Source organism: Medicago sativa, chromosome 6, assembly GCF_051527215.1.
Source record: "Medicago sativa cultivar Bolivia chromosome 6, Bolivia_mono, whole genome shotgun sequence".
Taxonomy (NCBI): Eukaryota; Viridiplantae; Streptophyta; class Magnoliopsida; order Fabales; family Fabaceae; genus Medicago; species Medicago sativa.
This window is the reverse complement of record NC_140754.1, coordinates 68,963,988-69,027,094: the sequence shown is the minus strand read 5'-3', so window position 1 is coordinate 69,027,094 and position 63,107 is coordinate 68,963,988. Positions and strand designations below refer to the sequence as shown.

Sequence of the window (63,107 nt, the reverse complement as noted above, 5' to 3'; positions counted from 1 at the left end):
TCAGAAAACCCACTGGATGATGACATATTATTATGTATAATTTATATTTAGTTTGTTTATTTTAATTAATAAAGCATATCATTTCAGTTCAAATCCATTTATTTGTTACTAGTGTATCCGGTGTATGTATTTGTGTTTGAGCTTCATAAGTTCAGAATATGGAGTAATTTCTAATGAGTAGTTATTGTTAAAATTAGTGTTGCGTAGAGTGTTTGAAGATGTAGGCATTTATCATGACATCCTATATACTTTTTCCAAGTATTGTAATTTGTTATTATTATGATGAATTTTCTCTTACAACTATTTAATCTTACAACAACTTATTGACCAACTAAATATATTGATATTAAACTGTGACGACTACTTACAATTTTAATATCATCCAATCTAAAAATCAATGCTTAGATTTACTTAGCAGTTTATCTTTTATACGATGTTTATTTGGTTGTTATTTACTTGCATTCCATTAAATTGAATTAAGTTCTTTAGAAATATATAATATTTTTTAATTATAGTTGAAATAATCTTGTTTTACATTCAGTGGGGTCCATCCGTTCATGCTTCCTTTATCATGTTTTCACACATTTGTTTCCATGTATAATCAGGCTCTCGATATCAAGAAAGGAGAAGACAAAGAAACTTTACAATCATTGACATGTAAACAAAATTTGCACCGTGGAGAAAACAATTTAGTTGTTGAGTTCTAAATCAAGTTGTTCTTTACTATGATAGCATGCAATTCTAGGATTGGGTGAGTTTATCCCACTTTCCTTTTTCATTTATTAATTTAGTTTCAATTTTGAATGGAGAAGGATATATTTTGTACATCATGCTTGGAATAATCTTATTTATGTTTTCATCACTTTGGTATAGGTTCCACCCTTAACTACAAGCAATGCAAATGCAACATGGTTTATTTAATCACTTTTGGTATAGGTTTTAAGTATTGTGTATTCCTATAGTCACAAGAATTTCAGAGAGTCCAGAGTCAAGCTCCATTGCTCGGCCTTTGAGTTTCTCCTCTTTTAAATCTAGCTATTCGCTCGCCCATCTGATTGCCTATCTTTTAATTCCAGCTCCTTCATTCAGCTATCAACAAGTCCTCCATCAAAGAGAGCTATGCTTCCTTTGTTTCTAGAACCTATCACATTCCTCAATTTCCCTCTGCAATTCCTTATGATCTTCCTTAATTCTTTCCACATAACTAATTTTCTTTTTCACAATACCAAATTCTTTGGAGCGCTCCTTAATTTCTGTCTTTATGGATTGCAGTCTCTCCTTTTCTTCTTGTTTTTTCTTTTTGCATTCCTCAAGTGATTTTTCTACCAAGTAAAGTTCATTCTTTAGCAAAGAAAATGATTTTTCTTCTGAAGAATCATTTCCTTTGTTGAAGAATGAACTTCCCTTGGTAGAAAAATCATTTGAGGAATGTAGAAAGAAAAGACAAGAAGAAAAGGAGAGACTGCATTCCATAAAGAGAGAAACTGAGGAATGCTCCAAAGAACTTGGAAATTTGAAAAAGGATATTAGTTATGTTGAATGAGTAAACGAAGCTCAATGGAAATTACAGGAAGAAATTGTAGAATGTGAAAAGGTTCTAGAGATGAAGGAAGAAAAGCTCTCTTGGGAAGAGGACTTGATAGGAGAGCTCGAGCAAGAACTCAAGACAAAAGAAACAAAATTTCATAACATTGATTAAGTCCACATAGCAAAAGAGTGGGAACTCAAGGCTCTTTCCCGAAAAATTGATTCTAAGAAAAAAATTATAAACATAGTGAGAAAGAGCGTAAATTCCTTAGCCAAATAAAGAAGCTAGAATCTAAAGAGAAGTGTGTTAATAACCGAATGAAAGAGTTGAAATTAAAAGATAGGATATTTGAAGGACGAGTGAATGTGCTAGATTTAAGAGTGGATTCATATGGATTATGGAAATATCTACTCTCTTTATCTTAGTGATGAGTAAAACAAGCATTTTGGATAGTTCCCATGTGAGCTTTGGTCTGATATCTTTTATTAAGTGTTTGGTAATGGCAAATCACTTGGACCACTTCTAGAGCATTTTGGATAGTTTCCCATGTGAGCTTTGGTGAAACTGGTTGTTCAAGTATATTGAATGACAAAGGACAGTTTTTAGAGCATAACTTAGTTTGGGAAGGTTACAGTCCAATTGGAGATCAAGTGACCATGTATACAGAGTCTCTACTGTCACTCCCTGGTGACAATGTGCAAGTCTAAGAAGGCGATACCAACAAGAAGAATGAGGTATTGAAATGTTCTCCTTCACCATTTTCTTAATATTTATGTTGTATTATGAACTGCTGGGCTACAACAAAGAATAATGTCTTCCTTTATGCAGTTCATTGTTATTTATGGATGTGTAACTAAATTGAGTTCTGATGTATATTGTGGTCACTGCCTGAAATTGTTATTCAATTGGTAATTTACATGTTGATCATACCTGCATGTTCTTTATTCTACTTAGGTTTGCTGAGTTGTATATCAATAAGAAATTGACTTTTAGTTACCGAACTGTTCCGAACTGAACTGAACTGTTTCGAATCGAACTGAGTTGTTTTGAACTGTTAGTAATTGTTCATTTTTTTTTTGGTTCAGTTCAGTTCAGTTTTTCGTTTTTTTGCCCACCCCTAGTGGAGATATTGATGTGCTGAATTATTTCTCATTATATCATTTTGTATTCTTGCTCTTGATGTAGATGTTTCCAGTCTTCGCTTCTCATCAGGTTTTGTTGATCCTGTTCATGCTGGTGCAGCTTTGCATTGTTTGTTACCAGCTGTGTTCATATAGAATATTTAGTTCAAAGGACCTTATGAGAGGAATGCTAGAAACACACAACTCTTCTGAAGATAGGTTTTAATTATAACTGATTGTAGTACACAACATACAAATCATTAGAATGGACTTGGTACTGCATTATAATTATGTTGGATGACAATGTCTAGATATTAACAACAATTATATGTATAGTTCAAAGAATTAGGAAAACATATGCAAATGATATTAAGTGATAAAAAACAGTAATAAACATAAGTTATAGGAAACGGAGACATCGAAGTATTCCTGTGGGTTGAAGGCAACAGAGACAGCAACATATCCACTTTGATGGTGAGAAATTGGAAAGGAATCGTATGGAGTTAGAGGGGGACTGGCTTGTTTTGGCAAAGGAGAAAGTGGAATCAATGGTCCGAATCTAATGGTAGATTATTTTTCAGCTGCTAAAAACGGTTAATACAGTTTCATTATTATTTGGGTAATATTTTTTGAATAATATTTGTTTGGTGAATTTGATCCAGTTTCATCATTATCTAGTGTCGTTGGTTCAACTAAACTTTTTCTTACGAGTGCATATTATGGATTACGCGAAATAAAATTAAGACAAAAATATATGATTCGTCTTTTAATTTAAATCTGGTTTTAATTTTGTATGATGAAAGTTTGGGTTTGTTTATGAGTTTTTGATTTTTATTTTGATAAAAATGATAATAATGTTATCAATTTTTAATATAAAAGATTAAATCGGAAAAAATTACATATGTGTTACCTTAAATTACTTTAAAGGACAAATTGTATAGTTTTTACACCATCAGTACATGTAAAACAATCTCATTTATTATAGGGTCGTACATGATTCGTCTTTTTTTAAAACGATAGACTAAAATCGTTCGGATAAATATTGAGTGACCAAAAAGGATGGAGGGTGGCTGGTTAACAACATAGTTAGGGTTGTAGGTGATGGGTCTTCCACTCTTATTTGGAAGCACAGTTGGTTAGGTGGAAATCTGTTGTCAACTAGGTTTCACATATTGTTTGACCTAGCAGAGAATAAATTAGCTTCGATTACTGACATGTTCTATCTAGGTTAGGGGGAGTTTGGGGAAGCTTGGAGATGGAGACGTAGGTTGTTTGCTTAGGAGGAGGAGTTTGTGATTGCGTGTGTCGATCTTTTATCATTGGTTGTTTTACAGGGTCATAAGGAGGATATGTGGATTTGGAGATTTTATTCTTCTGATCAATACACTGTGAGTAGCGCTTAACAGTTGATGATTGAGGTTGTTGATCATGATGCGGTGGACAAGGACTACCATGACTTCCATTTTATTATGTGGTTTGCTTGGCATTTGCTTGGCACTTTTCTTGTAGTGAAGGATTTATCCACCTTATAAATACAAATTCTCAAGAGTAAAATATGTGTTTCTTGTATGAATCATATCAGAGGTGACAAAACAACTCAAATCTTAATGACAATTTTAGATATAACCTAATTATTACGATCTCTTTTCAAAACAACTTATTTATCCAAAACAGCTTATTACAACCTCTTTTCAAAAAACAGCTTATTTATGCAAACCAGCTTTTAACGACCTCTTTTTCAAAATCAGCTTATTCAAAACAGTTTATTCATCATAAACAGCTTATTACGACCTTTTTTCAAAAACAACTTATTGAAAACAGCTTATTCATCCAAAAAAAACTAATTACAATCTATTTTTCAAAAACAACTTATTCAAAACAGCTTATTTATCCAAAACAGCTTATTACAATCTCTTTTTAAAAAACAGCTTATTCAAAACAGTTTATTTATGCAAAATAGCTTATTACGATCTCATTTTCAAAAACAACTTATTCAAAACAACTTATTTATAAAAAAACAACTTATTACCACGTCTATTTCAAAATCAGCTTATTCAAAACAACTTATTTATCCAAAACAGCTTATTGCGACCTCTTTTCAAAAAGCAGCTTATTCAAAACAACTTATTATCACGTCTTTTTCAAAAACAACTTATTCAAAACAACTATTTATCCAAAACAGCTTATTACAACCTCTTTTCAAAAAGCAGCTTAATCAAACAGCTTATTTATGCAAATCAGCTTTTAACGACCTTTTTTTCAAAATCAGCTTATTCAAAACACCTTATTCATTGAAAACAGCTTATTACGACCTCTTTTTCAAAAATAGCTTATTGAAAACAGCTTATTCATCCAAAACAGTTTATTACAATATCTTTTTCAAAAACAACTTATTCAAAATAGCTTATTTATACTAAACAGGTTAATACGATCTCTTTTTCAAAAACAACTTATTCAAAACAGCTTATTTATACAAAACAACTTATTACAATCTCTTTTCAAAAAAACAACTTATTCAAAATAGCTTATTTATACAAAATAGCTTAATACGATCTCTTTTTCAAAAACAACTTATCGAAAACAGCTTATTTATGCAAAACAACTTATTACGACCTCTTTTTCAAAAACAACTTATTCAAAACAACTTATTTATCCAAAACAGCTTATTACGATCTCTTTTTTAAAAATATTATTCAAAACAGCTTATTTATCCAAAACAGCTTATTAAGATCTCTTTTCAAAAAACAACTTATTCAAAACAACTTGTTTATACAAAACAGCTTAATACGATCTCTTTTTCAAAAACAACTTATTCAAAATAGTTTATTTATACAAAACAACTTATTATAATCTCTTTTCAAAAAAACAACTTATTCAAAACAACTTATTTATACAAAACAACTTAATACAATCTCTTTTTCAAAAACAACTGATCGAAAACAACTTATTTATGCAAAACAACTTATTACGACCTCTTTTTCAAAAACAACTTATTTATCCAAAACAGCTTATTACGATCTCTTTTTTAAAAATATTATTCAAAACAGCTTATTTATCCAAAACAACGTATTACGATCTCTTTTCAAAAAACAGCTTATTCAAAACTGCTTATTTATGCAGTGCAGCTTATTGGATGAATACGCTGTTTTCAATAAGCTGTTTTTTGATAAAGAGATTGTAATAAGCTGTTTTGGATGGATAAGCTGTTTTCAATAAACTGTTTTTAAAAAAGAGGTCGTAATAAGCTGTTTTGGATCAATAAGCTATTTTGAATAAGCTGATTTTGAAAAAGACTTGGTAATAAGTTATTTTGTATAAATAAGCTGTTTTGAATAAGTTGTTTTTGAAAAAGAGATCGTAATAAGCTGTTTTGCATAAATAAGCTGTTTTGAATAAGCTGTTTTTTGAAAAGAGGTCATAATAAGTTGTTTGTATAAATAAGTTGTTTTGAATTAGTTGTTTTTAAAAAAAGAGGTCGTAATAAGTTGTTTTGTATAAATAAGCTGTTTTCGATAAGTTGTTTTTGAAAAAGAGATCGTATTAAGCTGTTTTGTATAAATAAGTTGTTTTGAATAAGTTGTTTTTAAAAAAGAGATTGTAATAAGCTGTTTTGGATAAATAAGTTGTTTTGATTAAGTTGTTTTTGAAAAAGAGGTTGTAATAAGCTGTTTTGAATAAGTTGTTTTTTGAAAAGAGGTTGTAATAAGCTGTTTTGCATAAATAAGTTGTTTTGAATAAGCTGTTTTTGAAAAAGACGTGGTAATAAGTTGTTTTGTATAAATAAGCTGTTTTGAATAAGTTGTTTTTGAAAAAGAGATCGTATTAAGCTGTTTTGTATAAATTAGCTGTTTTGAATAATTTGTTTTTAAAAAAGAGATTGTAATAAGCTGTTTTGCATAAATAAGTTGTTTTGAATAAGTTGTTTTTGAAAAAGAGGTCGTTAATAAGTTGTTTTGCATAAATAAGCTGTTTTGAATAAGTTGTTTTTTGAAAAGAGATCGTAATAAGTTGTTTTGTATAAATAAGTTGTTTTGAATAAGTTGTTTTTTGAAAAAGTTATCGTAATAAGTTGTTTTGTAAAAATAAGGTGTTTTGAATAAGGTGTTTTCTAAAAAAGAGATCGTAATAAGTTTTTTTTTTTTATAAATAAGCTGTTTTTTAAAAATAGTCGTAATAATTTATTTTTTATGAGATAAGTTGTTTTGGATAAATTTCAAGATAAATTACAAAGTATAACACAATGTATTGTTTTTAAGAGAAAAAAGGGTAAAGTAGTAAAATTATAACATAAGCCCTCCATTTCCTTTCATTGTTGGTTTTTTAACTCCCAAACAAGGGGAAGGTTTTCCCTCCTTTCTACCTTCCCTCCTTTCCTTCTCTTCCCTTCCTTAGCCTTTCCTTTCCTTCCCCTCAAAACTCGCAAACAAAGTCTTAATTGATTCATGTGTTGCTGTTCATATATCCATATAAAATTATGACATTAAAAGATTTAAAAATCGTATTTCTAAAGCAACTCTCTCAATTAGTGAAGAGATTTGAATCCTAATCATGATTTACAATTACATGGTCATTTTTCTTTTTCCTCTAGACTTATTTGAATACAAAATATAAAATTTCCCCCGGCTTTATTTAGTTCTTTTTTGTTCTGTTTGTTATGAGGTTGTTTTATTGAAATATTATTTGAACTTGATACGTTTAAACAAAAGTAAAACTCCTAATTTTTCTGCTTTAGTTTACTGGTTTTCCTATCCTAGTAGCCACTATGGTCACTATCTTACCGGTCTTTTGTTGGAACAAGTAATTAAAGTTAAACTCAGGATTACATATTTAAATTACATATCAAAATCTTTATCTTTCGACAACAGATTGCTATGGAATTTGTATGACATAACATGGATGATTTATTGGGGGGGGGGGGAGAAAGAAAATTTGTTGGGTTAATTGGACGAAGGTTTGTTAACCTAGGGGAAAAAGGGGGATTGGTGTGAGAGATATTAAGTTGGTTAATATTAATCTCTTAGCTAAGTGGAGATGGCGTCTTCTTGAAGATCAACCATTATTATGGAAGGAGGTGCTTCAAGATAAGTATGGGCCGAATATAGCATGGTGGTAGGGGAGGCTTGGCCGGGGTATGCTTCGAGGTGGTGGAAAGATTTAATGGCGCTGGAGGAGGTTGGTGGGGTGAGGTGGTTTGGTAGGAAGGTCACTAGTAAGGTGGGGGGGTGGTAGGAATACGCTTTTTTGGAAGGATACTTGGCTGTCTTGTGAACCATTTTGGGAAGCCTTCCCTCGCCTTTTCTCTCTTGCGGTTACTCAAGAGGTTAAGATCGTGGAGGTGTTCAATAGGGAAGTAGAGGGGGAGAGATGGAGTTTAATTTGGCGGAGAAAGTTGTTTGAATGGGAGAAGGAGAGCCTCCTTTTGCTTATAGGACGCTCGGATGGGGTGGTCCATAGGGAGGGAGTGGATAGGTGGTATTGGAGACCGGATAAGGAGGGAATTTTCTCCGTTAAAACGTGTTATTTATTGCTCCAAAATTTGAGGCCTTTGGATGGAGTGTGAAGTCAAGTGGAGGAGGTTATTTTTTGCGCCGGCTAAGGTGGTGGCTTTTTCGTGGACCTTATTACTAGATAGGATTCCGACTAAGGTTAATCTTGACAAAAGAAGGCTTATGGGGATTGATGATTTCCTTCATTGTGAATCGGCGGTACATCTATTCCTTCATGTAGGCGTTTTCTTTGTTAGGTGTTGTTGCTTCCTGTTTTGCGGTTTGGGTTCTCCTGCTTCTTGGGAGTTTTCTTTTCTTGTTTTCTTTCCCTGCTGTATCCAGGATACAGGGCCTGGTGTTTTGTTCTAATTGCACCACTCTTTCTCTCCTTGAGAAGGTTGTGTTGGCTTGTTTAATAAAGTTTGGCTGTTCAAAAAAAAAACATGGATGATTAATATTTACCATTAATGTTTTATTTTGAAATATACATGAATGAACATTAATCAATGCTTAAATTTTTTTCTTTCTCCCATAATTGAAATATAAAGGCTTGGTTTTATGCTTATTATTAAGGAAAATATCTACCAATATTTCCATTTGATGTTAATGTTTGGATTTTATATTATATTTTGTGTTCATGGTGTAGATCTGAGCTCAAGGATAACGCGCACCTCACTGATCTCCCAGAGAAAGTGCTTGTTAAAAAGCATGATATTGAGATATGCGAAGCTGAATATTCAAAATTCAAAGAAGAGATGCTGGAAGAATTAAAAAAGTTATGACATTTATTCCATAAGCCGAATAAATGTCATACCTTTTTTAATTTCTTCCAGCATCGCAACTCTGGATTTTGAATATTTGGCTTTACCAATCTCTCTAGCAAGCTTTTCAGCAAGCTCTTTCTTTGGGTGATCAGTGGGGTGCGTGTTATCATTGAGCTTAGATTTACATCACGAACAACAAATACAAAAATCAAGCCTTGATATTTCCAATCATGGGAGAAAGAAAAAAATTAAGCATTGATTAAAGTTCATTCATGCATATAAGCAGAATGGTAGATATTAATCATCCATGTTATGTCATACAAATTCCATACCAATATGTTTGTCGGAAAATAAAGATTTTGTTAAGTGATTTAAATATTTAATCCTGAGTGACCATAGTGGCCACTAGGAAAGGAGAATCAGTAAACTGAAGCAGAAAAATTAGGAGTTTTACTATCAAGTTCAAATAATATTTCAATACAGCAACCTCATAACAAGCAGAACAAAAAAGAACTAAATAAAGCCAGGGAAAGTTTTATAAAAGAAAAAATCCTTTCATGTATATTTAAATTTGAACTGTAAGCTACAGAAAAGTTAAAAAGTTGAACTGTAATTATTCAAACTTTTTAACTTTTATTTATTCATGTATATTTCAAAATAAAAGCATAATGGTAAATATTAATCATCCATGTTTTCTTTTTAAAAGCATAATGGTAAATATTAATATTTATTCATGTATATTTATTCAAAATAAACTTTTTAACTTTTTCTTTTATTTATTCATGTATATTTCAAAATAAAAGCATAATGGTAAATATTAATATTTATTCATGTATATTTATTCATGTTCTTTGTATTCAGTATTTAAATCCTTGTCAAAATTTGAACTGTGCTACAGAAAAGTTAAAAAGTTTGAATAAATAAAAGTTGCAAAAACTGTAAGCCCCTGTTGATGTTAGTAAAACGGTAAAAAAAAATTAAAATTGGGTGGACACAAGGATTTAAACATTCTATTTCATTACACACATAAAAAGAAAAAAGTTTAAACAATAATAATTAATTAAATAATTATTAATTTTCAAATGATTATAGCATGATTCAAAAATGAAATTTATATCACAGTATTTTTTACATTTATATATAAGTAACTTGTTAAATCTCCATAAAGAATTGGTTGTGAAATTAGAAAATGTCAGAAAAATTGCTTAAAACATACTTGTAATTTCCACTGTCATATCTTGTATGTAATCACTATCCTCTATGATCTCATCAAGCTCCTGATCAGATTTGATTCATCAACGCTGAAGGATGTGCTAACAACATAAGCTACTTAAAGTGACTGTGGTAGATCTCATTATTGGTGCAATGTAACATGTGCTTGGATTTCTACAAGATGAGGAAACATGAATAAAAATAAATATATAAGAAAATCAGTTAAGTGCTAATCAAACTCTTATGTAGTTTTTTAACATAATGAGAACCAAATCAAATAGAGATTAAAATCTCACAACTACTTTTTGAAAAAAAAAAATTATGTTTTTGATAAAACAATCTTAAATGAACATGATCTAACTCTTTTCAAAGAAGAATGTTCAAACATGTCATTGTTATAATATATATGGTTTGATTTTAATGAGAAACAGAATATCAAAAGACCAAATCAATGTGTTAGATCATTTGGGAATATTCATACATGAAAATAAAGAAAATGCTAGATCAGAACAATAGGTAATAAAAAAAATAGAGAGAAAAAGAAACTTGATTAGCTGAAGGAAACTCATCTCTTCTCAAATTATAAGCACTAGGGAAAGTGGAAAAAGAGAACATTTCCGTTAATAATGAAACAAGTTTTGATGGGATGAACTGATGAACTTTTATATGCCTAAACTACATTTTTCGTGAGTGATGTGGTTGCATATAGTTACGGGAAGCTTGGAAGAATGGCACGTTAAATAAGGAGATAGTTTATGAGGAAGTTGAGACTTTTAAGGAAGTGGGAGAAAAAGTCTTGGATGATGTTCCACACCATACAACTGTAAGGGGCAAAAAGACCGTACTTTCCGCTACTATTTTTATCGTGCTAATATTTGTAAATAAAAATTTAGGGAAACATTTGTAAATTATAAACGGTGTTCTTTGTAAAATTTTGATTTTATAAAGAACACATTTGTAAACTTGTAGGACATTGATTTTTATTTATTTTTTAGTCAGTAGCCTACTGGCTAGAATTCACCTTATAAGGTGAATAAGTGGGGTGTCCGGGGTTCGAACCCCGACCCCTGCATATAATAATGCATTTTAGGACATTGATTTTAATATAGTAGTAGAATAAACAAACATCTATATAATGTAATTTTAATCAAAATCAAAATGTCATAGAAAAAAACATTGCTTATAATTTAGGAGTACGGGGGTTTGGGGGTCAAGAGGATCAGGGAGATTAATCTTGCTTTGTTAGGTAGGTGGTGTTGGGGAAAGGTGAATGAGAGGGATGGTTTGTGGTTTAAGGTGTTGGAGGCGAGATATGGTGTGGAGGGGGGTAGGAATGGCTCTGTTTGGAGGAAGGAGGTGGATCACATTCGTCATAGTGCTGGTTTGAAGATGGGTGGGTGATTTGAGGATACCTTAAGGGGAAAGGTCAGGAATGGAGTTGATTCTTTTTCTGGACTGATAGGTGGTTAGGGGATTTAGCGCTCTTTGTTAGGTTTCAGCGTTTTTATGACTTGGCTAAGACTAAGGGGTTGTCAGTGGTAGAGATTTTTCAGTTAGGATGGGGGAGAATGGTGAGGTGTGAAAGTGGCGGCGGAGGTTGCTGGTGTGGGAGAGGAGCTGTTCGTGGAGTGTATGGATTCTTTTCGTAATTTGTTTTTGTAGGTGGATACTCGAGATCGCTGGCTTTGGATTATAGATCTTGAGGAAGGGTATACAGAGCCTGGAGCGTATAATTTAATCAAGTGGCATTTACTGTATTGGTCTCTCCTAGGGTTCCGCCACCCTTGTGAGAGTTTGTTGTCGATCGGTTTGAAACTTTTCAATCTTGATCGTTTTGTGTTTCTGTTCCTCATCGTATGGAGTTTGTTTGCTTCCCCATGTATTATGGTTGATCTCACAGCAGCACCGTTCATGTCCACTGAATTGAAGCTTTTTCAATCTTGTTCCTTTCACGTTTGTTTTGTTTCCTCACCTGTTTGCTTTTGATTGGGCTGTAATCGCGCGCCGCTTTCGATTCCCTTTTCACACGTTGCGACATCGTTACTCTTTGCCGTTTTTGCTAGCTGGTGTGGTCCTCTCAACCTTCTCGCCGTTGTGCTTCCATCGTTATCTCGCCACCGTGTTGTCACCGTACTTGTTAATCTGCTCATTCTTGAACCATGCTGTAATCTTCTTCTCCACCCACTGTTTTTGTTTTTGATTGTTTGTCCACTTGTTGCTTTTGTTCTTGTTCACGTGTCACACTTCCCCATTATTTGAGCTCTTTTTGCTTAATTAACAATTAGCACTTATAGTACGAGAGTTTTCTATGGTGTCTTTCAATTAGGTGTTGTTTTGATTCTTTCATTCACCTTTATCTAAGGGATTGGCTTTGGATTATTGTATGTTTGAAAAGTAAGTTTTTTCTGCCATCACTTTGTTCGGTTCCAGACTTGTTTCTACAGGTTGGTGTCAAGAGATATGAGTGTCATTAGTTGGAACTGTCGGGGTTTAGGTAGCCCGAGCACAATTCCTAATTTAAAGTTCCTAATTCGAACCTATAAGCCGGATGCAATAATCCTATCTGAAACAATGACAACGTCTAACAAAATTGAAGATTTGAAATATATGTTGGCTTTTGATTACTGTTTCTCTGTCGACCGTATTGGTAGGGGAGGAGGTTTGGCTTGTTTATGGAATAAGAATTTTCATTGTACTATCACGAATTTCTCCCAAAATCATATTGATATGGAGGTTAATGATTCTTTGAGAGGTAGATGGAGAGAGTATGCCGGAAGGTGGTAGACGAAGAGAGTCCTGGAATTTACTTAGACAATTATCCAATCTTTCTCAACTTCCTTGGTGTATTATTGGAGATTTTAATGATATCTTAGGTGCAAACGAAAAAAAGGGAAGGTCAGACCGTCAACCATGGCTTATTCAAGGCTTCCGACAAGCTGTTTTGGATGCAGGACTTGCAGATATTCATATGGATGGTTATGCTTTCACTTGGTTCAAAAGTCTTGGAACTGTTCGCGCTGTGGAGGAGAAATTGGATAGAGCTATGGCTAATGATAGTTGGCTTGATAAATTTCAGAACGCAAAACTTGAGTGTCTTACTACCACATCCTCTGATCATTACCCTCTTTTGTTGGATTGTGCTCCGCAGCCTACGCCTAGTTCCGGTCAACGTCGCTTTCGTTTTGAGAATGCGTGGCTTGTTGAACCCGAGTTTGGGCCTTTTGTTTCTCAAAGATGGCAAGGTTACGGTGATCGTCCTCTTGTGAATAAACTCAATCAATGTGATGTGGATCTATCTAAATGGAGCATGAATACTAACCAAAACACCAAGCAAGAGATTCGCAAGACTCAACGTAAGCTTGAAGCTATCCGTTCACATGTGGATGCTTCTAATGTGAATTATTTCAACATGTTAAGACAGAGGTTGGATAAATTGTTGATCAAAGATGATATGTTTTGGAAACAACGTGCTAAGACATTTTGGTATCGTGATGGGGACCTTAATACGAAGTTTTTCCATGTGCCAGCAAGCACCAGAAGAAAGTTTAATAGAATTGAGCATCTCGAAGATGAGAATGGTTTTAAATGTCAGTCTGAAGATGGTCTGAAGCACATTGCACGTGATTATTTCATGCATCTCTTTCAAAAATCACCAAGCTCGCGTGCAAGCGTCATTAATTTGGTTCCAACTTCAATCACCGGAGATGATAATGATATGTTGACTGCGCATTTCACTTTAGAGGAGTTCAAACATGCAGCTTTCTCCATGCAAGCAGATAAATGTCCAGGTCCAGATGGTTTTAACCCAGGTTTCTATCAACATTTTTGGGACACTTGTGGTCATGATGTTTATCAGGCATGTTGTCATTGGCTAGCAAGTGGCGCTTTCCCACCACATGTCAATTCTACTAATATTACTCTTATTCCAAAAGGTGATTCTCAGACTTCAATGAAGGATTGGCGGCCTATTGCTCTCTGTAATGTTGTGTATAAAATAGTAGCCAAAGTGCTTGCTAACAGGCTCAAACAGGTGCTTGATAAATGTATCTCTATTAATCAGTCAACTTTTGTCCCAGGTCAATCTATCTTAGACAATGCTATGGTGGCTATTGAAATTGTTCACTATATGAAGGCTAAGGCAAAGGGAAAGAGTGGAGATGTTGCACTTAAGTTGGACATTAGTAAAGCATATGATAGATTAGATTGGGATTACCTACGAGAAATCATGATTCAAATGGGTTTTTCATCTCGATGGGTTAGTTGGATTATGCTTTGTGTTGAGACGGTTGATTACTCGGTCTTGGTTAATGGAGCATCAGTGGGTCCTATTGTGCCAGGACGCGGCCTCCGTCAAGGGGATCCCCTCTCACCTTATTTATTCATCATTTGTGCGGAAGGACTCTCCTCCCTTATTCGTGAAGCTGAACGTTGCAATAATATTAGAGGTACTTCGATATGCACAAATGCACCTGTTATTTCTCACCTTCTCTTTGCAGACGATTGTTTTCTTTTCTTTAGAGCTTGTGAAAGTGAGGCTATTTGTATGAAAAATATTTTGACTACTTATGAAGAAGCTTCGGGGCAAGCCATTAATCTCCAGAAGTCTGAATTATTTTGTAGTCGCAATACTCCAGATGATTTAAAGAATCTTGATAGATCTCTGGCAAGTGCACCAAATACTATCGAAGTAGTAAAAATATCGATCCCACGAGGACTGTTTTTAACTTCAATAATTCAATTGCGTTATAAAAAAAATAGGATGTATAAAAGTTTATTTTGTTTTGCCACTAGGCAGTAGATTTGGTTTGATTTTTAAGAAATCAATTAAAAGAATAAGATTTGATTAAGAAAATATGGAGAGAGATGAGATCAGGTCTTCGAATCCTCTATGTTTCCCCTAATTGGTTACTGCACCTATTATTACTAATGATTTTCTAGTTTCACGATAGTTAACAAATTAGCCCTAATCAATCCCTTGAGTTAGGACCCTCTTCTTAAACTACAGCCCCTAATTCCTTAGGTGGTCTAATAATCCTTGAAGGTTTTATGAACGTTAACCTAATATCACTAACAAACGATTATCTATTCCTAGACTAACCATGTCTATTAGAACAATTCAATTAGGTCAAAGTCGAAAGCTATGGTCAGTAGTCATTCGATCTCACAAAATCATGTTTATATTTGATCAGGATATAAAAAGCATTAAGAACAATTGAATTGAATAAAGACTAGAAATTCATTAATAAACAATAGAGTTTCACAGCAACATATGATCAATTAGGGTTACATAGGTTCATCTCCGACCTAATCTCTAAGAGATTTAGCTACTCATAATTGAGTTTACAAATAGCATAATCAATGAAAGAATTAAAACATACATAAACTGGGTTAGAGATGATGAAATCCTCTCCGCTGCAGCCTTCTGGGTGTTAAAATCGCACTTTAGCTCTCCAAAATCGTAATCCTATGTTTGAGAGTAAGTTGGGCTTAAATAGGCAACTTCTGGATCGCCCATAATCGCATTGCGATTTGCAAATCGTACCATGATGGCTTCTTTGAACCCTAATTTCCTTAAAAGCCCTTCTTGAAATCGTATTACGATCCAACTTCTTGAAAAACATGCTCTCTGACTTCAAGAAATCGCATTGCGATTAGAGAATCGCAGTACGATTGGCTTCAATCCAGTTCTTCCAAATTTGTTGCTTTTAACTGCTCATGGACACTTAATGTTGCTTAGAACTCTATCAAAATGTCAAAATAAGTCCTAAAAATTACGTAATGACAGCATGTCATCACAACCCCAAACTTAAACCATTCCTTGTCCTCAAGGAATTTGCTTGCAACAGTGACAAACGACAGTAAAATAACAGTTACCTGACAAAACGATAGTACCCAAAAGTTCATTCTCCTTCTAGCTAAAGATGAGCTAGTCTGACTTGTTCGCATCCACCAATTCACAACTCCTCGCATCAATTTGAAATAGGGTTCTACCAGTCGACATGCAGGTCTACATATTACCATACGCTTGAAAAGTTTCTAAATATCAATCAAAGTCAATATCATTACACACTTTTGAGGTCTTCAGGGTTATAACGGGGCTTAGGTGAAAGGTGGGATATATTTGGATAAGTAGGCTACACAAAATTTGAGTTAGGCATTCCTACGAAAGTTAAGCACAAAATTCAATCCATCATTCATTCACCTTATGAAACAACAATCAATGTAAAGGTACTAGAGAATATTTTCAACAGTAGGGACAATCGAGTTTGAAGTTACTCGGATTTTCAATGTGTTTTGTCCCTTTCTTTTCATCATTTCATTTTCATCATATATATATATATATATATATTTTTTTTTTCATACACCATTTTTGTGTGTATTTTGCATGACAATTTCTTTTTCTTTCATTTTTGTTCTCTTATTCTCTAGTACCCCTACCCCAAACTTAATTGGTTGCAAATTCCAATAGCAACCCCAAACTTAATCTTTAGCAACATCCTGCAATGCATTAACTCAGAAAATACATTAAGGGACAAGTCCTAAAGGTCTTTAGGCTTGTAATGTAGTTTGTCACCGAACAAAAAGTTCTAATCCTACTGGCTCAAATTGACTAAGAAATGGATAATATATAACAATTAAAATCAGGGTAGGCTTCAAAAAGGCTCATAGGACCAAGCACTTTTGCCTCAGTGTGTATATGACAAAGACCAATCAATAATAGAGAAACAATGCAAGTTCTAGAAATGTAGTTGCATGAAAAACTAATCTAAATATAAGTAAATTGAAAAACAAATTTGGCAATGAACCTTATGGCTGAGATTTCTGGGAGTATGTGACTACCTAGCAACGCCGTACACTTCGCCTTTGAATCAAGTCACCCCTCCTTTAGAACTTTTGGAATACCGTTTCATCAAACTGTTACTAAACTGGAATAGGTCACATAACAAACAAATTCGTCAATAATAAACAAGTGCAGGAGCAATTACAATAGGGAAATAAGTTATATGGACTTTGACATTAAAAAGAAAATAAATTGAAAACAAAGTAAATCTAGTGGGTTGCCTCCCACTCAGCGCTTCTTTATCGTCACTAGCTTGACTGCTAAGGATCCTCCGAGGTCCTTCAGAATGAGTGCCACCCTTCCTTTTGGTAGGTCGCCACCTAGGTATGGTTTAACTCTTTGTCCATTTACTTTGAAACTTCGATCTCCTTCAGGTGTCACTAGTTCAACAGCTCCATATGGTGACACACTTTTGACCAAGAATGGTCCAGACCATTTTGACTTGAGCTTCCCAGGAAACAGCTTCAACCTGGAATTATACAACAAAACTAGTTGTCCACAGTTAATATCCCTAGACACTAAGTTTTTGTCATGATACCTTTTTGTCCTGGCTTTATAGATGAGCGCATTTTCATACGCTCTAAGCCTCATCTCCTCAAGTTCATTAAGTTTCAAAATTCTTTTCTTACCAGCGGCTACTTGATCAAAATTTAAGGCCTTAATGGCCCAATAAGCTTTATGTTCTAGCTCGACTGGAAGATGACATGCCTTCCCATAGACTAACTGATAGGGTGAGAACCCAAGATGGGTCTTAAAGGCTGTCCTATATGCCCACAGTGCGTCATCTAATTTCCTAGACCAATCTTTCCTATTTGACGCAACCGTCTTATCCAGAATCTGTTTCAGCTGTCGGTTTGAAACCTCTGCTTGACCACTAGTTTGTGGGTGATAGGGAGTTGCAACTTTGTGCTTAATGTTATACTTTTTGAGCACATTTTCAAGAAAATTATTGCAAAAATGCTTCCCCCATCACTTATCAATACTCTAGGGGTTCCAAACCTAGTGAAAATATTCTTTTGAAGGAAGTTGACAACCGTTTTGGCATCATTAGCAACACATGGTATCGCTTCAACCCACTTTGTGACATAATCAACACAGACTAGAATATGGAGATAAGAGTAAGAGGAAGGGAATGGTCCCATAAAATCAATACCCCAACAATCAAATGGTTCAACTTCAATGATTCCTTTTAGGGGCATTTCATTCCTCTTTGATATGTTACATGTCCTTTGGCATCTGTCACATCTTGTTGCAAAGTCGTGGCAATCTTTGAAAAGGGTGGGCCACCAGAATCCACTTTGCAAAATTTTTGCAGCTGTTCTTTCTCCACTGTGGTGGCCTCCATAAGCTGAGCTATGGCAGTGCCATATGATACTATGTGCTTCCTTACCTACAACACAACATCTAATCAAACCGTCAATACCTACCTTAAACAGATACGGGTCATCCCACAAGTAGTGGTTTGCATCTTTGAAGAACTTTTTCCTCTGAGGGTAGGTCAGATCATCAGGAACTATGTTGCCGGCCTTAAAGTTTGCCATGTCAGCAAACCAAGGTCTTTCTCCAATAGCAAACAGCTGTTCATCGGGGAACTCGGCCTTGATGGCCTTCTCCTTCTTTGTCACCTCATCATTCTCCAGCCTTGAGAGGTGGTCAGCTACCACGTTCTCGACTCCCTTCTTGTCACGAATTTCAAGATCAAATTCTTGCAATAATAGGATCCACCTCAACAGTCGAGGCTTTGAATCCCCTTTAGTTAAGAGATATTTGAGAGCTGCATGATCTGTAAAAACAATGACTTTGGAGCCTATTAGATAAGAACGAAATTTTTCCAATGCAAAGATTACCGCAAGCAATTCCTTTTCAGTTGTGAAATAGTTAACTTGATTTTCATTTAAAACCTTGCTTGCATAGTAAATTGCATGAAAAAATTTGTTCTTGTGTTGGCCTAGGACTGCACCAACAGCATAATCACTTGCATCACACATAAGTTCAAAAGGTAAATCACAATCGGGTGCAATGATTATTGGTGCAGTCACCAACTTGTTTTTAATCAAAGAAAAAGCATTTAGACATTCAGAATCAAAATTAAACTCATTTTCTTTGACCAAGAGGTTATAGAGGGGTTTGGAAATTTTAGAAAAGTCTTTTATGAACCGCCGATAGAAACCGGCATGCCCCAAGAAACTCCTCACTCCTTTAACATTGATGGGTGGAGGAAGTTTCTCTATAACCTCTATCTTGGCTTGGTCTACCTCAATGCCTTTAGCACTTATTTTATGCCCCAAAACTATACCTTCAGTTACCATAAAATGACATTTTTCCCAATTCAAAACAAGGTTAGTTTCGGTGCATCTTTTAAGTACATCATTTAAATGGAACAAGCATTGATCAAAAGACTTACCAAAAACAGAAAAGTCGTCCATAAATACCTCAATGTTCTTCTCTATCATATCAGAGAAGATGGAAAGCATGCACCTTTGAAAGGTTGCCGGCGCATTACACAGCCCAAAGGGCATCCTTCGATAAGCAAACACTCCAAATGGACAAGTGAAGGCAGTCTTTTCTTGATCCTCCGGAGCCACTGCAATTTGATTATACCCTGAATACCCATCCCAAGAAGCAATAAAAGGCTTGGCCAGCCAATCTCTCAATCATTTGATCCATGAATGGTAATGGAAAGTGGTCCTTTCTTGTTGCCGTATTCAACCTCCGGTAGTCTATACACATTCTCCAACCAGTGACAGTGCGGGTAGGTATCAATTCATTTTTTTCATTTGCTACCACCGTCATTCCTCCTTTCTTGGGTACCACATGAACTGGACTTACCCATGAGCTATCTGAGATAGGGTAGATCATACCTGCATCTAGTAACTTCAGCACCTCTTTCTTCACCACTTCCTTCATTGTTGGGTTAAGTCTCCTTTGAGGTTGAACCACCAGTTTGTATTCAGCCTCCATGTGTATTTTATGCATGCAATAAGCTGGACTAATACCCTTCAAATCAGAAATGTTCCACACCAAAGCTCCTTGATTGTCTCTTAACACCCTCATTAATTTTTCTTCTTCCAAAGGTGTCAAGGTATTGCTAATGATTACTGGTTTAGAGGCATCCTTAGTGAGAAAAACATACTTCAAGTGAGAAGGGAGTTCTTTTAATTCTGGATTTTTCTCTCCTTCTCCACTCAAAATAGGAGCATCCATAGAGTGCTTACCCATTAATTCTTCTATTTTTACCGGACCCAACTCTTGCTTGCTTGCTTCTAGTTGCTTCACATAATTACTTACTTCAAGATCTTCATCATCTCCACCTTTTGCTATAGAATTCACAATTGCACGTTCAAGAGGGTGTGTTGGTTGATGTTCACAAGAGTCATCTTTAACTATTTCTTCAACAATGTCAATCCGGTAACACTTGGGATTTTCATCTTTGTGCTTCATGGCCTCAAATATATTAAACACTACTTGCTCCTTATGGAATCTCAACATTAGCTCTCCTTTCTCAATGTCAATCAAAGCACGGCCAGTTGCAAGGAAAGGTCTTCCTAGAATGAGTGGCATATCCTCATCTTCAGCCATATCTAAGATCACAAAATCTGCCGGAAATACCAAGTCATTAACCTTGACTAGCACATCTTCAAGTATACCGAAAGGATAAGAGATTGACCGATCAGCTAAAGTAATGGTCATTCTTGTTGGTTTTGGTTCCCCACACTTAAGCTTCTTCATCATTGAAAGAGGCATCAGATTGATACTTGCTCCCAAGTCACATAAAGCTCTTCCAATGTCTACCGGTCCAATTGAACAAGGGATAGTGAAAGCTCCAGGATCCTTCAACTTAGGTGGCAGCTTCTTTTGAAGAATAGCACTACAATTATCAGAAAGTGCTATGTTCTCATCATCCTTAGGCTTCCTTCGTTTGGTTAACAAGTCTTTCATGAACTTAGCATACAACGGCATTTGATCAAGAGCTTCACCAAAAGGAACATTCACCTGAAGTTGTGAGAAAAGTTGCATGAACTTCTTGAATTGACCTTCATCCTTTTCTTTCTTCTTTGAAAGGTGAGGGTATGGAAGCTTCACATATGATGGAATAACTTGTGGTTTATCTCCATCTTTCAGAATTTGACTCTTCGACTTCCTCAAGATTGAATCTTCATCAATTAACTTCTCACTTTTTTCTCCCTCTATTTTTTTCTTCCTTTCGTTTTCAAATTCTCCATGATCATTTTCTTTTTCAACTACACCCTCATCATTTTTTTCAACTACATCATTCTCCTCCACCTCAACTACATCATCAACCTTCTTTGGAGCTTTTGGAACTAAAGGTGTCAAAACCTTTTTGCTCCTCAATTCAATAGCATTACACGACTCATTCTTAGGGTTGTCTTTAGTGTTACCTGAGAATCCGCCTTTACTTTGTTCAGCCAATTGCTTAGCTAATTGCCCCAGTTGAGTTTCAAGCATCTTCCTAGAAGCTTCATTGTTCTTTCTTTCAGCTTCTTGACTCTTTTTCATCTCTTCAAAGTTGCCTTGAGTCATCTTCATGAAGTTCATCATAGTTTCCTCAAGAGCTGATGGCTTCCTTTGTTGTTGTTGAGGAGGAGTGAGCATCTGAGAGTTCAAAGCATTGTTGTTTGAGTAGCTTAGATTTGGATGCTTATTGATGCCTGAATTGTAGTATTGATTCTGCCTTTGATAACCTCCCATGAAGTTAGCTTCTTCACTTGATCCTTCTGGAACACATTCACCGTTGGGATGTTCTTCACCACATAAGTCACACTTGATTGCAGCCACTTGTTGTTGCTTATGAGCCAAGGTGAAGCCTTGAAACTCCTTAGTTAGAGCTTCAATTTGTTTGTTCATAGCTGCTTGGTTAGCAAGGATAGCAGTTTGTTCACTCACCCCAAACACTCCTCTTTCTTTCTTCTTAGCTTCAGCCCGATACTCATTTCCAGCCATGTTCTCAATTAAAGCTTGGACTTCATGATCAGTTTTTCTCTTGAGACTACCTCCCGCGGAAGCATCTAAGAACATTCTAGTGTTTGGTGTTACCCCCTCAGTGAAGATTTGGAGGTATTGCTTCTCGGTGAACTCATGATTCGGGCATCTCTTAAGAAGTAAGTTAAATCGCTCCCAAGCATCATACAATGATTCACCTTCTCCTTGCTTTAAGTTAGAGATCTCCATCTTCTTGTCCCAATACTTAGACATAGGGAAATATTTCTCCAAGAACTTCAGCTCTAACTCTTCCCATGTTTGGACAGTCCCGTTTGGTATTGTTAGCAACCAATCTTTCGCTCTTCCCGTCAAAGTGAAAGGAAACAGCCTTAGCTTCTTTTGTGCTTCAGTCACGGTGGCTGGTTGAACACAAAACTCACAAGTTTCAGCAAAGCGGCTCAAGTGTTCATGAGGACTCATAGCTTCAGTCCCATCGAATTGCTTATCCCTCAAACCATTGAGGACAGTTGTCTTGATGTCGAAAGCTACGGGGTTAGCTGGTTGAAAAGTGTGGGTCAGTTGACCGCGATGAGTGGCTAACCCGTAGTCTCCTAGCTTAGGTCTTGGTGCAGGTTCTCCCATGATAACAGATTTAGGAGAAGCAGATGTTTCAGATTCAGTTGAGAGTGACTCCGGTATTTGTTCTCGAACACCCGATGGAACGGAATGGGCTAACCTTTGCAACCGGACAGCTTTCCGGAGTGCTCTAGCAGTCCTTTCAATTTCTGGATTGAATTCGAGATCGTCGGCGCTCACTTTACCTTGCATAAACAGCAAAATACCTTAGTAGCACTGCACAATGCAAAGTAATCAAATAAATACTAAAACAGAAAAATAAAATTAAAAACAGAAAGTTAAATTGCAGAAATCCTAAATTATAACGTAATTGCCTTGTTGAAATAAATCAACAGTCCCCGGCAACGGCGCCAAAAACTTGATAGATCTCTGGCAAGTGCACCAAATACTATCGAAGTAGTAAAAATATCGATCCCACGAGGACTGTTTTTAACTTCAATAATTCAATTGCGTTATAAAAAAAATAGGATGTATAAAAGTTTATTTTGTTTTGCCACTAGGCAGTAGATTTGGTTTGATTTTTAAGAAATCAATTAAAAGAATAAGATTTGATTAAGAAAATATGGAGAGAGATGAGATCAGGTCTTCGAATCCTCTATGTTTCCCCTAATTGGTTACTGCACCTATTATTACTAATGATTTTCTAGTTTCACGATAGTTAACAAATTAGCCCTAATCAATCCCTTGAGTTAGGACCCTCTTCTTAAACTACAACCCCTAATTCCTTAGGTGGTCTAATAATCCTTGAAGGTTTTATAAACGTTAACCTAATATCACTAACAAACGATTATCTATTCCTAGACTAACCATGTCTATTAGAACAATTCAATTAGGTCAAAGTCGAAAGCTTTGGTCAGTAGTCATTCGATCTCACAAAATCATGTTTATATTTGATCAGGATATAAAAAGCATTAAGAACAATTGAATTGAATAAAGACTAGAAATTCATTAATAAACAATAGAGTTTCACAGCAACATATGATCAATTAGGGTTACATAGGTTCATCTCCGACCTAATCTCTAAGAGATTTAGCTACTCATAATTGAGTTTACAAATAGCATAATCAATGAAAGAATTAAAACATACATAAACTGGGTTAGAGATGATGAAATCCTCTCCGCTGCAGCCTTCTGGGTGTTAAACTCGCACTTTAGCTCTCCAAAATCGTAATCCTATGTTTGAGAGTAAGTTGGGCTTAAATAGGCAACTTCTGGATCGCCCATAATCGCATTGCGATTTGCAAATCGTACCACGATGGCTTCTTTGAACCCTAATTTCCTTAAAAGCCCTTCTTGAAATCGTATCACGATTGGCTGGATCGTATTACGATCCAGCTTCTTGAAAAACATGCTCTCTGACTTCAAGAAATCGCATTGCGATTAGAGAATCGCAGTACGATTGGCTTCAATCCAGTTCTTCCAAATTTGTTGCTTTTAACTGCTCCTGGACACTTAATGTTGCTTAGAACTCTATCAAAATGTCAAAATAAGTCCTAAAAATTACGTAATGATAGCATGTCATCAAATCTCATTGCTACTACTCTCGGTGTTCGTCAAGTGTTGGGTACAGGTAAATATCTTGGACTACCTTCTATGATTAGCCGTAGCTAACATGCAACTTTTAAATTTATTAAGGATCGCATCTGGAATAAAATAAACTCCTGGAGTAGTAGATGTCTCTCGCAGGCTGGAAGGGAGGTTCTCATTAAGTCTGTTTTGCAATCTATTCCTTCCTATGTGATGAGTATTTTCCTTCTTTCGGGATCCCTCATAAATGAGATAGAGAAAATGTTAAATTCCTTCTGGTGGGGTCATAATTCAGCAAACTCTCGAGGATTGCACTGGCTATCTTGGGAGCGACTTTCAGTTCCAAAGGTGTTTGGAGGTATGGGAGTTAAGGGCCTTAAGGCTTTTAATATGGCTATGGTTGGTAAGCAGGCTTGGAAGTTGGTTTCTTCTCCAGAGTCTCTAATCACTCGTTTACTCAAAGCTAAATATTTTCCTCGAAGTGACTATTTTGGAGCTAGCATAGGCCATAATCCTAGTTATGTTTGGCGTAGTATTTGGAGTGCTAAAGATGTGATTCGGCGTGGTTTTCAGTGGAGTATAGGTACAGGTGAACACATACCAGTTTGGGATCACCCTTGGATCAGTAATGTTGCACGAATTTTACCATCAACTCATCATCACTTGGAGTGGTCATCCATCACTGTTTCTGACTTGTTGATTACTCCCATGAAACAGTGGAATATGGAGCTCATTAATACTTTTTTTTGACACTGTTACTGCTAGAAATATTTTTAACACTCAGTTGCTTCCTTCGGTAACTCATGATGTGCCTGTTTGGAAGTTTGAAAGGGATGGTACTTATTCAGTTAAAAGTGCTTATAAGGATATTTTGAATCATGATGTGGCAGTTGTTCAACATCGTGTGCCGGGTAACTGGAATTGTATCTCGAGTTTAAAATTTCCCCCAAAAGTTAAGAATTTCCTTTGGCGAGCTTGCTGTAATTGCTTGCCCACGAGAATCCGTTTGCAATCTAAAGGAGTTCAGTGTACTGATAGGTGTGCAGTGTGTGATGATTTTGGAGAGGATAGCACTCATTTGTTCTTTATGTGCAGTAAAAGTATGCTTTGTTGGCAACGTATTGGCTTATGGAGCCCTTTGATGGCTGTTTTTGATATTAATGTCAGCTTTCCAACCAATGTGTTTGCTATCCTACAACACTTGGATCAGCAGCAAAAGCAAATTTTTAGTGTGACCCTTTGGAGTATTTGGAAGCATCGAAACAATAAGGTATGGAACAACATTACTGAAACAGCTCAAACTATTTGTGCTCGTGCAGGTTCTCTTCTTACTAGCTGGAGGAATGCTCAGGATATTCGACATCCTATCCCTCAGAATCCTGACACCCCGAATGATTCGAAGTGGATCAAACCAAGTCCCGACAGGTTTACATGTAATGTTGATGCGTCCTTCTCTCAAGCTCAGAATCGGGTCGGTATTGGTGTTTGCATTCGAGATGAAGAAGGTCGCTTTGTTTTAACCAAGACGGAATGGATGACTCCGCTCCTTGATGTGGACTTGGGTGAGGCTTTGGGTTTATGATCAGCAATGTATTGGGTTCGCGATCTGCAACTAGGAATTGTGGACTTTGAGCTTGACTCCAAAACTGTGGTAGACAGTCTTTATGGTAGTAAAAGTGGCGTCTCTAATTTTAGCGCAGTTATTAATGATTGTAGACGTCTGTTAGCTTCTGATTTAGTAACCTCTGATGTTAGGTTCATTCGGAGACAGGCCAACGAAGTTACTCATAGCTTTGCTAGAGTGGCATTGCGTCATGCCAGTTTCCATATTCATATTAGGATTCCATCTTGTATCTCTACTATTATTATGAATGAAATGCAATAAGTTTCTTCTTGTCAAAAAAAAAGAGCCTAGAGCGTATCGCGACATTACTGATAAAGGGCCTCGTCTTTGGGTAACTCTTTCGGGTGAAATTTGGAGTCGAGACATCCCTTTGATGGTGTCTCTGTTTGTTTGCGGTTATTACGCAATAGATTTCCTACAAAAAATAATTTATTTAGAAGATGTATTCTTTCACAAGAGGCTCAAAATTGTGTTGATGGGTGTGGTGAACTGGAATCTGCAGATCATCTTTTTTTGCGTTGTTTGTTGTTTCGTTCTCGATGGAGTGGCGTGTGTCATTAACTTGGTTTTTCCACAGCTTCTCCTGGCAACTTATTTGATCACTTGCTTTAGTTTGGGAATTTAACTGGTATTACAAGATTAAAACGACCACTCTTGTTGATTTGGTGTGCTTGTTCGGCGCCTAAACTCTTAGATAATGTTAAGCTTCTCTCTTTCTGGTGGCTAAAGGAAAAATCTAAAAATTTTACTTTTGATTACCATAGGGTGGCTTAACCCTCTGTTGTGTGTTGCATTGGTTAATTGCTTGTTTCTTTTCTTGTTTCCTTGTTTTCAATTTTGTATTGGACATTGTATCTTTTTTTAGCCTCTTCTTCGGTACACCTTGTGCTGGGAAGAGTGTGGTTCAGTCGTAATATAATTCATTTTGTTAATCTGGGACGGAGGGAGTAGCAAAGAAGACTGAATAAACTTCTGAAACATTGGCATATGCTGGAGGGTTATGCCATAAATATCCAAAAACAGTTGCTTTTCTTTAGCATGCTTTTGGTATGTGTTCATAAATTGGTTTATTCCTGATAGCCAATGGTCAGAACACAGAAACACTTTTTGGTCCACCCTACTATTTCAGATTCTTGTACACCGTAAAGAAGTGGAAAACAGAAGCAGTGAACAAAATCAAGGAATATTTCTTATATCTACAAGTTGATTCTTTAGTTTAGTGGCATGTCAATCTTGGCACAAGAGAATAATTCCTTATCCTTCAACTTTAGTGTGAGAACTTTTTAAAAACAAAATTTGAATTCCTTGTTTCTCCGGTACTTCCATATTATATTGCGCATAAATATGAAGGAAAAAAAAATCTAAACAACATTGAATTAACATAAATTGATTTAGAAGATGGTTATTCTTCATAGAAGATATGATATAATGGGTTTTTAGTAAAAAAAAACAAATGGGTATAGCTTACTAACTTACACCTTAGGGTTTTGGGATGGGTGTAATTTAGTAGTCCCATATATATATATATATATATAGAGAGAGAGAGAGAGAGAGAGAGAGAGTGTTTTCTAACCTGTGCAATGTTGCACAGCTTAAGCCTTAATTAATGCACCGAAACAATTTCATTTAAGGGCAGTAAAGCAAATGTGTGTGACAGACAGGGAGAATGTGATAGAAATTCAGAGATATTGACCCACCCACCACACCACAGGTACCACTTCCCCACATATTTTGGTTGATGTTGTTCGTAACTTGCCTTGTTTACAACTGAATAGTCTAATCGTGTTAACAAAATAACTTTTACCATCTTCAACGTTGCGCCTCCTCCTCCGACATGTCGAAGTATTATCGGCGTCGATTGTGAATTGGATAGTGATGTTGGGCTTTATGGGAGAACCTTCATGTTTTTTTAAGAGATCCTTCATGTTTAACACCACATAAAATTGAATAACCACCACCAACATGATTTATTAACCTTCATGTTTAACGCTGAATTGGATTAAATCACCACCACCAACAAGATTTATCAGAGTTTTATTTTTTGATAGAAGAAAGAATCAGAAAGGATTGATTCTCCATCGTCACATTTTCAATCAACGTTTATTTCGTCTTTTTTTTTTTTTTGCTGGAGAAGAATATGAAAACTGTCTCTGTTATCTATTTTCCAGAAGAAATGCTAATTAATATGATAGAGAATAGGTTAGAAAGGTTAATAAGAGAGAGAGAAAAAAAGGTGAAGAAATGCTAACTAATAGGTTTTTTCTAGATTACCCTCTCTTATTTAGAGGGTATTTACCCCCTCATGATATCAACCAATCAAAATGTAGTATACATTGGCAACATTAAATGTCAAATAAATGAGTAACTTTTTTCTATAAAAAAAAAAATCAATTTTAGGTAACTTTTCATACTTTTAATTTTTATTTAATTATAGACAAGATTACATTATAGGTCCTTTATCTTATTTATTTGTAACACTTTGGTCCTTTATCTTTATTTTTTTCCGTTAAGGTCTTTTATCTCTCATAAAAGCACATATACATCATTTTTCTCATTTTTATATTAAAAAAATACATAATTTTATTTTTTAAAATATATTTTTATTAAAAATGAAAAAAAATCCAGAAATATGATGAAGATGTTCATCGTCTTCATCTTCTTTCTTTGAATCTTCATCATCTTCATCGAATCAGAAAAAATTCTACACAAATATATCTCAAAATATCATGAATTAATGTTATGTTCACCTCAAATCTTCTTTTAAACACAAAAATCAAAACTCTATAGAAAAGAGATTTAGTTTCATCACAAAAAAAAAAAAATTAGTTATATAAATTGTCACACCGTATATTATTATTATTTTCTAACTCAATATTCAAACCCTGCATAAAAATAAACCCAAAGTTTAGAGCAGCTTTGCACATCAATTTTGTTGTTTCCGGAACAATCTTAACTTTTGTAAAACCTAACCCTTCCGCCAGTGACTAAGCCTCCACCATCCGCCTTGCAACATTTGTGAAATTAAGGTTTTGATTTTTGTGTTTAAAAGAATATTTGAGGTGAATATAACATTAATTCATGATATTTGGAGATATATTTTAGTAGAATTTTTTTTATTTAAAGAAGATGATGAAGAGTCAAAGGAAGAAGATGAAGATGATGAACATCTTCATCATATTTCTGAATTTTTTTTTTCATTTTTAATAAAAATATATTTTTAGAAATAAAATTATGTATTTTTAAAAATGAGAAAAAAGATGTATATGTGCTTTTAAGAGAGATAAAGGACCTAAACGGGAAAAAATAAAGATAAATGACCAAATTGTTACAAAAAAATAAGATAAAGGACCCCAAATGTAATCTTGCCTTAATTATATTTAGTTGTTCAATCTTAATTAGTTTACACGACAAGACTGGCTTAGAACAATTAAAATTTCACATCAAATTTCTTTCATCTGAATGTCCTTAAATTTATCCGTTACATTCATAAAATTTCTTCTTCCCATTTTGATTGTTCAATTTTGTCGTTCTAAACTGCCGCATTTTTCAATTTTCGTGAAAATCGTCGTCGTTCGTTTGATTTCAAATATCGTGAGAATTATCGTTATTTCCAGAACCACGTCAGATATGGTGAGTTGATTTTTCTTTTTGATTTGATTTTTCTTGGTTGTGAGGTAGTTAATTATAACAATTGAGCAAGTCATATGTTATACTTTAAGGATTGCTAGCAGGTGTTGCTGCTGTGATGTTTTGGGAGTTTGCTAGCATTTTTTTCGGTTGCTGCTGATATGGTTATGTCACGAGGCTTTTGTTCTTTTGTTTGGACTTAAAGGCTTTGGCTGATAGTGGGGTAGGTCTATGCGTGTTAGCAGATTTTATTAGGTTGGCTACTTAAATAAAAAAAAAGTCACGATACCTGACACGGTTCTAGAAACAACGACAATTCTCACTATAATTTGAAACTGCAGCAGTTTGGAATGACAAAATTGAACAATCAAAATGGGAAGAAAACGAAAAAGAAACAAGAATTGATCAATAGGGAAGAATAAAGAAGAAATTTGAATGAGGGAGATGTTTTTGTTCTCACGTTCGGGGTTGTGGAATGGAAGAAATTTTATGAATGTAAGTGATGAATGTAAGGACATCCAGATGAAAGAAATTTGATGTAAAAATTTTATTTGTTATAAGTCTTGTAGTGTAAATTAATTAAGATTGAACACCTTAATATAATTAAATAAAAGAGTAAATTACACTCTTCTCCCCTCAAAGATTCTTGAATTACATTCCCCTCCCCTGTTATGTTAAAATATACACTCCCCTCCCCTCTTATTCCAAACATATTAGAAAACATTTCATTCCCCTCCCTTAAGAGAAGCTTGAATTACATTCTTCTCTCTTCTTATGTTAAAATCTACACTTTACTTCCTCAATAATCTAGCAAAAATAAAATAAAATAATCTAACACACTTAAAAAAAAGTACCACGGGTCTATTTTAACATAATCAAAATTTGAATACATATTTTTCGCTATTTTTTAATCACAATTACATTAACATATAATTTTAAACCCTATTATAAAATATGAAACAACCAAAAAATAAAATTACAATAATTACTAAATACAATAAAATATGGTTATATAAAAATTAGTTTTATACTATAAATTATAAACTTAATAGCAAAATATTTAAGTTTAATTACCATTGATATTTAAATTATAAAGAAATGAATTTATTTTTCTTAAATGGTGGTTCAAAATTAGTATATATCATAAAAATATTTATTTATGTTAAAATAGATTAAAGTGTAGTACATATTTAATTATTAAGGAAGAGGGTTGTAATTCAAGCATCTTAGAAGGAAAGGAGTGTAGATTTTATTTTTAAAGGGAGGGAAGTGTATATTTTAACATAAGAGGGGAGGGGAGTGTAATTTACTCTAAATAAAAATTAAAAGTATTAAAAGTTACCTTATGATTAAGATGAACTTTTTTATTTTTAGAAAAAATTGATTCATATATTTGACATTTAATGTTGTCTATGCATATTACATTTTGATTGGTTAATATCATGAGAGGGTAAATTACCCCCTAAACAAGAGAGGGTAATGTAGTTCTCACCTAACTAATATGATAGAGAATAGGTTAGAAAGGTTAATAAGAGAGAGAAAAAAAGGTGCATTAATTAAGGCCAACATTGCACAGGCTAAAATCTTAGAGTCAAGGAGATATATGTTCATTAATCGGTAGGACAAAAAAAAATCAGTAAAAAAGTTTTCTTCGTTTCCTAACCTGCAACACAGTGGTTTGTTTAAGAGCAAGAGAGAAAAAATGTTAATAGAAATGGTGAAATGTCTTTAAAACACATGTATTTAATCCCAAATGTAGAAAGAGAGAATGGGTATTTTTGTCCAAAACAAAAAGGTTGATGTTGCTAATGCACACCTTCATGAAAAAGGGTGGGCGTGTTATAGCATTACCCTATATATATATATATATATATATAGGGTTTTGCTAGAAGTCACCCATGAAGGTGTCTTGGTGTGATTTCCACTTTTTAGTTATAACTTTACTAAAAAACACCTTCATAAAATGTGTCTTCTTGCAAAACTCATATATATATATATATATATATATATATATATATATATATATCACAAAAAAAAAAAAGACACGTTAGAAACCATAAAAGAAATAATAATAATAATAATAATAATAATAATAATAATAATAATAATAATAATAATAATAATAATAATGAAATGATGGTTGAAAAAAAAATTAACTATTATGTTGGTAAAGATTTTAGCTCAAATCTTTAATAAGGAGTTATCAATTGAGGGAAGAAAAGGGATAAATATGATTTCTCTATATAATTTAGAGGCATATGATAATTATTTTAATTGAACTAGATAACATGAGATTTCTTACATATATAATAGTCAAAAAAATTATATTTAATAAATTATGTTGATATTCTAAAGTTTAATTATGCTTTCATTGATTTGAACCCCTGACTTTTGATTAATACATAGAGATGTTATCTTCTCATTGGTGTGTTACTCCTACAATAAAAAATTTCCACCCTTTACACTATTTATTTTTTTTTTTTTTTTGAACTTTCCTCTCTATTGTAAGATCAAGTGATCAATCACATGTGCCATAGGGACAAGCATGATACATCAATGTATTCAAAAGACATTTAAAAATAAGTTAAATTTTAATAAAGGGTTTCTTGCAAGTAAATATAGCAGAATGTTTTTTACTATATAAATTGATCAACGAATTTCTACTTGTTGAGTGGGAAAAATGGTTGGAATTCTCAAGTTTGTTCGCCCCTTTTTGTTTCTCTATTTCTTGTTATTATCAATGTTGGTGGTAAGCTCATTGTCCTATTCTTTTGTATTTATCCTATGCAAAACATTTCTCCTCTTTTCGAAATAGTATTTCTTTGATTTTATTTTAGATTTCAGGAAAGCATGATTATCACATGTTTTTTCAACGCATACCATGTCCCAAGGATAAAATCCTTGATTGTAGTCTACTTGAATGTTGGTGCAAATAAAAGGTAGGTACTGAAATTATTCTGTATTTTTTTTTTTAATCGTTTTATTTTCTTTGTTTATCATAATGTTGTTACTCTTATGATTTCTTTCACAAATCCATATACTACTTCTCTGACCCTTCAACTTATTTGATAGTTGTAGAAACCTGTTGATTATGATTACAAAGTGTTGTAATAACCTTCATTTTTTTTAATGGCATATAGTTGTTTAAGGTTATTTTTGACTTATGTCTTTGATATATCATCTAAGAAACATAGAATTCAGTTTTGAAACTCAAAAGAGTAAATGATTATTCAAAATTACACTTTCAGGTGTTATCTTGAGGATTTCTTTGTACAACTACCTTGAATAGTCACCAAATAGTATCTTTTCATTTGGAATGCACACTGTGAGGATATTGAAATCAGTGATGGTGTTACAATTTGCATATGAGATATTGTTAACATCTTATTTTATATTTTTCTGAATTTAGAATGCACCACATGATTTTTAATAATGCATGTTGAGAATCAGATTGTCGTATGTTATATTATCTATTACTTCGTTGATATGAATGTTTTGATGCTTTATATGTTGAATTATGTTTTGTGTGTGCTCATCTACTCAAGGCTTATTCTCTTAACAGAATTTAAGATGTACTAACATCTTCTTTACGTTTCTTATTGTAGACATACTTGACTGAAAATTATACTCCAAATGACATGGCTAGTAATAGATGGTGGATCAATTGTGGAGGAGTCGATGACATGTGCATTGCTTTATTTTTTTTAGTGTCTTATTGGTTTTATTAAATTCCTATGAATTTTTTTGTTATGTTATTTTATTTTTTTAGGTTTGCAAACTTATGAGTTATCACATTATTGTTATCACTAGACTTTCGATCCGTGCGACGAACGGGTCATATGGATTGTTGATGGTCGGATTAGGAAAGTGTACCAAATCGTTTGCTAAGTAATAAAGTGATAAGTGAGTATCGTATCCACAGGGATTGTCGTTTCGTCCAAACAACTCGCGTTACTTATTTTAAGTTTGACGATAAAATAAAAAGATAAGGATTAAGAGATTTGCAATTTTTATCTGTTTGTAACAGAGCATTACCAGTTTTTGGTTGTAGAAATGTAACAATGGTTAGAGGATTCTTCATATCCCCCCATTTATGTTTGATTTGTATAATATTATTCTATGATAAAAATAATTATGCTCTGCTAGGGTTCTCTACTAGCATGAGCGCCGCTTTCATACTTTCAAACATTCTTCAACTAAATTTCATTAATCAATCCTGCTCTTGTGATTTTCGATTGGTGTAGCCCCTTGTGGAATTCAACGTGGTGCTTGGTTTTGGAAACAATTTCCTTCACGTGTTCCATTCAATTGGAATTCTTCTTCAAGTGGAAATCACGCGTGTTCTTCAACAACATAATTCGATTTGAACAGCAGCCTGGCCATGGCCTTTGATTGGCAGGCTGAGCTGGCCGCACCGGTGCAAAAAATTACGGTGAGTCCTACGGGTGCAGCGATGGCTCCTCCCAGACCGGTGCAAAAAATATCATTTGCGCAAGCTTTAACATCATCTTCAGCTCCGACGACATCCACTAATGATAATTTACCGCAACCCCAAATTCGCGGTGAATCCGTTAGCATCCATATCTCACAAGAAGTGTATGAAAAGGGTATGGCTGTTTGCAAGCGTAACCTCCGTGGTAGGTTGGTACTGAATAAAGGAGACAAACCCTACACTACAAAGGAAATCTATTCGAAGCTACAGAAACAATGGAATACGACGGGAGAATGGTCCATGACGCCTTTAGGGAGGGGATACTATGAATTCTTTTTTTCCTCAGAGGGTGATATGCGTATGGTATGGGCGCTAGGAACTGTCAATCTAAAGCCAGGCATTCTTAGACTGTTTGAATGGACAAAAGACTTCAACATGCATAAACAACGGAACACTCATGCGCAAGTGTGGATTAGACTTTTGGAGCTGCCACAAGAGTATTGGATGGATAGGACGCTTCGGGAAATTGCGAGTGCGGTGGGCACTCCTTTATTCATTGATAATGCGACCTCCAAGCGCATCTATGGTCACTATGCTCGCATACTTGTTGACATCGACTTTTCCAGAAAGCTCTTTCTTGAAATCACGGTGGAGAGAGAGGGTTATGCATTTGTTCTGGAGGTGGCCTATGAGTGGTTACCATACTTTTGTACTCATTGTCAAACCATAGGTCACGATGTTTCGGCGTGTCGATGGTTGTACCCTAGGGAGGAGGAGAACGCGCACAAATAAACAATTGTTCAGGGGAAAAATCCAGTTCCAATAAAGAAGCACAATTGGGTCCCTATAAAGGACAATCCGTCAGGTATAGGGTCCTCTAAAGCTTTTGAAGCACCACAGAAAATAATTGACACAACAGTCCCTGTTATGGAAGCACAAAACAATTCGGCACATCAACAAGAAACAATAGAGGCGGAGGTACAACAATTGATCACGATAGATGAAGATATTATGCAACAATCTGACATGGCTGATGCAGAAGGTGTGCACCACAATTTGGAGGATGAATCGTTAGAGATTGGAGAAACTATAGCAGGTAATGTTGACACTACGGTGGATATTTCAACTCCTACAGCTGCCAAGATGCACAGAGAGCCTGAGGCCATTACCTTCACTTAAGAAAATGTTGATTCAGACATCCGTCAAGACAAGCTGCCTGCCACATCTGTTCATGTACTTGAGGAAATCACTAATGCAGAAGCTGAACCACAACAAGATAGTGCAAGTGTCGCATTACAGCAACATTCATCCTTTGATGTCATGGCTTTGGAACATTCAGCACAGGTATTCAGACCGAATGTGCCAACAGAGAATTCACGTGAAGAAATTCATGTGGTCACACCTGCTGAAGGGTCTGTTGATGCTTGTAAAGTAGGTGTTGCGGCTGTTGATGGGGAGCCCTCTCTATTCCAACACGCAACAAACAATATCACAGATGAGGCAGAGGTAAATTTATCGGTTCCGGTCCCACCCGTACAACAATATGTTAGCAAGAACATTCAAGATGGTCTTGATTTATGGGCCAGAATCCGTGAATATGATCAACAAATGGCAGATTAAGGCTTCACTCAAGTTCTTACTAAGGCGCAGAAGCAAACTCGTAAAAAGCAAGTCCTTGGCACGTCCTATCAAACCCGCGAAAAGGGTGCTCTTCCATCTTCCAAATGATTTTGTTATATTGGGATGTCCGTATCAGCTGTGCGGACAAATTGACGATTATGGGTCATGGGATTTAAAGTTCTATTTGGTTAGATACTCTTCCGGCTGATCGTCAGTTGCATATGGATTTCTTCGTGATAGAGTTGGTTTGTTTAACTACAGATTTTCTTAGTCTGTAGTAGTTTTTTTCAGCTTTTTTTGTTTGTTTTTCTTCTGAGGGTTTTGGCCTAGTCCCCCCTCTTCTTGTATATTTTTTTTTCCTTTTTTTAATAAAATTTTAGAGTTTGGCGGCATAGGACGGTGGTTTCCCAGATGTCAATCTAGTTGGTATGTCGGTTTTTCCTCCCGATGTCTGCCATTACTCCTTGCTTAGCAAAAAAAAAAAAAGATGATGTTGTGGGACGTTTCTACCCTACTTGATCGCCAAGTTGCACCTTTTTATCGCACGGTGATCATTACGTGCGGGGTCTTACTCTCCTAGTTGATTAAAGGCTATCATTTTGATGGCTAACTGCACATGCTGGTCACATGGTGATCTTTATGTGCGGGGTCTTGTTAATTCAAAGGTAATTGAAACATGAAGTTACGTGTGGGGTATGAAGTGCCAAAGTTCCATTAGGCTAACCCATCCATGAATCTTAGGTATCTCAACTCACACTCTCCCTCTCGGTTGTTCTACAAACGGACAACCCTATTAACGTCTACCTTACCAAGTTTCAAGAAGAATGGTTCTATTAAGTTTCAGTTTATTTCCTTCAAGCAACCACTTGTTTCCCTAATCTCTAACTAGTTACCTCCTAGTTTCAGTAGATTTTACTCAGTATTGGTAATGTCACCTCCTAAGTACTTACTACTAGGGTCAACTTGCTTTCGGTATCTTTCGCTAGTTATAAACTACTTACTTCCTAGACAGATAATTATTATTATTATAAGGACATAAATATCAAGATATAAGCATCCAGATAGTAATAACAATGTTAGGCCCTATCACAACCTACGTATCTAATCTAGGATTGTGTCTACTACATAAATAAACGTAGACTAACAAAACTAGATCGCGAACAGAAACTAACTAAATAAACGACATATTATTAAAGAATTATCCAGCAAAATAAACAGAAGTTCATCTTAGAACTCTACTCTATAACTACTTAGTTACACAAGGTCATTAAAGACAACATACAAAAAGATAAATACACACCTTAGAAAAGATAGGAGAATATAGAACTCCTCCATGGCTTCTAGAATCGCCTTCCTCTTGAACTGCTCTATGAGGAAGGCGGTATTTATAGGGAAAGTTTCCACATGACTTGGGATAAAAATATGGGTTCTCTAGGGGCAAAAAAGTCACAAAAAGTGACTTTTTTCGCAAGTCACCATTCGCAGGGCGCATTTTCCATGTGCCTAAGCGCTTTAGGCTTGCAGAGCCATGCGCCAGGCACTTTTTAAAAGAGCCTTGGCGCTTCAATGTAAATTCATTGCTGAAATTCCTTTTTCTTCGTCCGTTTTAGTGTTTTCTTCAATGTAAGATGTCTTGGAACTTGGGAACAAAATTCCTCCCTTTGTAACGTCTTCTGAGGCCATTTGAATCTTCAATCTTTGTCTTCCAAAGGACCGCATAAATCTCCAGATGTCTTGCTTTGCCGATTTGCATGATTTCTTCTTGAATTACATCAAGAACACCCTAAGATTGCTATGTTTCGGGAAATCTCTGATTACATACTCAATTATAGAAAACATTACAAATGTCACAAAATCATAGGCAATTACTCTAATACACCCCTGTCTTGCTGTAAAACCTACTAAAAAGACTGAAAAACATGCTAAGAATAACGTAAGATGACCTATCATCAATTGTAATAATGATCAATAAGTTATATTATATATAACCATTAATGTTAAATAAGTCATTGGAAAAAATTGTATATTAAGTGAGAGAGTGACTATTATATATTAGTAAGCAATATACTCATTGGGCATGTCTTTTTTGGCAAGTAATGGTGGTATTGTATTTCACTAAAGCTTAATATATATATATATATATATATATATATATATATATATATATATATATATATATTAGTCATTGACTTGCCAAAGGAGAGCTGCCCTGTGAGTGTTTAGCGTAGACGGTTCTCTTGTTTTCATCTACATTGTCCAGTATTTTTTGGTTTCTAGGTAATACTATTTGAGGTGTGCAGGAGACTAAATATATATTATCGACCAAATATTTCGTTTCATATTTTTTTTTTGGACCAATATAATATCATTGGCGACATGAAACACAATAGTGAGAAATAAAGTACTCATAAAAAAGAAAAAGTAGTTTACATAGTTAGAAACATTGCACTATATCATGATGCCCTAAGATTTTTAACTCACCAAAAGACTGGATAGGCATCCTAATAATGTTACCAAAAACATTAGAAGACAATTCCAACAGCATCGTCGTCTGTATTGTTGACAGCTTGGTCCCAATAATGAGGAACCCCGGCATCCACAAACACTTTACGAGCAGCTGCTTTAGTGATGCAGTCATGAACACTGAACCTATTGAAGCTCGATTTGGTAATACTTCCTTGCCACACCAGAATACATTTATTGGCATCGTCTGAATCTTCATCATCTTCTTTCTCTTTTGAAACATCGCTCCAATTGATACGTCTAAGCATAAGTTTCCCATACCTCTTAATCGACTTGCTTCCACCTTCAACCGCAACAACGCTAATACCATCACAAATCACCGCACATCCAGTCAAACGATTTTTTTGAGCATTAGCATCAACTTTAATTAAGCGGGCCTTGGGATGAGAGAGGTCATTTACCCTGTAAAGTGAGACAAGTGTGTCCAATGTATTCGGGTCATCAACCAACTTCCTCTCCTTCTTCTCACGCAGCTCAGCAGGAGTAAGCTTGCGTGCAATATTCCTATCTATGTGAGCCTGCCCATGCTCAGCAGCTGCATTACGTACTTCCTTTTCAAGCCAGGCGGGATCTTGAGTTGCTTCAGTCCCTAGTACCTTATGTAAATTACTCATCTTCATTGTTGTCAAAATCCCGACTTAAATGCAAAAATTCAGGATTTTGCGACTTTCTTCACGTTCAACGACTAAAATCCATAATAGAATCCTAAAATAGACAAAATCCATCGACTTTGATTGCGATTTTACGATTTCTTATAAACTAAGTCATTTAAGACTATATACCATTTATAACATATATTTAGTATTCATTTTTTTGGGTAAAATCCATCGATTTTGATTGCGATTTTACAATTTGATATATCGATTCTACAAAAGTCCTTGAGTAATATCCTTCGATTTTAATTGCGATTTTTCGAGTCCCGATTTTGCGGTTCCCTTTCGACCTGAAGTAAAGTCCCGATTTTGACAACCTTGCTCATCTTGACCTTTGGTTTTGACGGTTCTATGACACCCTGTCTAATCATCTCGTGTCGCTCTTTTTCCTTAGCTATACGTCTTTGGGTCCTTAGTTTCTTCTGCTCCTTTTTATTTAGCTTGAGAGGTTGAGGTGGTGGAGAGGCGGGCTCAGCAGGCGGTTCAACAAGTCGAGGATGTTCCACATAAAAGTCAAATTTTTCCATTTTTAGATTGCCTTCATCTATAGTACCGTTGGAAATGTCACCATAATTTCCAGGATGCAGAAGTGCCACGTCCCACCACTCAATGTCTGGAATTGGGTCCTTCAGTTTTACTTTCATTACAACTCTCGCTGTAATTTCTATTAAGTTCGGATTGATATCAGGAGCAGCCTTTGCCTTTGCTAGTTGTGCTTGTTTGGCCTTCTGCTCTTTTGCTTGAGCTTCTCCAAATTTACTCTTCAGCGTCTCTTAACCATTTTCCTTCCTCCACAAACAGAAAATTCATCCTCTTAGGCCGCAGGAGCTTTGTTTTGTCGATACCCATTCTCTCATCAAAATAAGGATTAGATCCAGGATCGATATCCAATACAGGTTTTAGTATTTCAAATGCATCTTTCTTCTGTTTATTAATGTTAACTTTTAATGTGCTAAGGCTGCTTGCCTTAGTTGCATTAACAACATTTTCATGTTCATCTATTTCACGTCCTTGGTCGTCAAGACGAAGAACATGAGTCTTGGTTGAATTCCGAGGGATAGTAATGTCCGGTGTAGCAATCTAGCCGAGAAACATATTGATTAGAGGAGCAGATTGTGGATCATGGCGGAATCCCATCCTGGTAGCAAGCTCCTGAGCACGTCTGACAGCTTCAAAGTTAGTATAACTTCCTCCTTAACCCTAGCTTCATTATCATAATAATCGTCTTCTTTCTTCACTGTATCCCCAAATCTGCTACGTTTTTTCTTTGCTTCAGAAACCCTAATTCTCTTATCGTCTGTTTTATCTTGGTTTTCGGGTGTCAAACATTGATTACGTTTGAACCTTTTAACCTTTGATATCTCATTTTTTCTTGGGAAGGGAAAAAATAAGCAAAACCCTTGAGAATCAAGGTCCGGGAGTTGTTTTCGCTACGGGAAGGTGTTAGGCACCCATAACGACTATAGTATCCTATAGGAACCGTCTTTACTTTCTACGCGCGCGCTTTATTTTTAAATGCTATTTGAAAAGTGATATTTGCACCTAAAGTTTACTAAGTGAAGAATTGGAGGGAGAAGAATGTTTGAATTTTTATTTTATTTGAATTGAAGGAATATTGGTTCCTTGCCTACGTACCCTTTTAAGGGATCAAATCCACCGTAGTTCTCTTCCAAAAATATTTTTTGTTTTTGTTGGTTGATTTTAAGTTTGAAAATTGGAATTTTGAAGAATGAGGGAGAGAGGCCTCAAGGGCATAAGATTGTGAAATTGTGAGGTTGAATTAGTTATTTTGCAAAAGAAAGTCAAAGTATGATTAAAATTCATTAAGATTTTATCTAAGAAAATAAAGGAAAAAATACAATGGAATTTTGATCCCAAGGTTTATTTTGAAAATCATTTGAGTGAAGTTTGTTCATATTTTTTGGAAAAGAGAGTTTTTTCTAAGTTTCAAAGTTCCTAGACATACATCTAAGCATACATTCCCTAACACTACAAAAAATGCGCTGGTTTGTGGGAGTTTTTTAGTGGAGGTTTATCCAAACTCCCACAAATTGAGGTAAATTTTGGTATTTGTGAGCGGCGTGTTAAAAATTTTAATTAAACTCAAGGGGTTCTAAAACCCCCGTAAATTGGCAAAACAAAACCCCACAATTATACAAAATTGAGTGAGCGCTCTCTACTTTCGTTTTCCCCCTTTTCGTTTCACCCACATCTTAAACAAAATAAAATTAGGTCTCTCTCTCTCACATGGCTCAACTCTTCAGAGACCTACCATCATCATGATCATCGCTTCCAAAATAATCCCTTACCTTCGCCGTTCGATTCAGATCTCACATCCTAACTATCTATGAGATCTCTGTCGCCGCACTTTGCAAAACTTCCTTCAATCGCCTCTATGCAAAGCTAAATCGGTCTTCTTCTGTTGTTGTTTTGTTTCAGATCCAGCTGTATCTCTCCCTGACATCTTTGATTCGAAAGCTCAACTCAATGAATTCAAAATATTTCCAGGTTTTACTAATCTTTATGCTTTTTTCTTTGAAAGAAATAAGCTTTATGCTTGTTGTTGATTTTGTTGCTATGATCTGTTGCAGATTTGGTAGGTTTTGAGATTTGAAGGATTTGGTGGAAGAATCTTGGGAATTTCAGACATGGTTATTGATACTTCCGATCACTGTTGGTATTACCTTTCTTTGATGGAATTATTTTTTTCTTTACTTCATTATTGAATGTCTTTTCCTAATGGGAAAGAAAGCAACTTAAATGTTCTTGCATGATTTTAGAAAAATTGATTTATGCAATTCAAATTAGGACTCAGTCATTTTTATTTCGCAAACATCACATTTTTCTTAATATGTGTTGCAATCCATGTTGAGAGTGATTTTTGATATCGATTTAGTAGTTATTTTTGTTTGTTTATATTTTATTTGTTTTTTACTGTTTGAATTAAATCTTGAGCAATTGGATTCACCTGAGTGCTTATTTTATTTGCTTTTGGATTCATTATGAACTCATTCAAGATTTTACTTTTTAGTTGAACATGTTTATGGCTGCGGTTTTTGTTTTTTGTTAGCTTGTAAACTTCATTGTACTCTTGGTAATATCAGCAATATGAATAGTTCTTATTTTAAAAATATGGAATAGTGTCCAACCAAAAGAACAAAAGTATTTTGATTAATAAAAACAGTGTACTATAATTTATCAACAGTGTTATTTAACATAACTGTGAACTGTAAAGTTTCAGTTTTCTATGATTTTAGTTTACTTGGTTCTAGGAAGAACTTCTTAAGGTCTAAAGTTGTGTATTGTGCAGGTGAAGGTGTATCCCCATCATATTAATGACCTTGAATTTGCGAACACACTAGTTGATGCGTATTTAGAGGTTAATCCGAAAACTGTTATCTACTCATCTACCAGCAGCCATTCCTGAAACTGTCCAAAATGTTCATGAGGGTTCTGTTTCGAAAAAATCAAGCTTTGGGACCATTGTCTATGCACCTAGCGAATTCCCAGATGCAAAACCAGGTTATCATTTCATTTAGATTTGCATTATGTTTTTCTTGTTCACAAGTAATATGTTAATGACACTTATAGATGTGACTAAATTTGGACTTTCTAGTGGTCCAGCCTTTCAAATAATATGCATATTCTTTTACAACAATGGCTACCGTTTGCATTGAAGAATTGTTTTCTCTGCTTTTTTCCACATTATCCATGTTAATTTTTCCTTGAAATTTAGTTAGTGCTGGGATATTGACCTAAAAAAACATTTACTCAATGCCAATAGCTTCTTTTTGTGTTAAACTTCTGTTGAATTTGGAATAAATAATTGGCTATATGACTTACTTTGTAAGTACTGTTTTCATTTCTATTGGCAGAAACTTTGGAGAAAACAGCTAATATTGCAACAATTTAAAGATCAAATAGATAATGGAATTCCTATAATAGGAGCTGGTACTGGGACCGGGATATCTGCTAAGTTTGAAGAAGCTGGAGGAGTTGATTTAATAGTTTTTGTACAACTCAGGGCGCTTCCGGATGGCTGGGAGAGGTTCATTAGCAGGGTTGTTTCCATTTGCTGATGCTAATGCTGTTGTGCTTGACATGGCCAATGAAGTTTTGCCGGTATGCCATTTTTTTCTTTCTTTTTCTTTCTATGCAATTAGCATGTTTGTATGTAAATCTGAGTCCAAAATATGGAATAACAAATGCTCAAAGCCCCCTGCCACATAGATTATTATTTGATAGTTTTGGTAATTTAGACGGGTTAAAGCTTGGATAGTGGCTATTCAATTCTCATATTGTGTACGATGTCAAAATTAGAGGACGGAGGTGCACAGCTACACTGAAACAATTGTTCTGCAAAATATAACAATGAAGTTATGGTTTTTTGGGTTCAGATTTATGTCGTAGTTTGTTGTATTGGTCTACTCGATTTCTTCTAGTTTTGTGCAGGTTTATGTCCTCTGGTTTAAGTTTTATTTTGTTGTCCACGGGTCTGATTTTGCAGACATTAGTTCATTTTTTTTTTTTGACTCAACTTGTGATGGTTATGTAGCTGTTAGTATTGTGTTTTTTTTCCTTTCTTTGAGCTTGTTAATTTGGACTGAGTTTGCTGTTTTGTTTCTAGGGGTGTGAAATTTGGACTGTTTTGTTGGTCCATGTTTTTTGTTCAAAACCTGCTAGTTGCAGTTGAGTTCCATACTGGTTTATTTTAGAGTTTATTACTTTTCCCCTTCATTTGTTTATGATAATTTTCTGATTTTTTATGTAGGAGTGGTAGAGATTAAGTCCTGATGTTGTTTTGGTAACTGCTGTTGCAACAGAGCCTAATTAGCACCCATGGATGCAAGATTGTGAGAGGATGATCATTTAATGCTGAGGAATGTTTTTTATTTTATTTAGTATAAAATTTTATTTTGGCTTATTAGGAATGTTGAGTTGTATTAGTACATTTTATGATACTCATTGTAATTTTACTGAAATGAATGTTTGAGTTTTATTAGTACATTTAATGACTCTTATTTTATTTTTACTGAAATGAATGTTGATTTGTATTAGTATATTTTATAAATACAAAACAAGCGGTCACTTGGTATTAAAAATTATGTAACAGAGAAAATGTATATTATAGTACCTTGGTATCAAAGGAGGTTAAAAACTCCCACAAAACAAGCAAAAAAATAAAATAAAAATATCAATGTATCTAAGGAGGTTAAAAACTCCCACAAAACAAAACATAAATATTGCGGCGGTTTTAGATCAGAATACCAGCGATCACTAAAAACTCCCGCAGATAATTTGTGGGATTAGTATATGCGGGGGTTTTCAAAAATCCCGCAAAACAATCAGTGGAGGTTAAAAACCCCCGTAAAATAGCTCAAAAACCGCCGCAATCTAGGCGCGTTTTTTGTAGTGTAAACATACATCTAAGGCATGCATATCCTAAACATACATCTAAAATATCTATGTGGTGTGTGTGCATGTGTCGGTGCTTGTGTCGGTGTACATCATTAGAGTCCATTGTCCTTTACATCATGCCCTAGATACATGCTATGGTCTTGCAAGAATTTAAAAGCATAAGAAAAAATTACAAAATTCCTAGGTTTTACATTCTAATCTTTGCATGAATTTAAACGGCAAGAAATTAAAGTGCAAGAAATAAGAGATGAAAGTATGATGTGAAATGCTATGGGAATGAGACATGAAACAAGAAGGGTTAGTAGCATGAGTGAAATAGAAATTAGCAACAAAATGCATAGTAAAACTATTATTTCTTGCAAGAAAAGTAAACCAACAAGCTTGACAAAAAGTGATAAAAGAACTTGAAATTTAATGCAAAAACTAAAGCTAGATTAAAGCCTAGATTCTCATAATATTGGAGAAGTTTTGAATGACTTGTTTCAAGAAAAAAACATGAGAATCAAAGAATTTAACCATGCTAAAATTTATAAGGTTTTTAAGTTCTTTATGCACTTTTATTTCTCAAGCTTATTTCATATTATTCACAACATAAAGGATCCACAAAAATCTAATTCAAAACAGCAAGCATACACCACATTAAGAGGCAAATTTATTCCACAAAATTATACGTCTAAGGCCACAATCATGTACCAACATCCAAGCTCAAAATCACACCACAATTTCACAAGAATATTAACAAAAAGTGAGCTACAAGTAAGGAAAGGTCACAAATAATCTTGAGGTGAATTTTGGCATGAAACCACATCACAAATGATAGGTTTCAAGTGCCAAAATTACTACAAGAAAAAGTTCACAAACACTTAAAAGTTTTTAACAAGATTTTAACAAGAATTAAAACATTGAATTAACAAGAGCACAAAATATTTTTCATACAATTTTGATCAAGATTCTACATGCAAACAGCATCAAGATTCAATCAAAATAGCAAGAAAGACATTCACAATTTTTTTGGAATTTTTTAGTAACAAATCACATGTTCAGGGGGGTGTAAACAGCAAGAAATTATCACAAACACACAGACAGGGGGGGTGCAGGGAGCAGATCTGTAGAGAAATGAAAACAGAAGTGAATGAGGAGTACTGGGCCTTGTTAGCTACGAAAATGGGCTTATGAAGGAGGCATATAAATTCATTTTGCTGTAGAAAACCTCATTTCTTCTTGTTCTCCCTCTCTCTAAAAATTTTGCTCTCTTAAATGTTCATCTTCAACCTTGTGAATGTCACCGGAAAATTCAACAAACTCGCCGGAATCTTCAAAGGTTCGCCGGAAAATTCATAACTCCGGTGACACTTCCGGATTCCGGCGAGCTCCGATTCGAATTTTTTTTTACACTTTTAAAACCGGATCGTTATCCTCTTTTCGAATATGAACTCGGAAACATTCAAAACATAACCAATCCACCTGATTCTAAAGCCAACAGTCGCGCAAATTTGAGGAAAAAAAAGAGTGGAATAAAAAGCTTGGATCAAGAACAATACCGTGATGCTTGACGAAGCTTTGAATGGCTCCGGATTCTTCTTATGTATTCGAATTTGGTGTTGTTTCTCTTCTTCCTTTGCTTCGATTGGATTCATTTCCTTCGTCCGATTCCGGTTCGTCGTTGTTGAATTCGGTTACAATGGAATTGATTGAAGGTTGTTGTTCATGGATGTGATTTTTGTGGAGTTGAAGGTTTGTGTTGATGAGTGGATGAATCCTTGAATTTGGTAATGGATTTGTGGAGGTTTGAGGTTAATTGTGGTGGTTGAAGTTTGTTAGAGATGAAGATTGTGCTGGTTATGGAGGTTTTGTGGTGAATTTTAATGGTGGATGTTGTTGATGATGATGGTGGAGGAAGAAGATTGTGGTGGTTAGAGAGAGGTTGAAGATGAAGTTGTGGTGGTAGAAGTTAGTTAGGGTGGTTAGAGGTGGTGGAAAGAGTTTGTTATGGAGGTTAGAGGTGGTGGAAAAAGTTGGTTGTGGTGGTGATGGAGGTGCTTGCGATTTGGAGAAGAAAGAGGGAAAAGAAAATTGATTTTTGTGATTTTTGTGTATTTGTGAAAAATGATTAGTGTGTTGACTCTTTGACCATGGGACCCATTATATAGGTGATGTGTGAATTTTTGAACCAATAGGAGTAGGACATGTGGCGTAACTAACTTCTTGGACAAAAAATGAACTAAAATGCAATTTTGACAACTTGAGGACTAAAATGCAAAATTAACTAAAGTTGTATTAAAAAAAGGTAATTTGAAAATTAACGTAAAGTGAAACGATTAAAAATAACAAAACGGACTAAAATGAACCAATTACTGAAATGAGGTACTTCAAAGTAACCTCTCTACGTCAAAATTTCGTGTGAAATGACCAAAATGCCCCTAGGGACTAAAATGACTCAAAATGACTCAAATGCAATTTTTAAAACGGTTTTTTAATAGGGAATTAAAGCAAGAATTTATACAAGCAAATTAAAAGACTCAGAGACAATTTTTAGGGATTAAAAGGAATTTTAACACAGGAAATGACTAAAATGCCCCTAGGGGCTAAACTGACTCAAAGACTTCAAATGTGATTTTTGAAATGGATTTTAACATGGAATTAAACAAAAATTCATTCAAACCAATTGAAAGGACTCAGGGACAACTTTTCAAAGATTGAAAGAAATTTTAACATAGGAAATGACTAAAATGCCCCTAGGGGCTAAACTAACTCAAAATGACTTCAAATGTATTTTTTTGAAATGGATTTTAACATGGAATTGAAACAAGGACTTATACAAACCAATTGAAAAGATTCAAATAATTTTCAAGGGCCAAAATGAGTTTGAATGCAGGAAATGACTAAAATACCATTTTTCATGAATTTTGCAAGTAACATTGAAATAAAATGCAGAGAAATATGCAATTGATCAGAGACAAATTCAAATGACTTGAAATGCAAGAAAAATGTTTTTGGATGACTTGGAATGCAAGAAAACATGGCCAAATACGCAGTTGAAAAGATTTGTAAAGCTAAGTTGAGAGATAAAGCAGAGTAAAATGTCAGTGTAAACAATAGCAAATTGGCAATTCTTCAAGAATAATAGACATGTATCAAAGATGAAAGAAAATTTTGAACAAGTATTTTTAGGTCCAAAATTAGGGTATAACATCGTCTAACTCCCGATCCTCGCTAGGTTCTCTATTTTTCCTCTTAGACCTACCTTTGCTACCCTCTCTTTCGTCTCTATCATATCCCCTATCTCTGTCTCTGCTTCCTTGTCGGTCTTTTCTGTGATTACGGGCAGCTCGATGATGGCGGTGGTCATTAGAATCGTGGCGGCACCGGTGATGGTTACGGGCGCAGTCACGTTCAGAGTGTCAATCTCTATTTCGCCCATCAGATTTGTCTCTCTCGTCCATGTTAGGGTTTGGGAGATACTCGCGTCTCTTCCCTCGCTTTCTATCGTTAATTGGGTGGGATTTTTATATTTCGTTTGATATTAATTTGTTGTCAAATTCTATGGTACATCCAATATATTTGAGTGTACCGATACACTCACTCTTTAAATTAATAGTTAATAGTTGTTTTTTGAAGAAAAATATTTTTTTTATCACTTATAATTATAATAACTAAATCTTATTCATCAAAAGTGTCAACGAAATAAAATTAATTTTTTTTTGAATTTTTATCACTCATGATTGAGAACATTGATTATTTTTTACAATAATATGTAAAAAAAAATTACTATGATTCTTATAAACAATGAAATGATGTTTTTTCTTACGAAATGATGTTCTATAAAATATAAAGTATTGAAAAATTATGAAGCGAGAGTACCGGTACACCTCACTTTGTGAGTGTACCGTAGAAGTTCCCTATAAATATGTCTGATTTTGTTTTCCTTATCATGTAAAAAGTATAACAAACTAAATTAGTATATTTATACTTACTTTTTTATTATCCAAATTATACCCTTAAACAACTTTTTCTATAATAAAGATTGTTGTTGGTGTCACAAAAAAAAAAAAAAAATTTAGATTATATTTTTTTGTTATATTGTTGGTGTTATTGAAATAGATAATCATGTTTAATTTGGTTTGTCTTAACTAGAAAGCAACAAACATTTATATTTTTAGTTTTAATTAAAATCAAAATTTCATAATAAATACCCTTCATAAATTTCATAAAAAAATACCGTCTTTTCGCTAGTAATAATAATGTGTTAGCGTCTAGTTTCAAGTTTTTAAAGACTTTTTCGGTTATTTTAAAGATGTTAAGGTTCTTTTTACTTTTTAGGAAAACAATGATGAATGTATGAACGATATGCTGGAAAATAAAGAGAGTAGGGAAGACAAAACGACGCAAAGAAATTATATTGGTTCCCCTTCTAAGCTAAGACTAGTCCAGGCCCTTCACACCCCATGAAGGATTTCACTATGTCAAAATCTTTGTTACAAGCAAGCCTCACCCCAAGTAGTAGTAATTTTTATTTTGTATTATAGGTAGGTGTTAATAGTTCATCTAATAAGTTATGAGTTATAATGAGTAATTTTTTTTTGTCAAAAGAAAAAAAATATTAGTAATTTTTTCTTTTATTATTTTTGAGATATATGAATTTTTAATGAATATTATACATAACACAAATAATAATATTATATATAACCCGACCAACACCAGGAAATTATACGCCTATATATATATATATATATATATATATATATATATATATATATATATATATATATAATAAAAAAACACTTTATAGAGCATAATAGAATCCTTTAAAGAAAAGATCATGAAAGAAAAAATAAAAATGAAGGATGGTAGAAAAAATATTTAACTATATATGATGATCAAGATTTTATCTCAACTTGCAAAGAAGGTGAATTTGTCAAATGAGAGAAGAAAAAGGCAAAATATGATTTTTTTAATATAATTTATAAGCATTTGATAATTATTTTAATTGAAGTAAATAACATGGGATTTTTTACACATAATAGTCAAAAAACTTATATTAAATAAATTATGTTGGTATTCTACAGTTTATTTTTGCATTCATTGATTTGAACATCTGACTTTCGGTTAATACATAAAGTTGTTATTTTTTCATCGGTGTGTTATTCTACGATAAAAAAAAATCCCGTTTACAATATTATGTATTTTGTGAACTTTCCTATTTATTGTAAGATCAAACGATCAATCACATGTGCTAAAGGAGCAAGCATAATACATCAATGTATTTAAGAGACATTTAAAATTAAGTTTAATTTTAATAAAGGGTTTCTTGCAAGTAAACATAGCAGGAGATTTTTTACTATATAAATTGATCAACAAATTTTTATTTGTTACATGAAATAGTGGCGAATAAAATGGTTGGAATTCTCAAGTTTGTTTACACCATACTCCTGTTTGTTTCTCTATTTCTTGTTGTTATCAATGTTGGTGGTAGGTTATTTTCATTTTCGTTTGTATTTATCCTATACAAACATTTCTCCTCTTTTCGAAATATTTCTTTATTTTTTATTTTATATTGCAGGAAAGCATGATTATCACATGTATTTTCAACGTATACCTTGTCCTGATAAGGATCAAACCCTCCATTGTAATATGATTGAATGCTGGTGCAAATAAGAGTTAGGTACTAAATTATTTGGGGTTATTTTGAATCATTTGATTTTCTTTGTTCATCATGATGTTTTTATTCTTGTGATTTCTCTCACACATCCATATATTTTTCTGACCCTTCAACTTATTTGATAGTCGTGGAAGCCTAATGATTATGTTTACAAAGTGTTGTAATAACCTACATTTTTTTTTTTTTTGTGATTGGCATATAGTTGTTTAAGGTTAATTTTGACCTATGTCTTTGATATATTGTCTAAGAAACATAGAATTCAGTTTTGGAACTCAAAAGAGTAAATTTAGAATTCTTTGTACAACCACCTTGAATAGTCACCTAATAGTATCTTTTCATTCCGAATGCACACAATGAAGATATTTAAACTAGTGGTGGTGTTACAATTTGCATATGAGATATAGCTTTTTTTTTTTTTTTTTGAAGAAACATATGAGATATAGCTTAACATCTTAATTTATATTTTTCTGAATTTAGAATGGACCGCATGATTTTTAATAACGCATGTTGAGAATGAGATTGTCATATGTTATATTGTGTATTACTATATTGTTATGATTGTTGTGATGCTTTAGATGTTGAATCATGTTTTGTGTGTGCTCATCTACTTAAGGCTTATTCTTTTAACAGAATTTAAGATGTACTAACATCTTCTTTACGTTTTTTATTGTAGACGTACTTGACAGCAAATTATATTCCAATTGACATGGCTAGTAACAGGTGGAGCATCAATTGTGAAGGAGAAGTCGAGGACTAGAGCATAGCTTTATTTTTTGAGTGTCTTATTGGTTTTGTTGAATTCCTATGAATTTTGTTGTTATGTTATTTTTTTTTAGGTTTGCAAACTTATGAGTTATAACTTTATTATCATTAGACTTTCTACATGTGCGACACACGGGTCCTATCGACTATAATAAAGATCAATAAGTTATATTATATATATTACCATTGATGTTAAATAAGTCATAGGAAAAAATTGTATTACCATTAAACATGGTAAACATTCATATTTTTTTTTAAAATGAGGTGCTGACAACTTTAGTTATCATAAATTACGAAATACTCCCACCATCTCACAATGAGTTCGACATTCGATCATTCGATCAGTTATTTTCTTTGTATTTGAAGTTAAATAAGAGGTCGTTCAAAGGAGTTGACAATGGTTTGAGGAACATTTTGTATTGTTTTTGTTCAAGTCGTTGTAATTCAATTTTATCCTAAATCTTGCAACTCCAAAGTTGTTTTGAGTCATTTTATTGAGAAATCATGTAAATCGGCCAAACAAGACATCACATGAAGGATTGCGGATGTAAAGATCGAAGATCAATGGTTCTTAGAAGGTTTTTGAAGACAATACAAGTTAAAGAAAATTCATTTAAAGTTCCAAGGCATTGCAAGACGGAAGAAGGCTCTAAAAGGGACGAAATCTGCAAAATTCGCAAAGCAGGCACTACCTCATGCGCCCCTCCGCATGAGACATCGTTTTGTTGCTGCCTTATGCGTCCCTGCACCCCATTCCATGCGCCATACGTATGTGTTACGGGTAGGGAGTGCAAATTGCTTGTTTTTCAAATTGTTATAGTGGAAAAAGCCAAGTTTTCTTCTATTAACCCCTTATTAATAATGTACTATAAATAGAGACCCTTGTACACTCTTTTATTGATTCAGAAAGCTAGTGATACAAGGCAAGAATCAAGCATAAAAGCTTCAAGGCAGATGATCTCCATCCACCTCCTGTTCTATCTAGGATATATTTTTCTATTGTTTGTCTAACCTAAAATTAAAAACAAAAAATAAAACTAAACTTAAAATAAAATCAAAAAATTATAAATAAAAACAGAAAATTATAACGGAAATTAGAAACAAAAAATATAAACTTACCTTTCCTAGGTTAGCTTTATATTTTAGGATTAGGTTCGTTTCAAATCTTTTAGATTATGTTAGTTTTTATTTTCCTTCTTTCTAGGTTATATTAGATTTAGTTTGTTTTTATTTTATCTTATTCAAAAGAATACCAAAAACATTTAATTTAGGACAATATCTTGGTTAAATTTATTTTGTTTTTAAATTTTTAGTCATTTTTTTATTTCCAAAACCGAAAAAAATATTGTTATTTCCTTTTGTGTTATTTAGTCTCATTCAATATCACAATATTTTCTTAAAACCCTTGCGATTTGTTTTATGCCTGGTGCAAGTTCACTGTTTAGGTACCTTGTCTTTCGACTTCGACATCGATAAAACTGAGAGAGTTATTCATAAAGTCATCCGAGAAGCAGTTGTTCCATTTCCAAGTCTAAGTGATTTCTCATTTGACAAAGAGATGGAAGACATTGAACATATAACACTCAGAGATTTGGGGAGACTGGACAACATTGACGAAGTCTCCCAAGAGTTCCTACATTGGTGAAAATTAATGCTCATCTAACACACCAGCAATGCAGATCATTTGATGGATCAATATTGTTTTCTGAAGCCCAACAAGATTATGAAGCCCGTACTGCTTCAGACTATAAAATGAAGGACGCAAAATCAAATTCACTACTGAAGCCGTCATTGAGAAATAATGTTTTAGGGTTTTGAGTCTCTATTCATTGTGAGTCTGGTCTCTTTACTAACGGTTAATCACCTAAAGATTCGATATGACAAACAAAGAACCTAAAAGGGATTACAATAAGGATCCTATTTTTTACGGTTAAAATTATGACTATTGGGATTTGAGAAGAATGCATGAGTGTGCACATTCAATCAGTTGGCATGGATGTTTCAGACGCCGTCTTTTATACTTTTTTATCATCTATCTTCAGAGACATTTTACAAAACCCATTTTGGTTCAACAATCTCTCCTTTTTTTATGATGACAAGTTTAAGTATTTATAGAACAATTGTTGTTAATTAACTAACTTGTTGACTTCAAATTATGAGGTCTGTAAGTTCCCCCTAAGTCTTAGCCAGGTTAATTAATTCATTAAAAGCGCAGATATCATATGAGAACATTCATAACTTATAAAAAAAATTAATTAAGTTCTTATACGTTAGACTCAGAATTAAAAAAAAATTAATTAAGTTCTTATACGTTAGACTCATAATTAAATTATAACCAAAAAAAGACTGATAATTAAATACTTATTACTCTTACTACCGCTTTTGTCATCAACAAAAATAATTAATACTAGTATAGTGACCCGTGCCAAGCACGGGAAATAAAAAACTTTTTTAATCAAATGTATAGATTTTATATTATGTTATCTTAAAGTTATAAGTGTGGTTATAATTTAAATTTGATGTAAAAAAATATCATCTTAATTTTGTTAATTTTGTATATATTTTGAAATATCTAAACATTGCACATAACGATTAAAGTATTTGGATTTATATTTATACTAATTATTTGTAGTATAAGATGTACTCATTGTTAAACTTAACATATGTAATATTTTTGCAAAAATACGCCGACGTACTGTATATTATTATTTGTTGACATAATGTATTTTATTAATCATAAAAACTACAAAATTTGTATTTTTTTTTATATAATAGTCAGTGTCAGATAGGCATGGCAAGAAAACCCATACCCGCGGTTACCCACCCGAACCAAACCCAATTTGACGGGTCTTCCCCGTTTTTACTGGGTTTGAATATGGGTATGGGTTTTTCCCGATTTCAAAACACGGGTATGGGACGGGTAACGGGTATATAGGTACCCACCCCAAACCCAAACCCATACCCGTCCCAACTGTAAAAAATTACTTTATGTTGATATGTCATGTTATTTTGTTTGATAATTGTCATGTTAATAAAAACTACAATTGATATTTAAAGGATCAACTAAATCATTTCATCTAACAAATGTTAATGTGAGTGTGTTGTTCGATAATGTATTACAACATTTCTCTTGGGGATGCAAAAAAACTTCTCTTTTTTATTTAAAAAAATTATTCAATGCGGGAACAGGGATGGGGTGGGGATACCCGAACTCGTCGGGGACGGGGATGAGATTCAATTTCTCATCCCCGTTGGGTATGGGTAGAATAACAGGTAAGTATATGAGAATCGGGTATGGGGACGGGGAAGGTAAGACCCGTCTCCCCCCCCCCCCCCCCCCCCCCCATTGCCATGCCTAGTGTCAGATATATACACCTAGTCTGTGAATGCAAACGTTAAATTTTTTACGGGTGTGTATAAATATAGTTTGGGCTACAGAAATGCCGATTGTTATTTGTTTTTATTTTTTACAAAACCAATGGTCTAATGTAAATATTGTATTTTAGGGTAACAACGATATAAAAAAAAGTTCTATGTATTGTTATACCTGAAAAGTGCATCAATTAAAAGTCAATGGCAGGAGGATCTCCTTATATAGAAATTGCATGGCCTGTAATGACCAGTACGCCTTACAAAGAAATTAAAAAAAAAAAACAACTTCCAAACAATACACAACTTTAGTTTTCTAAATTATAGCAACAACAATTCTAAAACATAACCAATGATCATACTTTTTGAAAAACTTCACGATACACAACATTTGTGGTCTCCTTGCAAACATTATTATCTTCATCCAAGATGAGCAGCTTCAAACCTTTTCTAGAAGTAACTCGAGAGACAGCGGCATAGAGTGGTCCATGCGTGAACACGAACTTAAGAAGATAAACTCCCACCCGAGATAAAGATTGACCCTGACTTTTATTTATTGTCATTGCAAAACAAAGCGTCAATGGAAATTGCATGCGCCTGAATTCGAAGGGTAGTCCTGGATCACTCGGAATAAGATTCATCCTGGGAATGAATACCCTAGTACCGTCCCTTTTCCTGTAATTAGGGTAGCAGCTATCGTGCTCTTCCCTAGATGTGTAACTGTCAGCCTCGCACCATTACACAATCCATTGGCCTGATCGATGTTTCTCTCCAGAGCTCTTAATACCATTAAGAAATTCCGTTGTTAACCACTCGCGTTGGACATCAGAATTTTCACCCGATCGACAAACAAAATCAAAGCTTAAATACTCTTTCTCTTCACCTGGAATCAGTGACATCATATATTCATTAACATGCTCAACTGAATCAAGCGTTGGTGCGAGTATTCCCCTTTCTTGGAAAAATAACATGTCACCAAGATTATCATTCAAATCGGAATACTCATGCTAAGCACGGGAAATTAACATACTTTTTTTATATTTTTTTACTCAAGGAATTAACGTTAATGTTTAATAAAATATTATTTAAAATTGAAAATTAATTTACATAAAGTTTGTGAGTATTTAAGTTATTTGATATATAAATCAAAATAAATTTAAAGTAACTTTAAATAAATTATATAGTTTTTTTTGACAAAAAATATAACTTAATATTAATAGTTTTTGTAAAAAAAATATAATATTATATAGTTGTATCAAGTTCTTTTCTTTTACAATTTTTTTTTGAGGGAATATTTTCTTTTACAAATATAAAGTATATATATAGTTTACAACTATATTTTATTTTAAATTGGTATTTTTATCCTAACTAATAAATTGTTTTTGGGGTTGAGTAGTTCAAATGATTTGAGTTAAGGAATAAGGAGTTAGAGGTACTGGGTCAAACTCAAACAAAGGAGTAATATTAATTTAACAACTAATTACTAACATTTGTCATTAAAAAAAAGGGCAATTGTTTTGATCTCTCCAACATGATGATATTTGCCCCAAGAATATATTACATTGACATTTAAAAAAAAAATATTTACTATTGTCAAATTCATCTTTTGAAAATGGATTTTTTTATAAGATCTATGGTAGCCTGTGTTCCTATTATGATTGGCAAGTATTTAAAGATATAGATACCCATTTCGAACCTATACCGAATGTAGAAATATATTAATATGTAACATGCAAATCTCTAAATATTATCTCTACTTTTGAGATATTTTTGAACTTTTAATCACTGTAATCATTACCCTAATTTAAAATTGACTAATTACTTTGTGAAGAGGTTCGTTTGATATAAAATATGGTGTTGTGTGTTTTCCTACTTCAAATGGATTAGATTAATAAAAAATGGTGGATATGAATTTCTAGTAGTAGGTTCGGGTTTGGGAAAATGTTTAGGTTGGGGACGGGTTCAGGTTTGAGGATGAAATTTCTCCACAACTTTTTTGCACTTCAATAGATTTATTTTCAAGCTCAACTACCTTATTGTCTCATCCGTTTCAACACTTCTTTTACCTCGTGTTCTATAATACGATGATAGTAGTTATAGTTTATATCTGCCTCTCTAATATCTATCTTTTCTTTCTTTCTTGTCCTCTAGCAAGAATATATATAAACTTTTCTCCCTCATTGGTGTGTAAGGATTGGTATAACCCATCAAAAGCTTGTGTTCTTGTTGCATTTAATGCCTTCTTTTCCCCTTTCTTAACTCTCTTATAATTTTCCTAAATATTTGTACGTGTACACCTATACCACACTTTAAAACATCCCCTTTTGATTCTCATTTTAATTTTAAAATGTTAGTGCCACCATGATTCTTTACTCCTAGTTAGGTCCAAAACCTATTAGTTTTTCTATTGTCTTTTTTACTACTTTTCTAATCTCATATGTCATCTTGTTCCACTTATCATTTTCGCTTCTATGTAGCTTGACGCAACCTTCCTTTAAAATCTTTTGTTGGAAAACACTTTGTTTTTCATCCTTTAAATGCCACCATTTGATCCTTGTATCCCAAATGTGGCATCTCCTCTTCCCTCTTCTCTTAACCCTTGCATCTATAACCAATACTATATGTTGGATAGTCAAACTCTCTCCAGGTAAAACCTTAAGTTCATCAAATTTTATTGTCATAATTACTAATAAGAAATAAATCTCTCTGAAAACATGACATCTCACTCTTGTATGTAATAAGACTCCCTTTTGTTTTCCTAAAGTAAGACTAGAAGACAACAAAAAATCTGAGATAAATTTACCCTGTGCATTTATCTCCCCGAGGCTATACCCTAATTCACACCTTCAAAACTTATCAAAGACTCCTAACATGCCCATTTAGACCCCCTCCTAGAAAAATATTTTCTTCTTGTGGTATATCTTGAATTAAGCCTTTCAAATCCTTTCAAAATTTTACTTTAGGACATTCTTTCAACCATACCTAAGATGCATAAACACTAATAACATTAAAGTTGTCTTATTTCCTTTCAAAAAATAATAATTAAAGATGTCTAATTCTGCTAAAAATTTGTGGGCTACAATCCAATCTCCTATCCTCTTTACATCCATAATATCCTTTTTCCCTTATTTATTCACAATAATGCCTACACCATTTCTTGATCCAACTTTTCCAGTGTATCAATGCTTAAATCTTGAACTATCTAATTCTTTCGCCTTTTCACCCACCCACTTAGTTTCTTGTTGGCACATAAAATTAACCTTCCTCCTAGTCATAGAGTCAACTATTTCCATATATTTTCAAGTGTGCTTTTATTCCATGTTCTAAAATGGGTCATACTCTCGTGAACTAACTTATTTACTCACACTCATTCACATAGATGTTGAGACTCTTGCTTATTTTTTACCGCATCCAGGCGGCGATGTATCGACCCTTGCTCATTTAACATTGTACTTGACTTATACAGCGTGTTTCCTCTAAGCACTAACCTAGTGTTCACACTATTAATACTCGGTTCATGTCATAGAGATTCAAAGTGTTTCAATTGTATTCAAGTGTTCAAATTTTAAACAATAGAATCTAGTCTAAGTCTTGAAGTTTTTATAATATAGAATGTCATTTAATTATATATATTTTAAATATTTTTTAAAATTTTTTTTACATGTAATGATTTGTTGATCCAACCTAACGAAACTTCATTGCATCGGGTAATAGATTACAATGAAAAGTGACCCATCCTGTGAACACATGTAGGTGTCGATGCAAAAGCATGTATAACAACACCAAGTATATATAATCACAAATGGTTTGACCAATTTTTTTAAACTTGCAATTCTACTGTTATCTTGTAGACATCTTTCACATGTAAGTTTATTTTTAGGAAAAATTTGGTGTGACTATAGCCACACCAAATCCATATGGTGCATCCACCCATGGAAACACACTCATAAGAATGAGATAAAATATCAAAAAAAAAAAAATTAAAATCAACCGATGATATATTAATGTTAATGTAATACATTTGTAAATGTTTGGTCTAGTGGTAAAGAGATAAGATCTTGGACATTAAAGACAGATCAATAAATTACATCAACTTGTGATAAAAAGAAATGAACTGGTTTTCCCTTTTTATTTTAATAATACTTATTATTTTAATTTATTAATGTATAATTGTAGTTATAAAAAATTAAATTTTTTATTTATTATTATAATTATAATTACTAGACTATGACCCGTGCGCCGCACGGGTCTAATGTGCTATTTAACATTTGAGTAAATAATTATTTATAAATCAACCTATATTAAATTAACTTTCTATCATATAAGATGTATTCCAATATTTAAAGGGTTGAGACGTTAAATAATTTAAAAAAGAGATCCATGGTTCAATTTGTAAGTAGTTGAGTAGCGTTTTTTACACTGAAAAAGTGTATTTAGACCATCCGCAATAAGAGGATCTTGCTCGGTAAGTACCTATTACGGCAGAAGCAAAACCTGCTGCTCAAACAACTAAACCGGTTGAGAACTTGCTCCAAATAATCTCCCAGTCGATAGATATCTTTCTCGTTTTGATATATAGTTGTCATATTCAGCAAGCAACTTCAATTAATCAAACTATTTGAGAGAAAACACCATTTGATATAAACTATTTGAGAGTCAAATGATTTATGCTATAAAAATAAAATCCTTTCAATTAAAAAAATAGAATTAAGGCAACATATGCATTAGAACAGTAAGAATTAGAAAGTAATAATGCATTATATATATCGAGAATTACACAAACAGATACATTACACTATAAAGCAATATCCTTGAGGTTATCATTAAAGAACATGTTCAACTTCACAACCAAAACCAAAGCTAAGCTAGCTGCTGGAAAAATTTGGACAAATTGCAAATAATCCAACCTTGTAACACCACCAAACAGCCCCAATACTGATCTAAAACTCTGCTACCCCCAATAAACAGATGAAGAAAACTCAGCAAAAGAGCAGAGCAGTCCTTGCAAACAACAAAATCTCAGCAGCCAAATAGAAATAAAACAAATCCACTACCACACAAAAGAATTATTTGGGTCCCTTTAACACTTGTAAAAGATTGAGTGTTACTCGTGGTTGAAATATGAAACAAAAGGTACACTATATGTCACCAATACAATAACTGCAAGGAGGATATAAAATAAAATTTAAAACCTAAACAACTACAGGAAGATCAATTTACCAATAATCAATCGATGTAAATGTCATCAAGTACATAATTGCAGCAAGCCTTTTTTAGATAGTGTTGGAACCCGCAAGATTGTTTAAGGAGGTAATTTTGCATCAGGTTGGCTTGGGCGCTTTGGGCTGCTGTCTTGCTTCTTCTGCTGCTAACTGAGGTTGTGGCTGGTGCCACTTACTGGTTGTGACAGTAGCTGCTGCAGTTTGTGTTGGCATGGGCTAGCTTTGGAGTGGTCTAAGTCCTGCTGTTATGACATTTCTTCTGTTTTAGGGTTTTCTATTTTCTGCTGGCGCTGCCTGTAGCTTTTTTGTATGATTCCTTGCCCTCTTAGGCAGTTGTGTCGGGGCTGTTATGAATATATGCTGAATTAAAAAAAAGATCAATTCATGACAGAAATTGGTGTTCTTCATCTCTTACATGATATTGTTACTTATTGATGAAAGTAATTATACACCAAATTGAAAGAAGGTACAAATAATAACAATCAAATTGAAAGACCAAATGTTAAAACTAATATCGGAAATAAAGTTACCTCATGTTCTTTATCTCGCAAAAGGAAGAGGTTACCTCCTTAATAGTGTTATAACAACAAAGGCAACAGGGCAACTTAACTCCTTTATCCCCACACCATATATTAAAACTTATGCCATAAACAACAACAACAAAAATCCAAGAGTAAAATGTCTGCATCGCTTGTACAAAGATGATGATAATTTAAACACGCAATCCCACGCACTTCATTACACATATATTCCTGTCACACAGTAGAAAAAAGAGCCAAACTTCTACTTGGTATTGAAGCCTGAATTAATCCCAACATCATGTCTTATTCTTTCTCAGCTGCTACAAACTGAGAAATTATGAGACACCTAAATTCTACATCCAGTCGCCACTATCAATACTAACCACTTGCATGATACTTGTTGCAAATAATCACCAACATTGATAGCAGAAAAACCAACAAAAATTGAGGGAGCCTAGACCAGAATAAAACGTACACATCCAAGGTGAGCAGTAATGGTGCAGTTCCACCCCTCCAATAGAGATTGCAGTTTCCAACTATAAAAAATAGAAGGAAACAATTAACCAAAGAATCTAATAAAATAAAATAACATAACAAACACAGTGGCAATAACATTCAAAACGCAAATTTTTTTTGTTATCCGATGAGCACCACATATATATCCCAACAACTTTTTTTTTTTTTATCAAATGGGTAAGCTAAAAACACAGAGTTGAAATTGATAAAAATCCAGATTCAATTGATAGAACTAATTCCCTAAATTATGACCTAAAAGAGGAATTCAAGATTCAATTGAGAGAAAGAGAACATGTTTCACTAAGAATTCCAATTTCGCCGAATTCCAATTTCCCCCAAAAATCCTTCCGCGACCGTGCCGTTTCACTAAGAATTCTAGCTTCTTCAAGCTCCTTTCCTATCAAATCGAAAAAATCAATCAAAACAACACCGGCGATACAAAAACCCTAATCGCGATACCAAAATCGATCAAAACGTAATGAAACTAAAAACGCATACCGAGGGATCGAAGGTCTTGAAAATGATGTTGCATGGAAGCATTCTCTTTGACGAAAACTTGAAGAGGCTTATTGCCTTGATGAGGTTGAACGGCGGCGATGAATAAAGCTTCATGGAGAAGATCGGCGCTGATTCTGATTCGGAAGTTTCGATATTTGATTATAGGAAATCACCACCACCAAAACCGTCACCGTGAGCCGCTACAAAAAAATCACCACCACAATTGGTTTTTGAAGCAATTCTTGAAAAGATAATGAAAAAAAAAAAAGAAACAAAGGAAAGAGAGAGAGAGAGAGGGAGAGGGTTGGCGGTGGTGATGATGATAAAAGGAAGAAGAAGAAACACGTGTTTGTTTTGGGAAAGAGAAAACGCATGTGTTGTGAACGCGTGTGTTGTGTTGTTTTGTTATCAGCTTCATGAGCAACAAAATAGTAATAGGATTTTGAAGTTTATCTGTTAATTAATTAAATAGGTCAGGGGTAATACAGTAAAGTTAGCATACGTTTTTAGGTTAAAATTAGGGCTAACATTAGCTTACTGGTTAACTTTTATATATAGATAGATAGATATGAAATAGTTGTTTCGGAAAACAGATGAGATAAATATGAAATAGTTGTTTCGGAAAAATAAGGCTATAGATAAATATGAAATAGTTGTAGGGCCAATTTGTTTCGGAAGTAGAGATAAATTTGAAATAGTTGTTTCGGAAAATAGAAGAGATAAATATGAAATAGTTGTTTCGGAAAATAGAAGAGATAAATATGAAATAGTTGTTTCGGAAAATAGAAGAAATAAATATGAAATATGATCAATGGCTAAAATTGAATGGCGCCTAAATGTGCAAGATACAATGGCTCAGAAAAGTGGAGGGAAAAATGTGGGGGGGGGGGGGGGGGGGGGGGGGGGGGGGAATATTAGGGTTAGGGTTAGCTTCAGGGGTTAAGCTTTAGTAAATAAGATAAGATAAAAGATAAATAAATATGAAATGGTTGTTTCGGAAAACATAAGAGATAAATATGAAATAGTTGTTTCGGAAAAATAGGGCTATAGATAAATATGAAATAGTTGTAGGGCCAATTTGTTTCGGAAGTAGAGATAAATAGGAAATAGTTGTTTCGGAAAATAGAAGAGATAAATATAATATTATCAATGGCTAAAATTGAATGGCGCCTAAATGCGCAAGATCCAATGACTTAGAAAAGTGGAGGAAAAAATGGGGGGAAAAAATTAGGTTTAGGGTTAGCTTTACGGGTTAAGCTTTAGTAAATAAGATTAAAATTCGATGGTAAAGAGAATGTCCTGATTAATATTCAATTTTCTGTTATATATTATATCGAGATGACTTATTAGGAAAACTTCATTACTCATTAAGGAGAGTACGCATTAAAATTAAAATTTATTAAAAATATTACAAATTGATAACTTGTTTAGAAAGCTTGTATCACAATATTATCATTTAAATTGCTTCTGATTCTCTTAGATATTTGTCTACCTTCATAAGTTTTTTTTTAATATGACTTAAAAATTATTTAACTATAATAATTTTTTTGAGGAATTTAATTATAATATTTAAAATCTTAAGAAAATTAAAAGATAACAAAATTATTTTAACCATGTTGTATATTAAAAATGATTTAAATTTTAAAAAAATTAAATTATCTTTATTTATACTTTTTCAACATATAAAAAATTAATTTAGTGGTACAATTATTAAAGTAGATGAATGTTGTTTAGAAACCAACAAAAAAGATGAATGTTGTTTCAATTTATTTATAAAAATAAGATTAAAACAATTATATTTATAAAAAAATTCAATTTTCTTTTTTAGTTATAATTATTAAATTTTGTGTTTGGTCCAATTAATGCCTACATAATGAGAAAATAAAAAACCTTAGAATAGTAAAATTATTTTAATGCATACATCATGACCAAATAAAAAAATTATAATAAAGAAATAACCGCCACAAATGTTAAATGCATGAAAATGCTTGGTTTGGTCCATGGTGTCGTGTGTCAAGAGTTGGCTTTGAAGAACTTTGTTTTCATATATACATTTGAGAAATATATATATATATATAGGCAATAGAGGTCTATGTTTTTTTTTGTGCTCATAATCATATAAAAATATCGGCATAAAAAAGGTATCATACCAACAAAAAAAAAGGTATCATCTTTTATTTTATTTAGTCAAATTAAAATACTAACATTGTATTTATAATATACAAAACACTTCAAGCATACACATTAAAAGTCCGGGACAATGATAATAGCTATTGAATGGTGAATATTTCCTCATTAAATGTCCATTAAAACAATAATTCCTTTAAAATTTTGGTAATTGGAAAAAAATTGAACTCATAAAAAAATATTAATGTAAAATATATACCTAAAATGGTATATATATCGTTTAATTTCGGATATGTTTATTTTTAACGTCAAATATTAGTAAAAAACTAAAATTGAAAATCATAAAAAAAATCTAAAATTCAACAAAAAATTGAATTAATCACCAATAACGTAAACTACTAAAAAAATTCAAAAATTAAAAATCAAAATTGCAAGCCAATATTTTGATTCATTAAAACCATTTCTAAATATTAAGAAAAT

General features: G+C 33.7%; 1 protein-coding gene, 5 long non-coding RNA genes and 1 pseudogene across 10 annotated transcripts; 4 read left to right on the top strand and 3 right to left on the bottom strand.

Moving 5' to 3' along the window:
• Positions 1-2,403: 2,403 nt before the first annotated feature.
• LOC146916521 (uncharacterized) lies at positions 2,404-27,928 on the bottom strand. Its single transcript, XR_015015100.1, has 3 exons — positions 27,254-27,928; positions 10,116-10,285; positions 2,404-2,791 (listed from the first exon to the last, which is right to left on the bottom strand). It is a non-coding gene; the product is annotated as an uncharacterized LOC146916521 (long non-coding RNA).
• On the top strand, positions 27,929-29,948 carry LOC146916520 (uncharacterized). The gene is made up of 2 exons (XR_015015101.1): positions 27,929-29,310; positions 29,412-29,948. It is a non-coding gene; the product is annotated as an uncharacterized LOC146916520 (long non-coding RNA).
• Positions 29,949-31,927: 1,979 nt separating this feature from the next.
• On the top strand, positions 31,928-33,113 carry LOC146916519 (uncharacterized). Of its 3 annotated transcripts, none has more exons than XR_015015099.1 (3): positions 31,928-32,056; positions 32,152-32,246; positions 33,077-33,113. It is a non-coding gene; the product is annotated as an uncharacterized LOC146916519 (long non-coding RNA). The 3 variants fall into 3 exon arrangements; XR_015015097.1 differs by lacking the exon at positions 33,077-33,113 and adding an exon at positions 32,913-32,956; XR_015015098.1 differs by lacking the exon at positions 33,077-33,113 and adding an exon at positions 32,556-32,651.
• Positions 33,114-33,688: 575 nt separating this feature from the next.
• On the top strand, positions 33,689-34,531 carry LOC146916518 (uncharacterized). The gene has a single exon (XM_085721662.1). The coding sequence runs from the start codon at positions 33,689-33,691 to the stop codon at positions 34,529-34,531; it is 843 nt and encodes a 280-aa protein (XP_085577788.1).
• A 3,350-nt stretch (positions 34,532-37,881) lies between these two features.
• LOC146916517 (protein RDM16 pseudogene) lies at positions 37,882-39,711 on the bottom strand (annotated as a pseudogene).
• Positions 39,712-40,719: 1,008 nt separating this feature from the next.
• On the top strand, positions 40,720-43,540 carry LOC146916516 (uncharacterized). 2 transcript variants are annotated; one of them, XR_015015093.1, is made up of 6 exons: positions 40,720-41,043; positions 41,127-41,212; positions 41,846-42,057; positions 42,411-42,657; positions 43,163-43,223; positions 43,307-43,540. It is a non-coding gene; the product is annotated as an uncharacterized LOC146916516 (long non-coding RNA). The 2 variants fall into 2 exon arrangements; XR_015015092.1 differs by lacking the exon at positions 43,163-43,223.
• Positions 43,541-58,482: 14,942 nt separating this feature from the next.
• Positions 58,483-60,750, bottom strand: LOC146916515 (uncharacterized). 2 transcript variants are annotated; one of them, XR_015015090.1, is made up of 4 exons: positions 60,501-60,750; positions 60,255-60,399; positions 59,496-60,022; positions 58,483-59,325 (listed from the first exon to the last, which is right to left on the bottom strand). It is a non-coding gene; the product is annotated as an uncharacterized LOC146916515 (long non-coding RNA). The 2 variants fall into 2 exon arrangements; XR_015015091.1 differs by having other exon boundaries at positions 58,483-59,309.
• Positions 60,751-63,107: the final 2,357 nt, after the last annotated feature.

Bases quoted from the DNA above. Each gene is read 5' to 3' on its own strand.
- LOC146916518 (XM_085721662.1), top strand. From the start codon at position 33,689: ATGGCCTTTGATTGGCAGGCTGAGCTGGCCGCACCGGTGCAAAAAATT.